At 39.5% G+C, this 61,750-nt stretch overlaps 2 protein-coding genes across 6 annotated transcripts; one reads left to right on the forward strand and one right to left on the reverse strand.

Moving 5' to 3' along the window:
* Positions 1-318: 318 nt before the first annotated feature.
* LOC116545892 (ubiquitin-40S ribosomal protein S27a) lies at positions 319-3,345 on the reverse strand. Its single transcript, XM_032272309.1, has 6 exons — positions 3,127-3,345; positions 2,963-3,033; positions 2,420-2,474; positions 1,669-1,754; positions 962-1,093; positions 319-496 (listed from the first exon to the last, which is right to left on the reverse strand). The coding sequence occupies exons 2-6, from the start codon at positions 3,008-3,010 to the stop codon at positions 347-349; spliced, it is 471 nt and encodes a 156-aa protein (XP_032128200.1). The 5' UTR covers positions 3,011-3,033; positions 3,127-3,345; the 3' UTR covers positions 319-346.
* A 130-nt stretch (positions 3,346-3,475) lies between these two features.
* On the forward strand, positions 3,476-50,865 carry LOC116545891 (clathrin heavy chain linker domain-containing protein 1). 5 transcript variants are annotated; one of them, XM_032272304.1, is made up of 9 exons: positions 3,476-3,606; positions 11,508-11,766; positions 16,074-16,261; positions 20,855-20,988; positions 23,893-24,094; positions 24,214-24,326; positions 24,689-24,794; positions 26,843-26,949; positions 50,479-50,865. In XM_032272304.1, exons 2-9 carry the CDS (start codon positions 11,590-11,592, stop codon positions 50,655-50,657), a joined length of 1,206 nt encoding a protein of 401 aa, XP_032128195.1. In that variant the 5' UTR covers positions 3,476-3,606; positions 11,508-11,589; the 3' UTR covers positions 50,658-50,865. The 5 variants fall into 5 exon arrangements, with proteins under 5 accessions (XP_032128195.1, XP_032128196.1, XP_032128198.1 ...); XM_032272305.1 differs by having other exon boundaries at positions 24,710-24,794; XM_032272306.1 differs by having other exon boundaries at positions 3,513-3,606; positions 11,508-11,665.
* The last annotated feature ends 10,885 nt before the right edge of the window (positions 50,866-61,750 follow it).

A 61,750-nucleotide genomic window follows, 5' to 3' on the forward strand; every position in this document is an offset into this window, starting at 1 on the left:
CGCAACAAAGAATTACCTAGCCCTAAATGTCTGTTGTGCTGAGGTCAAGAAATGGACAGAAATACAAACTGGCTTCTATTTAGACAACTTACATTAAATAAACTTCTGCCAAAGTTTAGGTAGCCTAAGAAGTTATGAATTGAAAATATCCAGACCTTTACAAGTAGTTGGCACCTGGCAGGTATACAGAACCACTGGATCACACAATCCCCAGAAGCAACACTCATACAGTGACAGAACTACTAAAGGAAATGGTGTGACCATCAATTTGGTGCTTAAAAATCATTCTTTAAAGCACTGCAATAATCCAACAATAAATGTTAGTTCATGTCTTTTATTAACTCAGTTATTTGTCTTCTGGTTTGTTGAAGCAGTAAGTCAGACAACATTTGCCACAATAATGTCTGTCAAAATGGCTTGCCATAAACACTCCAGCACCACATTCATCAGAAGGGCACTCTCGACGAAGGCGACTAATTTTGCCATTCTCATCCACCTGAAAAGTACACAAACTTGCTTTAAGATAATTTCACAACACATTCTGAAGTCTAATTTAACTGACTCAAAATATTTAAGTTTTTAGCTATATGATACTGGTAGTTTTAGTGCTTATAAACCAAAGCACCCTAAATTCTCACCAGTTATTACTACAGTGAAAACATTCAGAAGTCTTGGGACTTTTGAACATTAAAGGCCAGCTTTCCAAGTGGTCAACAAAGGTAAGACCTGAACCCAGACCTGACTTTAAACTCAGAGCCCTATTACATAAGCGATTTCAAATATCAAACAAAAACCCCAGAAAGTGTGAATTTCCCATTTCCAGAATACTTCATTTAAACAAAAGTGGGATAATGTTGGATGCTTAAGTCCAAGAAAATATTGACAAGTTACTATAAAGATTAAGTTTTCCAAATAAACCAAGACTTTGCTGACATTCTGTCCATCTCTTTAACTGGCTCACCTTATAGTATTTCAGAACCGCCAGCTTGACCTTCTTTCTCTTGTGCTTATTCTTCTTGGGAGTGGTGTAAGACTTCTTCTTCCTTTTCTTAGCACCACCACGAAGTCTCAACACAAGATGAAGAGTAGACTCCTGTTAATGGGAGAGAGAATGGAGCAAGCTTTCATGATTGCACTAAGAATGGGCACACCAACATCATGCATCGAATCTTGCCACCTCTATCCCAATAAAGTATCTGATTCTTAACTGTTTACAGGGAGATTAAAGAATGAATTGACTTACACCATGGGATGCAACTTGCAAAATACATGTGAGAAACTATGGCAGTGCTTCAAGTATCAGTACTGGAGTCACCTAAAAAATCTATTGCTAATCTAATCCCATTCTCCCCACTTGTGTCAAAATGTCCAGAAAACAATGCAGGCAGTGGCTCACGTCTGTAATCCCAGCACTGGGAGGCCACGGTGTGAAGATCACTTTAGCCCAGGAGTCTGAGACCAGCCTAGGCATGCGTGGAGGCATGTGCCATTAGCCCCAATTATAGGAGGCTGAGGTGGGAGGATCACCTGAGCCTGCAAGGTGAAGGTTGCAGTGACTGCACCACTCACTCCAACCTGGGTGACAGAGCCAGAGCCAGTCTCAAAAACAGTAGAATGAAATATTTCCAAAATAAGATTTTAAGAGGCTGCTCCTTCCCCCAGACAGACCTTCTGAATGTTGTAGTCAGACAAAGTACGTCCATCTTCCAGTTGCTTGCCAGCAAAGATCAGTCTTTGCTGATCAGGAGGAATTCCTAATGAGAAAAAAAACAACAAAAATTAAGTCACAGCACACCAAGCCTGATGTGCTCCAGATTTATAAGGTAACATCCCTTAATCAAATACATGAATAATAACGGCTGATAATAAGCCCTTACTACAGGACATAGTTCTCAATCTTTACACATCACATTTTACTGCATTTAATCTTAATGCCAATACTTGGCTGGGCGCCATGCCTCAGGCCTGTAATCCCAGCACTTTGGGAAGCCGAGGTGAGCAGATCACTTGAGGCCCGGAGTTTGAGAACAGCCTGGTCAACATGGTGAAACCCAGTCTCTACTAAAAACACGAAAAATTAACCGGGCGTGGTGGTGCACGCCTGTAAACCCTGCTACTCGGGAGCCTGAAGTTGCAGCGAGCCGAGACGCGCCACTGCACTCCAGCCTGGACGACAAAGCAGACTCTCCCTCACACCCAAAATAAAAAAGTGTCCGAATTCACACAAGTGAGATACACCTCAAGGATTCCAATCTAGGTACTGTGCTCCCGGATCATGAACATCTGTTTGTTGTGTTATTTCACAAGCATTACGCTTTGTCAATCTGACCCCTTCCCCCCTCACCAAGAGCAGACATGCCTAGCAGGTAGGTTAACGTCTTCATAGGTTAATTTTTCTTAACTACAAAATATTACTTACCTTCCTTATCCTGGATCTTGGCCTTTACATTTTCTATCGTATCCGAGGGTTCAACCTGTAAGTGTTAAAATGAAAGTAAGTTGGTTACACATTAAGCAACTACAGCAGAACTCGTTTAATTCACGTTGGTAATTACCACTGAACCGAACCGACGGCAGGGCTGAAAGCTACTCAAGGGAGCTGATTACCTATCCAGTGGGCAACCTCCCAAGTCTGCCCCGGAGAGCACCCTCAACTCCCCAGCCCAGGGCGGGCGGGGGCTGCAAGGCCACACGTGCTCGCTCCTGGCAGGCGCAGCTCCTCCGCTTTTAGCTAGTTAGCTACTGGCCCCAAACCCCTCGAGGAGCGAGAGGCCCAGCCTCTGGTCACCAAAAATCAGCTCTAGGCCTTTGCTCAGCAAAAGATCCTCATTTCAGGGCTTACATTTTAGAACCCAAATTCGTTCGGAATCATGGTCTAAGGCTTGGAAGGCAGCGCCAGTGCCAAAATCCACCTCAAGACCTTATTTGAACCTTAGCTTCCTCAGGACCACCTGGCCCGTACCTCGAGGGTGATGGTCTTCCCCGTAAGGGTTTTCACGAAAATCTGCATTTTGGTGGCGGCCCCACCTGAGGCTGAGGAAAAGAAAGAGACGGGTTAGGTCAGAGGACACAAATGTACGAGGCAAACGGCGCCGGCCCGAGAGCATGCGAACAGCAGACACTCACCGCAGATGGCGGATCGAAAAGGAAGAACGCCGCGCAGGCCCACGGGGTTTCCCAGCGCCCCAGCCGAAGGACCCACCCTTTAGGCGACCACACCATATGCCCGACTGCCGTCTCAGCGACTGTCCAACCTGGTGCCAGACTGGATCGTAAACCTTGTTTCTCCTCTCCCTAGCCTGGGCTTATTTCTCACTTTAGCCTTCGGAATGCTCCCGAAATGGTAGGTTTAAACAACGTAAAATATGTTTTAAAAAGGCTTTTCCCGCACAGTCAACTTGGCTAAGAGAGTCTTTAAAAGGAGGTGGGTCGAGAGGGGGCCCTCATTGGGGAAGAGGGAGGAAATGGAAGTGTGTTCTGGGAATTGTAGTTTTCCACTGCTTTCTTCTACCTTGGACTACTAGTCCCAAGATGCACTTCCACCTCCCAGATTCCCTAGTTACTATCGCTAAGCACTGGAGTTGGTGTTTGGAGAAAGGGATTCAGGTGAGAACCGGGGGGAGGATGAAGCGGAATAACGATTCCCGAGTGTGGGACCGGGCCGGAAGTGACTAGGAGGAAAGGTTAAGGGGCAGGCAAAGAGTGCGGGGCACGAAAGGTGTCCGTCACCCACTTGTAGAAACGATGAGGGGTACAGAATCAGTGATCTACCAGACGCTCCCTGGGCTTCCAAGGGAAAGGAATCTGCGTGACCTGCTCCAGGCAAACGGAAAAATAGGTGAAATCTTCGGAAGCGGGTGTTCAGCCCTTTCTTGCCTGTAGCCCCTCCCTGCTTTCAACCGCCAAGCCTCTCCCAGCCCCAGCCCAGAGAAGAGTCTGGGTCTGGTGTGTCACTCCTTAGTGTGACACGCTTTAGTATGTTGAAAATCTCAGGAGTTTTCAGATTTTCATATGAAGCCGCACGGAAAAGAAACTTGCAGAGTGATTATTTAGTTGTAGAATTTTCAATTTTGGGCATTGGAAGTGTTGGATCTGAGAGGAAGTTTTTGGAGTATGGATGGGGTGCTTTTCCGGCAAGGAGGCCAGTTAGAAGCAAGTTGCCCCTGTCCTTTCTGCACTCTACGAACCAGAGTCCTTTCTAATGTACCCTCTTAATATCTTCTGTATTTATTTCTTCATCCTTTGCCGCCTGCGACCCCATCCCCAAATTCAGACCTTAATTTTCCCTTGTAGGGGTTCAGTGTCTAACTCCTCTCTCCAGTCTTTCCTCCTTTCTAACCCACCTTGACTATTGGCTCCAAATACTCATTCTAAAAAGTAAAAGTGAGTGTGTTATTATTCTACTTAAAATATCTCACCTTCAGGATACAATACAAATTTCTTAGAATGACCTTCAGCCTCTGCCTTCCTTACAACCTAATCTGCTTAACACATTACATTTCAGTAAATCGAGCTAATTTAGTTTCCTGACTTTTGCTCTTCCCTGTTTTGGCATTTCTGAAGAATCCAATCGTTTCTTCTTGGAACATTTTTCATCCCATAGTCTGCCAACTAGTCTTTAACTTTACAACAAAATTTCCTAGAGCTGTTTGCACGCATTGTCTCCAGTCTTCCCCTTCCATTGTCTGAACACACTCCTGTCAGGCTTCTGTCCCCACCATTCTGATGGGATAGCTCTTGTGATGGTCACTGACGACCTCCATGTTACTAAATTCAATGGTCATTTCATCTTATTTGATCTGACAGCGGCATTTGACACAGTTGCTCATCCATCTCCCTTTGAAACCCTTCTTTTCTTTTTCTTTCTTTCTTTTTTTTTTTTTTTTTTTTGTGACAGAGTTTCGCTCTTGTTACCCAGGCTGGAGTGCAATGGCGCGATCTCGGCTCACCGCAACCTCCACCTCCTGGGTTCAGACAATTCTCCTGCCTCAGCCTCCTGAGTAGCTGGGATTACAGGCACGCGCTACCATGCCCAGCTAATTTTTTGTATTTTTAGTAGAGATGGGGTTTCACCATGTTGATCAGGATAGTCTCGATCTCTTGACCTCGTGATCCACCCGCCTCGGCCTCCCAAAGTGAAACCCTTTCTTTACCTGACTTCATCTCTTTCACTTTTTCCACCACCCTGGAGGTTCTTTTCCAGGCTCTTTTGCTGCCCCCTCTTGATCTGCCAGACCTCTAACCATGGAGTATCCTCAAGGCCCAGTCCTTGGGCCTCTGCTTTGTTAGCATTTTCTTGGTTATCATATTGTTTAATAACTTTTAAAGTATCCTCATATGCAAATGACTCATAAACTTATCTGTCACTCAGACCACTTAGCTCAGCTTCATATTCACATATCCAGCTATCTACTCAGCATCTCTAATGGACAGTCCCCAAACTCTTAATCTCATGAAATTGCTCTTCCCATCTGTACGTGGCAGTTTTCATTTCTCCAGCGACTGAGGCCAAAAACTTCATGGTCATCCTTGACTGCTCTTTTATATCCCCCGTTTTATCTACCTCGGCACATCTTGGCTTTATTTTCAAAATATGTGCAGAACCTTTCCCACTACCTCCATTGTTACACCCTGATTCAAGCCACCATCATCTTTTGCCTTGATTATTGCAATAGCCTCCTAACAGTACTTCCAGCTTTCACCCTTGCATCCTATAATCTGTTTTCCACAGAGCAACAAGAACAATTCTTTAAAATGTGAGTCAGCTGTTATTTTTCTGCACACAGGCCTTGAAGGGATTTGCATCTCACTCAGAGGAAAGCCTAAATTCCTACAAGTGAGACTGTTGCTCCAGCACTGGAACAAGTAGAGGCCACAGTCCAGTGTTGCTCCTCTTGCCAAGTCTGCCCAGAGAAAGGGACCTCTTTTACTAAACCACACGGAAGTCCCCCTTGGGCTGATAGTAGTTTTGCCCTCCAGGCCCTACATCCTACATAATCTGGCAGGTACCTCTCTGATCTCATCTCTTCTCTCCCATTCTCATTCTCTTCTAGCCCCATGGGCCCTCTTGCTGTTCCTCAGATGTGCTGTCCTACCCCAAGGCCTTTGGACTGGCTACTCTTTGCCTTAACTACTCTTCTCCCATGAATCTACATGACCTGCTATTTTCAGATTTCTGAAATGTCACCTTATCAGTGAGGTCTTTCATCTTTCCTGACTTATTGCTTTACGGAAAACAGTACCCTCCCACCTTTCTTAGTCTCTATCCCCCATACCTTGTTTTATTTTTCTTTGTATACCTTAACCCTCATCATATTATATTTCTGTATATTTTTTCTTTTTTTCTTTCTTTCTTTCTTTCTTTTTTTTTTTTTTTTTGAGAGAGTCTTCCTCTGTCTTCCAGGCTGGAGTGCAGCGGTGCAATCTTAGCCAACTGCAACTTCCGCCTCTCTGGTTCAAGTGATTCTCATATCTCAGCCACCTGAGTAGCTGGGATTACAGGTGTGAGCCACTGCGCCCAGCTAAGTTTTGTATTTTTTAATAGAGACTGGGTTTTGCCATGTTGGCCAGGCTGACCTCAAATTCCTAACCTCAAGTGATCCGCCCGCCTCAGCTTTCCAAAGTGCTGGGATTACAGGTGTGAGCTACCATGCCTGGCCTATTTTTTTCCCTTGTGTGTTCTCTGTCTCTACTTGAATGTAACCTCTATAAGACTAGGGACTTTGTTTTATTCAGTTCTGTATCTCCAGTATCTAGAATAATGGCAGACAAACAATTAGTGCCTTCCAAATACTGAGTAAATAAATGCAGCACAACTTAAGCATTGCCCCAGATTTTTTTTACTAGATATTTTCCCTGATGTTTCCTTGCCCCCTTCCACAGGCTAATGAGATGCCCCTCTGGCTTTCTGTGGCCTATTGTGCTCACCTCTGTCACACTGCCTTTTCTGCTCTGTAGAAGTGGCTCATTTACTAGACCTGAAACGCTTGTCTGGGAACCCTTGTGACTTGTCAACATATCCCTAAATATCTAATATGAATGAATGAATGATAATCTTAGTTGGTTTATGTAACTCAGTGGCATTTTGTAGATGCTAAGGAACAATCACCTTAGCTGTGTTCTGGTTTGAGAGTATCAAGTCCAGTGTCTTATGGACAGACTAGATTATTGTTCAGTGATTATTGGTTATTCGGCAAATATGTGTTTGCGTGCTGCTCTGCTAGGAACCGTATTATGCACTTGAATGCATGTGGTGGGGGAGGGTTAATAGGGAATGAGAACATTTTGTTTCCTGATCTTGTCAAGCTTACAGCCTAACAGACAGAATATAAACAGGAAGTCTGCAAGGCAGTGTGGCGGAAAGATAATACCATGATGGAGGAAGTGCATGGTATTATGGAGAACATAGCAATGGCATCTGACCAATTTTAAGGGAATCCAGGACAGCTTTCCTGAAACTGAAGAAAGATTAAAAGCCAAGTGAATCAAAGTGGTAGTATGTATGTGTTTTGGGGATTGGGGGTAATATAGAAGGATGTTCTGCAAGGAGGGGGAGAGAACTATGTAAGATCCTAAGGTAAGAGAGCAAGTTCATGGGAGTGGGGATGGGGATATGGGGCAAAGGATAGGGCCATGAAGAGAGTAAGTTTGGCTGGAGAACAAGAGTCCTTGGTTCCTGAAGGACACTAATAGGTCAGGTAAAGGAACTTGGATTTTATCCTAAGGGTAATACTGTAGGAAGCCACTGGTATCCAAATGTCACTACCCACCTCACTAATGATTACACCGGTTTCTTCCTCCTTTGACTTTCTTCTTTTACTATTTGAAATTATATTATTTATTTATAGTCTGTCTCCCCTATGAGATCATAAGCTGCAAGGAGCCAGGGATCTTATCTGTCTTACTGCTGAATTCCTAGCTGTGAAACACTGCCTGGTGCTTTGCTGACACTGAATAAATACTGGCTGAATAAAGGAATTAAAAATACAAAATTAAAAAAAAATTATTTCTCATTTAGGAAAACTTGATTCATTTATGGGTTATTCCTCCTGCTGGAACTACTTTATATTAATTTATAAATTGACTCCAGTTCATCAACATGAAGATAAATCTGGTCTTTTAAACTTCAGAATTATTTTGGTGTCTCCTCTTCTAGTATATGGCTATGGGCAGTATTTTTAGGCTATATATGTTATTTCAGATAACTAGATATCAGTTATATTGCCAGAACATGATACAATTGATGATTTAGACATTTATTTATCATGGCATTGTTTGTAATAGTGAAAATAGTAGCCGAGTGCAGTGGCTCATGCCAGTAGTTTCGGCACTTTGGGAGGCCAAAGTGGGCTGAGCACTTGAGGCCAGGAGTTTGAGACCAGCCTGGCCAACATGGTGAAACCCCATCTCTACTAAAATTATAAAAAATTAGCCAGATGTGGTGGCACACGCCTCTAGTTCCAGCTCCTTGGGAGGCTAAGGCAGGAGAATTGCTTGAATTCAGGAAGCGAAGGTTGCAGTGAGCCAAGCTCTGTAATCCCAGCACTTTGGGAGGCCAAGGCGGGCAGATCACTTGAGGTCAGGAGTTCAAGACCAGCCTGGCCAACATGGTATGAGCCACTGCACCCGGCCATGGTTTCTCTTTCTATTGTGAACCATTTATATAGTATTTCTTTACATGAATTAATCCATTCTACTCTTGCTGAACATTTGATTCTTTATTTTTTTTAAGTTTTAGATATTATGAATAAACCTTTACATGTCTTTTGGTGGCTATCCATTAATTTTCTTTGGTTATATTCTTGATTTCATTTTGGTTTAAATGTGTTAATATGCCTATAAAGACCACCTTTACAGAGGAAGTATAACACACTCATCATACCAGCAAGTAGTGGTAGAAAGCAGATGGGATGAAACACAGAGATTATGAGTGCCATTGAAAAGCCTTTAGTTATAGAAATATAAAGAAAATGTGCTATAAATAAAAACAAAAGCTCTAGGAAAATGCTACTTATGTAAGCTGGATGTGAGCCATGGCAGTGGATTCTGATATGAATAAAGTCCTATAGAATGCTGAATAAAGAAGACAAATAAATGATTATACTGTAATATTTGTGCTACTTCATTGATCATATTTCTGTTTGCCAGGTGTTATATATGGCTTTAATGTGAATGCAGGCAATGTTATCCAACAGTCAGCTGCTGTCAGTGAGTTTCCTTACAGAGAGACCATTGCAGCCACCTATGGTGCTCCATGGCCTCAACACAACATGACGTCTTCCCCTACATGCACCTGCTGGTGGCCTCTTAGGAGCTGCCCCACAGAAGGAGGTCATCCCTCTCAGTCACATCTGAGTAGCATTCACTCATGCCTCGGCCCTGAGGGGAACGCAGGGGTGACTGGCCAGGTCCCTGGCTGTGTCTGGCCTGGCATCTGCCTTTGGACTACCTTCTTGGCATAGCTCCCTGGGCCTGTGGCTGCTCCAAGCTGGGCTCCATCTCCCCTGAGCTGCAGTGCTGCTCCCAATGGTCTACAAACAAGGCTGGCATGGCAGCTCCCAGCTTAGCAGCATCCCGGTGCAGGCTGGCCTAGGAGCTCTGTGCAGGACGCTGCCCAATGACCCAGCCCTGGCTGCACTCACGTCCAAGAACCCAGCTGGCTGGGGGGCCTCTGGCAGAGCTTTCCTTTTCTTCAAGTCTTGCCGAATTCCTGGAGGAAAAGCACTAATGTTCTCCTGGACACAAGGGAGGCAGACTCTCTTGGAGTAGAATAAACCGCACTCCTTTCCAGTCTTCCTTTCCCAGCTTCTCCTGGACCAAGAACTCCTCCATGTGCCTCAAATAGTCCCTACAGCACCCTGCGGAGGCTCCTCCTGTCCTGGCCCATCTGGTCCCTCTGGCTGTTGATACAGCTCCCCTGTGTGCACATGACCCTGCGGCAGATGATCTGGGACTTCTCAGACTCCAAGATCACTCTGAGTACACTGGCCATGCAGCCTGCTGGAGAAACTGCGGTGTGAGCCTAGAATCCCAGGGATCTCCTTGTCGGAGGTGCAGGGATCCTTCATGACATAGCTTTCCTTCAGGAGGACCATCGACTGGGTGTCTGGGGGCTTCTGCCCCCCTTAGCTGTGCAGAGCTGTCAAGGCAGAGTTCACACTCAGACCCTCCCAGAGGATGCCACTCCGCATGGGACGCCATCCAGTTCCTTCTTTGACTATGGAATTAAGTACAACGTTATCAGCTGGCCCCTGGCTGTGACCTCTTGTCGCCTGAACTGAGGTGGTGTGTAAGGGCATATGCCAAGGGCTTTGCTGCTGGCTGACCCCAGATGCAACTCCAGGAAGCGTGGGTTACCAATGACTAACGGTTAGGATCGGTCAGGTGACTTACGCCTGTAATCCCAGCAGGTGTTTGGGAGGCCGAGGCGGGCAAATTGCCTGAGCTTAGGAGTTCGAGACCAGCCTGGGCAACATGGTGAAATCTTCGTCTCCACTAAAATATAAAAAATTAGCCGGGCGTGGTGGCGTGTGCCTGTAGTGCCAGCTACTTCGGAGGCTGAGGCAGGAGAATCGCTTGAACTGGGGAGACGGAGATTGCGCCACTGCAATACCGCCTGAGTGACAGAGCGATACTCTGTCTCAAACAAAAAAGTGCGTGAACCTGATCCCGCTTTTCTTCTGCCGCCAAGGGGCGGCGCCCTGTCAGCAGGGGCGGTTAAGTGGGTTCGAGGAGCTGGTGGTCCCCGCGAGCCTCGGCGCGCCCTTTCTCGCCCTCGCGCCGCGCGAGGTCAGGCAGGACCGTCCGCAAGGGCGACCACCCGCTCCTCCGTTGCGTCCCCAAAGCCGAGAGCACCGGCGTGGATCTCAGTCCCGGCGAGCGAGCGAGAGGCGCCTTGAGGTGGCGCGGGGCCAGCACAGCGCGCTCGCCCTTCCAGCGGTTCGTGATTCTTTATTGAAAGTAGTGTAACAGCTGCTTGAAAACTGTTCTCTGAAAAATACTGTTATTTTTGACATCATTGAGGGACAAATTTTAGCAGAACTCCTTACCTCTTTTTGCTTGGTACTTTAATATTAAAGATGAGAATTATAATAAAGTTTATTATTTATAGCTATTGTGTGCTGGATGAAACTAGGCCAGATAAGCGCCAGGGTCGTAAAGTATTTGACCTTGTTTGTGTCAAGAGGCTTACAAACTAGTTTTCCCACATGACACAAATAAATATAAAATACCAAACCTTCTATTAGAAAGCGTGAATTAGCGTAAGAGACCATCAGTTATACGATACATATGAGGAGTTCTGCATAGTTCGGAAGAGAAGAGCTCTTAGTTGACTGGTGTTTGGTATTTCTGTTGCGGCAGTGAAATAGCACAGACCTTTTAATACATAGGTTGACATATTTATCACAGAAACAGATGGGCAATTTTTTCTGAAATATACATTTTAGATCTACATTTGACTTAATTAAAAATGATTATATTAATTGCTGCTCTTTTTTTTCTTTCAGACTTATCAAAGATTTGACTTTGTTGCAAGAGCAGATCAATATTTAACTTTTCTCCAGTGAACAAGTGTGCGGATTGTCACCTATGTCAGTCCATCAAATAAGAAAACATGCAGTTCTCCCACCTATCATTTGCAGAAGTGACAAGGAATTTTTGGAAAGTATGCAAAGATACATAATCACAGAAACTGAAAGACTGGGCTGTAATGAGGAAGGACCTGCTGATGAATATTACATCATATACCGAAATGTTTTTGACAAGGTATCATAATGCTCTTAAGACAATTAAGTTTTCATGAAGAGAGCAATGATCAGTCTTGACAACCAACATTCCTGCCGTAGTGTCACCACTGTTTGAGTGATCACATTCCATTTGCCGATTTTGAGAAGTTCATCTAATTTCTCAGAAAGGCATGAATGGGAAAAATACAATTCTAGATTTGTGTTTCCTGACTGTGAATGAGTGTTTCATTATTTTAGCTTGAGACCAGATTGTAAGTTTTCTTTATATATTTTTTAAAGACAGGGTTTCACTCTACCACCCAGGCTGGAGTATAGTGGCACACTCATAGCTCATTGCAATCTCAAACGCCTGGACTCAAGTGATCCTCCTGCCTCAGCCTCCTGTATTAGGACTACAGGCTTGTGTCACCACTCCTGACGAATTTTTTTAACTTTCAGTAGAGAGAAGATCTCTATGTTGCTCAGGCTGGTCTTGCACACCTGGCCTCAAGTGATCCTTCTATCTTGGCCTCCCAAAGTGCTGGGATTACAGGCACGAACTACCGGCGCCTAGCCCAGATTCTCAGTTTTTGATCAACTGCCTGACTGTATGCACCCTCTGATAATAATTTTGACCTTTTCATCTCAGAGTATCTGATTTATTAGGATTTGGGCTGCAAGTAGGAACATGGTACTTCCTTGTTATTTTGAGCTTGTGGTATCGTTAAATTATTGGTTAAGATTTGATCTAACATTAAATTGAGGTTCCTTGTAGATTGGAGCTCTATCTAGAACTATCTAGTTATGGTTTATAAGGAATTAGACTGGACTTAATGTTGGAAATATGGAGATCAGCTTACAAAATGCTGTGACTTTGTGGAACATATTTGATTTTGCTTTTTAAGGTTTTAGAAATACCTATTATCCTTCTAAACAATTGCAGTTTTTCCACCTCTCCTAATTTATTTATGCAACTCTTTTTTCCCACCCCATCCCTAGAAGATACCCTGACATTTAAATAAGTGAAATCAGCATCTTTCCTTTTTGTCAGAGGAATTACTTACCTTAAGACTTCAGTAAACTCTTAGTCTCTGAGAAAAACAGCCACAGGCAAAATAGAAACTTAGTCTTTTGTTTGATTTTTAAACATTACACACTATGACCCTTATTTCTCCTCTAAATAAAAACCTAATGCCTCACGCTAAGGGAAAGTGAGCATAAGGTAATGATATATACCTACCAGTAGAATAAGGAAAGTTAATACATATCCATAGGAGTATAAAATAGAGAAGCAGAGTCTTTCCTTCCTTTTACATCATACAGAAAATCTGTCTTTTAGAATTGGTACATTGGCAGATTAGCTTCATTTTATATGCTGTTATGATCAATGATACTGCTTTTGTTTTAGTTATTAAGGAATGTATTGAATGAATGAATGTTTAAATAAAGGTAATGCATTGAATAGGTTTTATAACTATCAAGAGTCATGCTGTGACTCTACCTGTGTGAAATTAGCAAAGGAAAGTCATAACTGTAACGTGTTTATCTTTGCATGCTCAAGTGCTAACACTTGTCAGTATTTTTCTTACATGAAGAGCTGTCTGCTTTACATTAATGTAGTTATAGTAAAGTCATTTTGGAGGTATTGTTGGTAAATTTAATTCCTAGAGAAAACATACAATGTTAAATAGAAAATAATATTGACATCTATAATCCATGTTTCTTTTCTCCTGGTGAGAGGAAAAAATTTCCATTTGTGCTATTTGCACATTGCATAATTGTAAATTTTACATTGTAAAGAATTCTGTTTTTCAGGACTGAAAGGGGATCTAGAAATGGAAATCATTTGATACTTTGAGAAGCTTTTCTTCTAGCTTCTTAATAACAGATAATTTACCTCTTTCCTTTCCACATTATTTTAGCACATTGTTAATGAACTATTAATGACTATCTTCTTTAATCTTCTTGATCTTAGAAGGAACTAGTTGGGCAGAAGATAAAAGTGTCAGCTTGCATCTCTGGGTACTTGGAATCAGGGAACAAATGCCAAATTGTGTTTAAAATCAAAGAGAGATAGTTTAACCTGGAGAATCATACCTGAATCAAAGTAAGGAGGTCTTGAGATTCATAACAACAGTTGGGGGTGGATTGTAGGATGAGCCAAAAACCTAGTAAGCAAAGAAGACCAAAGCTCCGAAGAATGAGCTTCTTTAGAAATGGATGACTTTTTGGGCTGGCTGCAGTAGCTCATGCCCGTAATCTCAGAATTTTGGGAGGCTTGGTAGGAGAATTGCTTGAGGCCAAGAGTTTGAGACCAGCCTGGGCAACATAGCAAGACTCTGTCTGTACCAAAAAAGAAAAAGGGGGCAGAGATATGGAGGTAGCTGGACTCTGTAAAGCAGCTGATGTTTTGTGTTCCTATAGCATATTGTACAGGTAGTTCAGATCCATATGCAGGAGCTGAGGTGGAATGAAAACCATTCCTCTTCTCCCTGAGACCCCTGTACCTGGTATGTATAGCTATGGTCATTTTCTTGGATTTTATAGCAACCTTAATGCAGTGGTCTCAAACTTAAATGCCTGTAGAAGCCAGCAAGGTAATATAAAAGAGTTAAGTGGGCTGGCTATTAGAGAACAAGGAATGGTGGGGATTGTGGTAAAATGAAAAACCAACTTAATTGAAAGCTCCAGCTATTATTGCCATTAAGGAATAGGGGTTCCATGTTGGAAGATTTTTCAGAGAGTTTTCAAGAGAAGCTGAAAATGTGGTTTTGGGATGAAGTTTCCTAAATTTTAAAATATTTTGTTGGTTAAGCAAAATTGCCAGCTCTATTCAACCTATGGTGTGTCAGTTTGCATCTTCTACTTTAGCGTGTTTTCTGTGCATTCTTAAAGGTTCCCATGAGTGCTCTTCTGAAATCTGTTTCTTCTAGCAAACAGACTTTGGAGCTGATCGTGATACCACTGCATATTTATTATCTACTCATTAATGTATCTGAGTTGTCTTAGATTGTTGGAGTGCACCCTGTTGCTCCTGGCCACAGATTGGAAAAGCCACAGATTGATAACCTCTATTTTGTCAAAGTTTCTTGATTTGGGTGGATAAGTAGTATGGTCATGTCATAAAGACCACCAGGATCACCAACTCAAATATCCTCTCCTGGCACTTGCCAGGAGATCAATAATCTTTTTATATCATTTGTTGATCGACCAGATGCCTTCCTAGATACTTTTTCTAGATATTGCCTAGGTAAAGAAAGCCAGTGGAGGATACCAGAGGCTAGAAATGTAGCAGGAATAGAAAGCATAATTGCAGCTTTCAGAGAAAATTAGGGATTGATCTTGTCTATTCTCCATATTCATCAATCCCTTCTGAAATCTTTATGTGCAGAATTTGGAAACCACACATTATTTATAACTTTTCTGTTTTTATTTTTTGGCTTATTTAAAAATATTTCCTTATTTTTACATGGGTAATGCATATATAAGATTAACAAAAAATAAATGACTAAATAAACCAGTAAAGGAGATTGTATAATGGAAAGTCTGGCCCTTCTCATCTCAGATTCTATTTCTCCTGTCCTTCTCTACAGGCACCCACTGTGTCTGTTTTCTTCTGTTATCTTTCCAGAGATGTTTTTTTGTGCTGAAACACCATTTGACGCCATGAATGTAGAGTGATGAGGGATTTTTTTACAGTTGCACATGAAATCCTGGGAATAGAAATGCAATTAGATATTGAGAATATTGATGAATCAATAGGAGCTGATTCATTTGAAAAATAAGGAGGTGAAGAGAATCCAGGATTTTAAGGTTTAAATGAAGTTAGAGACTAGATTTGGAGGGAGTAAGAGAAGACACAGAATTATATTTAAAAGATTCAGAACTGGGAAAATTAGAACTGATATTATTTTTAACTGAAATCTTATGTATGTGTTCATACGAAGTAGAACAAAAATCTGGTCTTTTTTTCCCTCTAATATTTAAACTCTGCAGTATCTGTTGTAATCATCCACAAAGCGCACATATTTAGTAAATTTTGCCTTTAGTGTCCAGTTATGTTTGAGCTTGCTGTAAAGTTTTTAGATTTCGAATTGCTAATCATGTTTCATTAAAAAAATAATAATCTGTAATGGCTGGGCACGGTGGCTCATGCCTGTACTCCCAGCACTTTGGGAGGCCAAGGCGGGTGGATCACAAGGTCAGGAGTTCGAGACCAGCCTGACCAATATGGTGAAACCCCATCTCTTAAAAAAAAAAAAAATCTGTAATGTTATTTGTAAGACTTTCAATCTATGGTCTTCTAGAAAAAAAATCAATACCATAGGCAAAAAAATAATATTTCAGGTAATTGAGCATGCCACTGCATACAAATCCATTCTTACTTCAATCAAAAAAGAATATGATGCCTTTATTGAGACAATAAAGAAAAGCCAAAGAACTGCAGTCTGTCTTCATGGAAAACTTAAAAGTTTGGCAGCAGAGCCTACAGCGTTGGTATATCACAGGAAAAGAACAATCCAACTTGAAGCAAAGTAAGTATTTTAGTAACTAGTCCAAAAGATTATAGTTGTAGCTTGGTTATAGCAACTAGCCAGTGTAATTCTAGCCAGCGGTTCTTAGTCTTACTGAATTTCCATTTTATTTAAATGCTATATTTTTATGTTACCTCCTCTTAGTAACTTGAAATTACTGTATTGTTTACTTATTTCAATTAAAAAACATTACTTTTGCTTGAGAACTTTTATGGTACCTGTTAGTATAATTTTTTTTTTTTGAGACAAGGTTTCACTCTTGCCCAGGGTGGAGTGCAATGGCGAAATCTTGGCTCACTGCAACCTCTGCCTCCTGGTCTCAAGCAATTGTCCTGCCTCAGCCTCCTGAATAGCTGGGACTACAGGTGCATGCCATCATGACCGGCTAATTTTTTTTTAATATTAAAAATAGAGATGGGGTCTCACTTATGTTGCCCAGGCTGGTCTCAAACTGCTGAGTCCAAGCAATCCTCCTGCCTCGGCCTCCCAAAGTACTAGGATTACAGGTGTGAACCACTCTGCCCAGCCAAAAGGCAAGAGTGGGCAAATGTAGTCTTTTTTTTTTTTTTTTTTGAGACAGAGTCTCACCCTGTCACCCAGGCTGGAGTGCAATGGCACGATCTCTGCTCACTACAACTTTCACCTCCTGGGTTCAAGCAATTCTCCTGCCTCAGCCTGCTGAGTAGCTGGGATTGCAGGTGCATACCGTCACGCCTGGCTAATTTTTTGTATTTTTAGTAGAGACCGGGTTTCACCATGTTGGCCAGGTTGGTCTCAGACTCCTGACCTTGTGATCCGCCTGCCTCGGCCTCCCAAAGTGCTGGGATTACAGGAATGAGCCACTGTGCCCGACCTGTAGTCTTAGTCCTTTTGTCTGTTTGAAGCAGAGTCTTGCTCTGTTGCCCTGGCTGGAGTTCAGTAACCTGATCTTGGCCCACTGCAACCTCTGCCTCCCAGGCACAAGTGATCCTCCTGTCTCAGCCTCCCAAGTAGCTGAGACTACAGGCACAAGCTACCATGCCTGGTTAATTTTTGTATTTTTTGTAGAGATGGAATTTTGCTATGTCAGGCTAATTTTTGTATTTTCTGTAGAGATGGGGTCTTGCCATGTTGCCCAGGCTGGTCTCCAACTTGTGAGGTCAAGTGATCTGCATGCCTCAGCCTCCCAAAGTGCTGGGATTGCAGGCATGAGCCACCACGCCTGGCCCTCTTAGTATAATTGAAGGCACACTGTTGTATCATAAAATGAGGATCTTTGTGGGATGACTCACACCTGTAATCCCAGTACTTTGAGATGCCAAGGGAGGATTTCTTGAGCCCATAAATTTGAGATAAGCTGGGCAACATAGTGAGGCCCTGTCCTTACAAAAAAGGTAAAAACAAATTAGCTGAGTATGGTCCAAGTTGCTTGGGAGGCTGAGGTGGGAGGATTGCTTGAGCCGGAGAGATGGGGACTGTAGTGAGCCATGATTGAACCAATGCACTGCAGCCTGGGTGACAGAGTGAGACCCCGTCTCAAGAAAAAAAAAAAAAGGAATAAAATAAAATAAATAAGGGATACAGGTAATCGCCCTAAGTAATTTCCTCCATGGAAGATTTAATAGTACAATTTCATGAGTACTATCTGAATTAGAGCACTTAATCCTGTTATTCACAAAGGTAAGTAACCGACTGGGAGAGGATAAGATGCTCAATCTTGTTGAGTAGTCTTTTATTTTCAGTGTTACATTTGGGAAATGATGAGTAAAGTATTTTTATAGATAATTTTAAGTCAATACTTTGAAAACTATGCAAAGTTTGTCCTCCATTTCTGTTAATATGGCTGACTAGATGTTGAGATAGACCCTCCTATTGGGGAAAAATACTACATAATATATTTTTTAAAAAATCTTTCTAAAAGCATCAGAAAGTCAAAATCAGGACAAAATCTAACAGAAGACAAGAGATAAGCAGAGCACTAAAACTGCTCTGGCCCTGAGAACATTTTTTAAAAAACGAATGACCATAATTTTCAGTTTTTACTATGGCATACAGAATAAAAAGCAAAGCCCAGGATCACTCCACATGATATAGTCTATTGGGAAACACTCACCATGTGAAGCTAGGAAGGTAAAAGGCTATATATGCCATCATAGGGTGAACCAGGGGTAAACTGCTCCACCCCTGGGACTGCAAGGAAAATTGCCGTTTACTGAGCTGATTGCTGATGAGTACACAGTTTATTTTGGGGGCAATGAAACGTTCTGGAATTAGTGGTTGTAGTTGCACAACTATACTAAAAAATTCCTTGAATTAATACACTTTACGAGAATGATTCTCAAGGTATGTTAATTGTATCTCAATAAAGCTATTATAAAAAGATACAGAGGACACAGTGAGAAGGTCATATTATTATGTCTAATCACAGCTCTACAATGAAGAGACTATGGGACACAGATAATATTTAAAGAAATAATGGCTGTGAGTTTTCTGGAACTGGTGAACAACGCCAATTCATAGATTCAACAAACCCAAAGAATCCCAAGTATGATAAATGCTAGGAAATACTCAACAAGGTTCATTTTAGCGAAGTTGTCAAAAATAGAGATCATAAAGTAGCAACAAATAGAGATCATAAAGAGCAACAATTAGATACCTTCTTATCCATGGGGTAACGTGTATCAGAACTTCTTTCCTTTTTATGGCTGAATAATACTCCATTGTATGTATATACTATATTTCGTTTATCCATTCATCTGTTTTTGGACACTTGGGATTGTTTCCATTTTTGGCTATGTGAATAATGCCACTCTGAAAATTCATGTACGAGTATCTGCTTTCAGTTTCTTTTGAAAGTCTGCTTATTTTTAACATATCTTCCATTTATAAGCACAAATTTATTTGGAATAAAGCCAGTGAATATTTTATGTCCACAGTCCTTTCATAAATCCTGCAAGCTCTTTACTCTGAGCCATCAATAGTTGCCAAGAACGCTATATAATAGTCCGAAGTAGCCAGCAGTTATCTACTGACAAGCTTGTTCTTAATTCGCCAAAAACCCTGTGACATTTATATATTGACAAAAATTCGCTTCCCGATCAAATTTTACTCAGGCTCCCCTGAACCCTTTTCAACTAGGCCTGACTTTCAGACTTACACATTTTCATCTCTGCACCATTCAGTTTTAGCAAGAATCCTGTGAAGTAAGTTTAGTCAGAACACACCATCCTTGATACGTGATCCCCCAACCACCCTCCAGGTGATGTCTAGTTACTGTGGCCTGCCTTCAGCAAGAATCCTGGTAGGTCAATTTATCCAGAATCTCTCCTCTATTCTGATGTTTCCTTTTAGTAACTTGTCATGCTCTGACCCCACCCTGCTCTTTAGCTATAAATTCATACTCGCCCATGTCGCATTCAGGCTGAGTCTAATCATTCTCCATTGTTGTAGTTCCTATACCTATCACCATGGCCCCTCCTGTAAAAAATCTTCCTTACCATACTTTAACACGTGTCATCAATAATTTTTCTGTAAGTGTGTATTTTAATATGTTATTTCCCCCTTGGGCCAACATAACTAGGAAGAAAACTTCAAATAATGCTTAAGAGAAGTTTATACTACCTTTTGGTCTTTAAAATTTCCATTTCTGGATAAACTTTGTTTTATCTCAGTATAATGCTGTCTTTCCTTTAGCTCTAAGATCAGAATCACTGTAGTGGACTGAATAACGATTCTCAAAGACATCAGGTCCTAATCCCTGGAACCCCTAAATGTTAACCTTATTTGGAAAAAGGGTCTTTGTAGATGTGATTAAAGATTTTGAGGCTGGGCATGGTGTCTCATGCCTGTAATCCCAGCACTTTGGGGGGCCAAGGTGGGTGGATCACCTGGTCGTAAATTCAAGACCAGCCTGGCCAACATGGTGAAGCCCCATCTTTTACATAATTAATTAATTAATTTTAAAAAAGATTTTGAGATAGGGAGGTTATAAAAGTAAGCCCTAAATACAATCATAAATGTCCTAATAAGAGGGAAACAGGAGCTTTGCTACTTGAAGAGGAGAAGGCAGTATGACCATAAAGGCAGAGACTGAAGTGATGAAGTCAGAATGCTTGCAGCCCCAAGGCTGGAAAAATCAAGGAACAGATTCTGAAGGAGGCGTGGCTCTGCCAACACTTTGATTTTGGTCCAGTGATACTGGTTTTGAATTTCTACCTTCCAGAATTGTAAAAGAATACACTTCTGTTGTTTGAAGTCACCAAGGTAGTGGTGATTTGTTACAATTGCCACAGCAAAGTAATATAATTACTTATGAAAATAATTTTTAAATTAGAAAAGTAATTTTCTACTAAAGAGAATAGATAGATAGCATTTTGTGGTCATATTATGATTAGCGTGAATTTCCAATACGGTTCAGAATCATAGTATGAGATTTTATCGATGCTCAGAAAGAAAATTGTTCCTCATTTGTGAGGCTAGGTAACTTTTCGAGGGCATTGCACTTAGTCTATAATGCTTCAAAATAATGTAACGATTTAACCTGTTTTACTTTAGATTTTGTGGTTCAAGAATCAAGTTAGTTGAAAGACATAATGAAGGCTTTCTGTTTTCTAGAATGAGGATTATTGAAAATAATTCCTCAAAGATTCAATCTCAAATACATAAAATCAAGCAGCATAGGGCAGAGTATGACACGAAAGAAGCAAAATATTGTCCTTTCTCCAAAGATCCTTCAAAGCCTATTCCAGGTATTGTATTTTCTTTACAATATTTGAGAGAAATCCTATTTCCAAATTTTACCTAAGCCATACGTTAATATAAATATGTATCTGATGTGCGTGCATCTTGAAAGTGTGTTATACACATAATTTTAGTCAGGACTCTAGGTGGATTCAAGGGAATGGAAAAACAAACTCTTAAAGACTGAGTTTAAGTCTGCTGGGTTATATAAAGTGTAATGCAGTGGCTCCTGAAATGTGGTTCCCATATCAAAGTCAACAACATCACCTAAAGGTGTCTTAGAAATGCAAATTCATGGGTCCCATCAGATCAGAGACTTAACTGTGTCAGAAACTCGATGGGTGAAGTTCAGCAGTGTCTTAACTAGTCCTCAAGGTTTTTCTTTTCTTTTCTTTTCTTTTCTTTTCTTTTCTTTTCTTTTCTTTTCTTTCTTTTCTTTTCTTTTCTTTTCTTTTTCTTTTCTTTTCTTTTCTTCTTTTTTGAGACCCAATCTCTCTCGGTCACCCAGGCTGGAGTGTGGAGTGTGGTGGCGCAATCTTTGCTCACAGCAACCTCCATCTCCAAGGTTCGAATGACTCTCATGCCTTGGCCTCCCAAGTAGCTGGGATTACAAGCACGGGCCACCACACCCAGCTAATTTTTGTGTTTTTAGTTGAGATGGGGTTTCGCCATGTTGGCCAGACTTGTCTCAATTTCTTGGGCTCTAGCGATCCACCCACCTCAGCCTCCCAAAGTGCTGGGATTACAGGCGTGAACTACTGTGCCTGGCCGCTTCAGGTTTTTTGGATGCTCTTTAAAGTTTGAGAACCCTTGGTATAATATAAGGAAAACTGTAGTGTATTAAGTTCTGGTGGATATTGTTGATTCATGTTGATGTCAGCATTCTCTGCTTCCACATCTTCAGTATAATACTGTTACCACATTTTAAGAAATTGTAGTATGTCCTGGAATTCATCTAGGATAGTGAGAGGTTTTTACAATGAGTGGATAGAGGAATTACAAATATTCATCTGGGAAAAAGAAAGACTTTGAGAATAGATAATAGTATTCCAAACTCTTAACGATTTTGGCTAGTGTTTATTCTGAGGCAGGATTAATAGGTAGAAATTTTGGGAAACCAGATTTGGTCTCAGTGGAAGAAGCTGTGTTCTGAAGTAATTAGCTTTGCTGTGCTAGAGGATTTCAACTGTGGTTGAATAATTATCTGTGTTTCATAAAAGTAGGGACTAGATTCACTTTCTTTCTCTCTTTTTTTTTTTTTTTTTTTTTTTTTTGAGACGGAGTCTCGCTCTCTTACCCAGGCTAGAGTGCAACGGCATGATCTCAGCTCCCTGCAACCTCTGCCTCCTGGGTTCAAGCAATTCTTCTGCCTCAGCCTCTCAAGTAGCTGAGATTACAGGTGCCCACCACCATACCTGGCTAATTTTTGTATTTTTAGTAGAGGCGGGGTTTCACCATATTGGCCAGGCTGGTCTCAAACTCCTGATCTTGGGATCCTCCCTCCTTGGTCTTCCAAAGTGCTGGGATTACAGGCATGAGCCACTGCGCCTGGCCTAGATTCACTTTCAAATATAAATTGTGACTAGCAAATGACAAATAAGATACATATTAATAAGTACAGTATAACTGACAAATTGACTCAGTGTTGAGAAGATTGAGGGTAAGGGACTGGTTAAAATCAAGTAGCATCAATCCAGGAAAGTTTTTGGAGGAGGAGTATTTTGTGGTATGTCCTAAAGTCAACAATTGGCCCAAATGAGAAAGGAAGATGTTTAGGGCTTGGCACAGTGGCTCACACCTGTAATCCTAGCACTTTGGGATGCTGAGTTGAGAGGATCTCTTGAGCCCAGGAGTTTGAGATCAACCTGGACAGACACTGTAAGAGCCTCTCTCTCTCTCTATGTTTTTTTTTTTTTAAAGGCATTTGAAGAGAGAGAGAAAGTTATGAATAATAAGCAGAGGGGACAGTGAGAGAGGACTGAAGCTTTAGATTGCATTTACATTTTGTGTTGGAAATAATAAACTGATTACTCTGAGGTTAGCTGTAATAGAGTAATGGGAGATTTGTTTAGAGAGAAATCTGTTGACAAATCCTGAATTGTTAGGCAGAAGCTCTTGGTGTTATTGACTTATAGTGATATTTAGGGGTCTTCAGGCTGTATTAATGAATCACTAAAAAAATTGTTTTGAGATGCTAAGGTTTGTGTGTTCTCAGACAGTCTTCACTGAATCTTCATTGACAATCTTTAAAACAGCTAATCTGAGGCCAGGTGTGGTGGCTCACGTCTGTAATCCCAACACTTTGGGAGGCCGAGGTGGGTGAATCACCTGAGGTCAGGAGTTTGAGACCAGCCTGGCCAACATAGTGAAACTCTGTCTCTATTAAAAATACAAAAATTAGCCAGGCATGGTGGCAGGCGCCTGTAGTCCCAGCTACTAGGGAGGCTGAGGCAGGAGAATCGCTTGAACCTGGGAGGTGGAGGTTGAAGTGAGCTGAGATCGCACAACTGCACTCTAGCCTGGGAGACAGAGCAAGATGCCAACTCAAAAAAAATAAAAAGTAAAAAAATAAATAAATAAACTTCTAGCCTGGCCTGGCACAGTGGCTCACACCTATAATCCCAGCACTTTGGTAGGCTGAAGTGGGCAGATTGCTTGAGCCCAGGAGTTTAAGACTAGCCTGAGCAACATAGCAAGACCCTGTCCCTATACAGTCAATCAATCAGTCAACCAACCAACCAACCAACCTGCTAGCCATTTACAAATTTATGCTAATTTTACATATGTTCATTAAGCTACAAGTACATACTATGGTTTCTTAACACAGTGAACTATCTTGCTAAGACTTGCTCTTTGAACACAGGAGTCCCACACATGGCTTAGACTGCTTGATTTCTTCCCTTTTCCCACAGGCATGACTGTCCAGGAATCCGTCAATCTAGATGCTCTCACTGAATACATGAAACATCTTGAAGACAAATATGCAGAAATTAAACAAACTATGTTGATAAAATATGTACCAGCTCAGAGGAAGGCTGATTTAGATGAAGAAATGATTGTGTTAGTAAAACGGCGAGATGTAGCTGAAAATCTGAACAAAAAATTACAGTTTAGGTATGGAAGTTGATTATATGTTTTTAAAGTTTGGAGCTTTTATTTGTGTTTATTCTAATATTCCACCATTTGATTTTAGGTTCAGTATGTTATTGATTTTTTTTTTTTAATCTTTATAGTCATCAAAGACTGCAGATAATTTCACAGGCACTTACTTCATGGATAACATCTGACATGAGCACCCCATTTCAAGATTTTGTGGAGCAAATTCAGAAAACCAAATGTTTACAAGGTAGATTATCTATAGTTTTACATTAGTATGGATAATGGAAGACATTTTTTTTTCCCTAGAAAGTTAGAATGGGGTTTTCTTAGGCTGAATTTAAAGAAAGCAAAAACATACTTCAGCTAGTTCTCTGTTACCCTATGGGTTTCTTCCTTCAACAGCTAACAGGTAGTTAGTAAAGAATAGACTTGGTGAGCCAAAGACAGAATGCCTGAAAATGTACCTCAAGATAAAGAGGGAAGGGACAGGGAGGCCACTAAGTTTTGGAAGAGGTTGATGCTGTTAGGAACCATAGCAACAAGTTGTTGGTATTAAACACATGTATGTTTGTTATTTTCTATTGATAAGTAACCTTAAATATCTTTCAGTGGTACTTCCAATATTTACAGGTGACCAAGGCGTTGTTGAAGAACTACTGAAAGATGATCCACACAGGGCAAAAGAAGCTGAAATGACGCTTCACTACATTGAAAGGCAAATATTTTTAAAGCTTTAATTTTCCATGTTAAAGTGACCATATTTACTGTTTATTTTGTATTTTGGCTCATCAAAATAAGTCATAGTCTCTAGCTTTCTTATCTTTATGAATTAGAAAACAAACTAGAATTATATTTTTTCATAGATTCTTTGTGAAAAAAATACCAGATTGGGAATCTAGGAGATTTTTCAGAGGAGATAAGAGGATATAATGTTGATATGTTTTATTTATACAGGTTAAGCATTCCTAATCCAAAAATTTGAGATCTGAAATGCTCCAAAATCTGAAAAATTTTGAGGGCTGACACGAGATACTGATGCCTCTGTTTTCTGATGGATCAGTATACACAAACTTTATTTCATGCACAAACTTATCAGAAATATTGTATAAAATTACCTTCAGGCTATGTGTATATGGTGTATATGAACCATAAATTTTGTGTTTAGATTTGGGTCCCATCCCCAAGATACCTCATTATGTATATGTGTATATTCCAAAACATGAAAAAATCTGAAATCCAAAACACTTATGGTCCCAAATAAGGGAAACTCAACCTGTATTTTTCTTACATTTCCTGGCTGTCAACCTGATGTTACAAAGTGTTTTTGAGAATGTCTTCCTTGCTGAAACCGTATTTGGAGAGGAAAAAAAAAATGTATTCCTGATTCAGATGATTCTAGCCAATTCAGTCCTTTTTTTCTCATTATTTCTATCCCATGACTTATTAAGAAGGTGTATTTCTCCCTAACAGTTAAGTTATTATGTATGGTATATAATAGAAGATTAAAGAGATCTGAGACTATATTCTTTTTTATACTTTGTTTTACTTTTTATCAAATATTTCAAGTATACATAAAAATACAGAGAGTAACACTAACAAAATGAACACCCATGTGTCAACTGTTTACCAGCTTTGCAGGAAATTAACATATTGCCATATTTACTTCAGCCCTTTTTGTAGAAGTTTGTTGGCGTCCCGCTGTGTACCATCCCTCCTATCTTCAATCCCTTTTCCCTCCTTGTCTCCTCACATAGCTGTTCCCCTGGTGTTTAACATGTCCTTAGATTTTTAAACATTTTTAATATATAGTAAGACTTATTCTTTAAGAGGTTAATTCATAGGCTATGAGGCTTATCTGTGATGAACATATGTAATATTCCTGGTCTTATATGTTGAACAATTTTTAGCTGTTATTTCAGTTGTTGGTATGGTAAAAAGAGGGGGGTAAAGATAATTTTGGAGAGGTCAGAAAAGCTTGTGTTATTTCCTTGTACTGTAATGCTTCTCTAAGTCTAACAGTTTGATATGAGAGAAAAACCCTGGTTGAAATAGACAGTTTTATGTATTTTGTTTCATATTACTTTAGTGGGTTTTCCCCCTGGAGTTCCACATTTGTTTGCAACACTAAGTAACTTCTGTTTGTCATATTTTTATTAATTGTGAGGTAAGGACTGATTTGAAGATCTTTTGCCATAGGAAGAGGAGTAGAGGCTTAAGTTATTGTAACTATTATCTTCCCTTCTTGTGTTAATCTTTGATTGGGAGCCTATTGCCTGGCAGAACAACATAGGCTTCTGAATGCCAAGGACACCTCTTGTTCTCCAATTGAGCAACTTTTATGTCCAATTAATATTTCCTCGAGGCTGTGTTTCTAAGCAGATTGCCCTTCTTTCCCCTGATACCAGGACTTTTTCATGTGGAGATGATATGAAGGGAAAAAATCTGAGTTAATAATAAATTCAAGTTCTATTCTCTATGGCTCACTGTAAGTGCTATAGGAATAAAGTATAGGATCATGTTCAAAGTCAGCTAGCAATTGAGAGTTTTATTCTGAGACTTTAAAAAAAAAACCAACAGAATATTAGAGAAATATTTCAAAGAACATCTTATAGAGTGGATGATTCTAATTATAGTTTATTAGAATTCCTTTTTGTTTTGTGGTTATCGTTATGCCACTATATTTAGTCTGTATTAAACATTTGTAATCTGTCTTTTCTTTTTCTTTGTGTCATTATAATGCATTATAAAATGTGATGGCTATAGATTTAATGAATTAATCTCACTTGGTGAATATGAAAAGGCAGCTAGTTATGCAGCCAACAGTCCTAGAAGAATTCTTCGAAACATTGGTACAGTGAATACATTTAAGGGTAAGCATTTCTCTCTGAACCTTATATATGTATGCACATTTACTACTTTTTCTGTCATAGAATGGAAAAAGCACTAAACTGGGAGACTAAAGATTTAGGCCCCAGCCCAATCTCTACCATTTACTCAGTTTGCTTAACAGTAATACTAAGGGGTTTGATTAAATTTCCTAAATTGTATTATGAACGATTTTAAGTATATAGAAAAGTATGGAGGAACATTAACACCCATGTACTCACTCTTACGATTTAATAAATGTTAGTGTTTTGTCAAATTTGCTCCACATTCCTTTAAAACAGCTTTCTTGTGGTAAAATTGTCATAATACAAAAAATTGTACATATTAAAGTATTTAGTAAGATTTTTTTTTTTTTTTTTTTTTTTGAGACAGAGTTTCACTCTTGTTGCCCAGGTTGGAGTTCAGTGTACAGTCTTGGCTCACTGCAACCACAACCTCCACCTCCCGGGTTGAAGCAATTCTCCCCCAGCCCCGCCTCCCAAGTACCTGGGACTACAGGTGTGTACCACCATGCCCAGCTAATTTTTTTATATTTTTAGTAGAGATGGGGTTTCACCATGTTGGCCAGGCTGGTCTCAAACTCCTGACCTCGGGTAACCCTCCTGCTTTGGCTTCCCATAGCACCTGGCCCAATTTGGTAAGTTTTGACATATGTATACAACCATGAGATTATCACTCAAAAGTTCCCTCATGCCCCTCTGTATCCCTCTCTTCCCACTACTTCCTAGTTCTCTCACCCTTTCCTCTCCGACAGCCTCTCCTTCCCCCAGTCTACAGGCAAACACTAGTGTGCTTTTAGTCACAATAGATTAGTTTGCATTTTCTAGAGTTTTATGCAAATTGAATCATACAGTAAGTATTCTTTTTGACTGACTTCTTGTACTCAGCATAACTATTTTGAAATTTATGTTGTTGGATCTATCCAGTAGTTCATTTCTTTTTATTGATGAGTAGTATCCCATTGTATGAATAGGAGTCCTTTATCAGATATATGCCTCTGACTGGTCCAGTTGTTCCAGGACAATTCATTAAGATTTTTTTTGCTGAATTGCCTTTGTATCTTTGTTGAAAATCAGTTGTCCATATATGTGTGGGTTGTTTCTGTCTCATTGATCTACTCATTTGTCTGGATAGAAATACCACACTGTCTTAAATACACACAGTAGCTCGAATTTGTAATCCCAGCACTTTGGGAGGGATGTATGTGTGTGTGTGTGTGTATAAATATTAGCTTTATATGTCTTGAAATCAGATAGTGTGAATCTTCAAATGCTATTCTTTATCAAATTTGATTTGGCTATTCTAGAGCTTTTGTATTTCTGTACAGTTTTTTTTTTTTGAGACAGAATCTCATTCTGTCACCCAGGCACTATCCCAGCTTACTACAACCTCCACCTCCCGGGTTCAAACTATTCATCTGCCTCAGCCTCCCAAGTAGCTGGGATTACAAGTGCACGCCACCATGCCTAGCTAATTTTGTATTTTTAGTAGAGATGGGGTTTTACCATGTTAACCAGGCTGGTCTCGCAATCTCCGCCTACCTTGGCTTCCCAGAGTGCTGGAACTACAGGCGTGAGCCACCGCACCCAGCCATTTCTGTACACATTTTTATAGTCAGCCTTTCAATTTCTACAAAATAGCCTGCTAGAATTGGGATTGCATTGAATTTATAGATCAATCTGGAGAAAAAAGACACTGAATAGTATTGGATCTTCTGACCCAATCAACGCATGAAAATGATATATCTCTCCATTTATTTATGTCTTTTAAATTTTCTCTCAGAAATATTTTGTAGTCAGGTCTGCACATCTTTTGTAAGATTTATCCTTAAATGGTTCATATTTTCTTTTCTTTCTTTCTTTTTTTTTTTTTTTGAGATGGAGCCTCACTCTGTCACCCAGGCTGCAGTGCAGTGGTGCAATCCCAGATCACTGCAACCTCCACCTCCCAGGTTCATGTGATTCTCCTGCCTTAGCCTCCCCAGCAGCTGGGATTACAGGTGCACACCACCATGCCCAGCTAAATTTGTATTTTTAGGTGGGACGAGGTTTCACCATGTTAACCAGGCTGGTCTCGAACTCCTGACTTCAGGTGATCCGCCCACCTCGGCCTCCCAAAGTTCTGAGATTACAGGTGTGAGCTACTGCGCCTGGCCTTTTTTTTTTTTTTTTTTTTTTTTTCTTGAGATGGAGTCTTGTTCTGTCACCCAGGCTGGAGTGCAGTGGTGTAATCTTGGCTCATTGCAACCTTCTGCCTACTGGATTCAAGTGATTCTCCTGCCTTAGCCTCCCAAGTTGGTTACCAGAGGCTGTGAAGGGTAGTAGGAGACTTGGGTAGGGGGAAATGGGGCTGTTTAATGGGTTAAAAAAATAGTTAAATTGTTATGGCTGTACTTCCCAAAGCAGGGAAAGTATGGGACTGCAGGCATGTGCCACCACACCTGGCTAATTTTACTTAGGATAATGGCTTTCAGTTCTGTTTTATGGCTGAGTAGTATTCTGTGGAGTGAAAGAGAAAGAGAGAGAGAGTGTGCGTGTGTGTGTGTGTGTGTGTGTGTGTGTGTATTTTCTTTATCCAGTCATCCCTTGATGGACACAGGTTGATTGACTTTGCTGTTGTGAATAGTGCTGTGGTAAACATAATGAGTGCAGGTGTCTTTTTCATACAATGGTTTCTTTTCCTTTGGGTAGATACCCAACAGTGGGATTGCTGGATTGAATGGTAGTTCTATTTTTAGGTCGTTGAGAAATTTCCATACTGTATTCCATAAAGATTGTACTAATTTACATTCCCACCAAAAATGTATAAGCATTCCCTTTTCTCCACATCCTTTCTAACATCTGTTGCTTTTTGACTTTTTATTAGTAGCCATTCTGATTGGTGTAAGATGGTATCTCGTTGCGGCTTTGTAGTTCCCTGCTTTGTAGATTTCCCTGATTTGCGAAGTATGGCCATAACAATTTAAATATTTTTTTAACCCATTAAACAGCCCCATTTCCCCCCACCCAAGTCTCCTACTACCCTTCACAGCCTCTGGTAACCAACCTTCTGCTATGTTCATGAGTTCATTTGTTTTTATTTTTAACTCCACAAATAAGTGAGAACATGTGAAGTTTGTCTTTCAGTGCCTGGCTTATTTCACTTAACATCATGACCTCCATTTCCATCCATGTTGCTGCAAATGATAGGATCTCATTCTTTTTTATGACTGAATAGTACTCCATTGCCTATAAGCACCACATTTTCTTTATCCATTTGTCTGTTGATAGACACTTAGGTTGCTTCCAAATCTTGGCTATTGTGAATAGCACTTCATTAATTATAGGACTGTTGATCATATGGTATGATCATAGGATTGCTGGATCATATAGTAGCCCAATTTTTAGTTTTGTGAGGAACCTTCAAATTGTTTTCCATAGTGATTGTACTAATTTACATTCCCACTGACTCTTGTACACTTACAAGGGCTCCCTTTTCTCCACATCCTTGCCAGCATTTCTTATTGCCTGACTCTTGGATAAAAGCTGTTTTAACTGGGCTGACATGATATTTCGTTGTAGTTTTGATTTGCATGTCTCTAATGATCAGTTATGTTGAGTACCTTTTCATATGCCTATTTGCCATTTGTATGTCTTCTTTTGAGAAATGTCTATTCAAATCTTTTGCCCATTTTTAATCAGATTATTAGCTTTTTTTTCCTGTGGAGTTGTTTGAGCTCCTTATGTATTCTGGTTATTAATTCCTTGTTAGATGGGTAATTTGCAAATATCTTCTCCCATTCTGTGAGTTTTCTCTTTGCTTTGTGATTTATCCTTTCTGTGCAGAAGATTTTTACCTTGATGTGATCCCATTTGTCTATTTTTTTCTTCAATTGTCTTGCTTGTGGGGATATTATGCAAGAAATTTTTGCCCAGACCGATGTCTTGGAGAATTTCCCCAGTGTTTTCTTGCAGTTGTTTCACAGTTTGAGATATTAGATTTAAATATTTAATCCATTTTGATTTGATTTTTATATGACAAGAGATAGGGGTCTAGTTTCATTCTTCTGCATATGGATATCCAGTTTTCCCCACACCGTTTACTGAAGAGACTGTCTTTTCCCCAGTGTATGTTCTTGGCACCTTTGTCAAAAGTGATTTCACTATAGGTGCGTGGATTGTTTCTGGGTTCTTTATTCTGTTCCATTGGTCTATGTCTCTGTTTTTAGTCCATTACCATGCTGTTTTGATTACTATAGCTCTAGAGTATAATTTGAAGTTAGATAATGTGATTTCTCCAGTTTTGTTCCTTTTGCTTTGGATGGTTTTGGCTATTCTGGGTCTTTTGTGTTTGCAGCCAGACTGGGCAACATGGTGAAACCCTGCCTCTACTAATAATACAAAAAAATTGTATTTTGCGTTTTTTTTTTTTTTTCTATTTTTGTGAAGAATTTCATGGTATTTTGGTAAGGATTGCATTAAATCTGTAGATTGCTTTGGGTGGTATAGACATTTTAGCAGTATTGATCTTCCAATCCATGAACATGGAATATCTTTCCATTTTTTGTGTGTCCTCTTCAGTTTCTTTCATCAGTGTTTTCTAGTTTTAATTATAGATATTATTCAATGCTTCAGTTAAGTTAATTCTAGGTATTTAATTTGTGGCTTTTACAGCACAATTCCTTTTTTAAGTTTCTTTTTCAGATTGTTGTTGGCATATAGAAGTGCCCTAATTTTTATATGTTGATTTTGTATCTTTCAAGTTTACTGAGCTTATCAGTTCTAAAAGTTTTTGTTTTTGTTTTTGTTTTGAGAAAGAATCCCACTCTAGGCTGGAGTGCAGTGATGCAATCTCAGCTCACTATAACCTTCACCTCCTGGGTTCAAGTGATTCTCCTGCCTCAGCCTCCTGAGTAGCTGGGACTACGGGCACACACCACCATGCCCAGCTAATTTTTTTTTTTTTATTATTAGTAGAGACATGGTTTCGCCATGTTGGCCTTGACCTCCCAACGTGCTGGGATCCCCAGATATTTTTATGGTTTTTATCATGACGGATGTTGAATTTTATTAAATGCTTTTTTCAGCATCAGTTGAAATGATCGTATAGTTTTTGTCCTTTATTCTGTTGATACATGATATATGACATTGATTCATTTGTGTATGTAGAACCATCCTTGCATCCCCAGGATAAATCCCACTTGGTCGTGATGTTCTTTTTAATGTGTTACTGGATTTAGTTTGCTAGTATTTTGTTGATTATTTTTGCATCAATGTTTATCAGAATTATTGATATTTAGTTTTCTTTTTTTGATATGTCTTTGTCTGGTTTTGGTATCAAGGCAATACTGACCTTGTAGGATGAATTTAGAAGTATTCCCTCTGCCTCTATTTTTTGGAATAGCTTGAGTAGGATTGGTATTAGTTCTTCTTTAAATGTTTGGTAGTCAGCAGCAAAGCCATTAGGTCCTGGGCTTTTCTTTTCTAGGAGACTTTATATTATGGCTTCAGTCTCATTACTTATTATTGGTCTGTCCAGGTTTTGGATTTCTTCATGGTTTAATATTGTTAGGTTTTATGTGTCTAAGAATTTATTCATTTCTTCTAGGTTTTCCAATTTATTGGCATATAGTTGCTTATAGTAATTTATGAATTTCTGTGGTATCAGTTGTAATGTCTCCTTTTCATCTTTGATTTTATTTATTTGGTCTTCTCTCTTTTTTTTCTTACTTAGTGTGGCTAAGGATTTGTCAATTTTATTTTACTTTTTAAACTTTATTGATTTTTAAAATTATTTTCTTCATTTCAATTTCATTTATTTGTGCTCTGATCTTTATTGTTTCTTTTCTTCTAGTAATTTTGGGTTTGGTTTGCTCTTGCTTTTCTAGTTGTTTAAGATGCATCATTAGGGTGCTCATTTGAAGTTTTTCTTTTTTTTTTTTTTTTGATGTAAGCATTTATAGCTATAAACTTTTTTTTTTAGTATTGCTTTTATTGTTATTCCATAGGTTTTGGTATGTTGTATTTCCATTATTGTTTGTTTCAAGAAATCTAAATTTCCTTCTTAATCTCTTCATTGAGCCACTGATTATTCAGGAGCATGTTGTTTAATTTCCATATTCATATAGTTCCCAATATTTCTCTTATTGATTTCTAGTTTTATTTCATTGTGATCAGAAAATATGCTTGATATTATTTCAGCTTTTTGATGTTTGAATACTTGCTTTGTGGCCTAACATATGGTCTTTCCTTGAGAATGATCCATGTGCTGAGAAGAATGTGTATTCTGCAACTGTTGGGTGAAATGTTCTGTAAATATGTGTTAGGTACATTTTGTCTGTAGTGCACATTAAGTCTGATTATTCTATGTTGATTTCCTGTCTGGGTGATCTGTCCAATGCTGAAAGTGAGGGTGTTGAAGTCTCCAACTATTATTGTATGGGGTCTATTTCCCTCTTTAGTTCTAATATTCGCTTTATGTAGCTGGTTGCTTCAGTGTTAGTGGCATATATATCTACAATTGTTATATCCTCTTGTTGAATTGAACCCTTTATCATTATATAATGACTTTCTCATTTTTTTCTTTTTTTTTTTTTTTGTTCTCTCTTTTTTTTTTTTAGTTAATGGCAGGACAATATATCATTATATAATGTTTTCTTTGTCTCTTTTTATAGTTTTTGCCTTGAAATCTGTTTTGTCTACTCCTGTTTTTTTTTGGTTTCCATTTGCATGGAATATCTTTTAATATCCCTTTATTTTCCAACTATATGCGTCTTTAAAGATGAAATGTTTCTAGTAGGCAACAGATCATTGAGCCTTATTTTTTAATCCATTCAGCCACTCTTTAAAAAAAAAAAAAAAAAAAAGGAGACAATCTTTTTCTGTCACCCAGGCTTTAGTGCAGTGGTATGAGCACAGTGCACTGCAGTCTTAACCCTTGGGCTCAAGTGATCCTACCATCTCACCCTCTCAAGTGGCTGGGACCACAGGCATGCACCACCACGCTTGGCTAATTTTTATATTTTTTGTGGAGACAGTCTCACCATGTTGCCTGGGCTGGTCTTGAACTCTTGGGTTCAGGTGATCTTCCTGCCTTGGCCTCCCAAGTGCTGACATTACAGTTGTGAGCCACTGTGCCTGGCCCACTCTATGTCTTTTGATTAGAAAGTTTAGTCTGTTAACATTCAGTGATATTCTTAAGTAAGGACTCACTCCTGCCATTTTGTTATTTTGTGGTTGTTTTGTGGTCTTCTCTTCCTTCTTTCCTTCCTTCCTGTCTTTCTTTTAGTAAAGATGATTTTCTCTGGTGGTATGTTTGAATTTCTTGCTTTTTATTTTTTGTGTGTCCATTGTATGTTTTTTGATTTGAGGTTATCATGAGACCTGCAAATGAAACCTTATAACCCATTATTTTCAACTGATGACAACTTAACACTGATTGCATAAACAAACAAAAACCTAACAAAGAAGCAAAGAGAAACCTAATAAAAACTTTACACCTTAACTTTGTCCTCTCGCTTAATTTTTTGTTGTTTCTGTTTATATCTTGTGCTGTAAATGTCTTGAGAAGTTTTTGTAGTAATTCTTTTTGATCAGTTCATCCTTTAGCCTTTCTTCTTAAGGTATGAATATTTACACACCACAATTGCAGTGTTACAATACTGTCTTTTTTGTGTGACCTTACTATTACCAGTGAATTTTGTATATTTAGTACTTTCTTATTGCTCATTGATATCCTTTTCTTTCTGATTGAAGTACTCCCCTCAGCATTTCTTAAGGGAGAAGTATGATGTTGATGAAATCCCTCAGCTTGTTTGTCTGTGAGGGTCTTTATTTCTCTTTCACGTTTGAAAGATATTTTTGCCAGTCATATTATTCTAGGATAAACTTTTTTTTCTTCAACGCATTAAACATGTCCTGCCACTCTCTCCTGGCCTGTGAGGTTTCCACTAAAATATCTGCTGCCAGACATATTGGAACTCCATTGTATGTCATTTGTTTTCTCTTGGTGCTTTTAGAATCTTTTCTTTATCCTTGACCTTTGGGAGTTTGATTATTAAATGCCTTGAGGTACTCTTCTTTGGGCTAAATCTGCTTGGTGTTCTATAACCTTCTTGTACTTGAATATTGATAACTTTCTCTAGGTTTGGAAAGTTCTCTGGCATTATCTCTTGTTTGTTTTGGGTTTTTTGAGACTGAGTTACTCTCTGTCACCCAGGCCTGAGTGCAGTGGTGTGATCTTGGCTCACTGCAACCTCCACTTCCTGGGTTCAAACGATTCTCCTGCCTCAGCCTGTAGAATAGCTGAAACTACAGGTGCACCACCACGCCCAACTAATTTTTCAGTAGAGACATGGTTTTGCCATGTTGGCCAGGCTGGTCTCAAACTCCTGACCTCAGGTGATCTGCCCTCCTTGGCCTTCCAAAGTGCTGGGATTACAGGTGTGAGCCACCACACCCAGCCAGCTATTATCCCTTTGAACAAACTTTCTACCCCATCTCTCTCTTTCTACCTCCTCTTTAAGACCAGTAACTCTTTGATTTGCACTTTTGAGGTTATTTTCTAGATCTTAAAGGTGTGCTTTATTATTTTTTATTCTTTTTTTCTTTTGTCTCCTCTCACTGTGTTATTTTCAGATAGTCTGGCGTCAAAATCACTAATCTTCTGCTTGATTAATTCTGCTGCTAAGAGACTTTGATATATTCTTCAGCATGTCAGTTGCATTTTACAACTCCAGAATTTGTGCTTGACTCTTTTTAATTATTTCAGTCTCTTTGTTAAATTTCTCGGATAGGATTCTGGATTCCTTCTCTGTGTTATCTGAAATTTTGTTGAGTTTCTTCAAAACAGCTATTTTGAATTCTCTGCCTGAAAGGTCACATATCTTTGTCTTTCTGGGATTGGTCCCTGGTACCTTATTTAGTTTGTTTGGTGAGGTCATGTTTTCCTGGATGGTCTTGATGCTTGTGGATGTTTATCTGTGTCTAGGCATTGAAGAGTTGGATATTTATTATAGTCTTCACAGTCTGGGCTTGTTTGTAACTGTCCTTTTTGGGAAGGCTTTGCAGATATTAAGGGAGATTTGGGTGTTGTGATCTAAGTTTTTTGTTACTGCAACCATATCTGCATTAGGGGGCACCCCAAACCCACTAATGTTGTGTTTTTTGCAGACTTATAGAGGTACCACCTTTGTGGTTTTAGATGAGATCCAGAAGCATTCTCTGGATTGCCAGGTAGAGACTCTTGTTCTCTTCCATTACGTTCTCCCCCAACATGGAGTCTCTCCAAGTTGCAGTCTTTGTGAGTTAGACTGCTTCAGATCTGTGCTGAGCTGCCTGAAGCTGGAGAAGGGGTAGAACACAAGCACCACTGTGGTCACCAGCTCTGGGAGTATACTAGGGTCTTGTCCAAGGCCCACTGTAACCACTACCTGGCTACCTCGTACATTTGCTGAAGGCCCTAAGGCTCTACAGTCAGCAGCTGGTGAAGCCATCCAGGCTTGGTTTTTTTCCCTTCATGGTAGTGAGTTCCCTGGGCCTGGGTGGCTTCAGAGATACCATCAGAAGCCAGGGCCTGGAGTTGGAAACATTAGGAATCTACCTGGTGCTGTATTCTATTGTGGCTAAGCTTGTACCCAGACCATAAGACAAAGTCCTTCCCATTTTTTCCTCTCCTTCCCATAGGCAGAGGAGTCTCTCCCTATGGATACCACTACCTAGGGCCATAGGAAGTACTAACACGCTACCACCAATGTTCACTCAAGGCCCAGAGGCTCCTCAGTCAGCTTGTGGTGAATGCTACCAGGCCTGGAACTCACCTCTTAGGGCAGTGGACTCCCTTCTGTTTCAGGGTAGGTCTATAAATACCATCCAAGAGCCAAGTGCTGGAATTGGGGACCCCAAGAGCCTGCTTGTGCTCTACCTCACTATGGCCAAGCTGGTACCTAAGCTGCAAGACAAAGTCTTTTTTACTCTTCTCCTTTTCTCAAGAAGAAGGAGTCTCTCCTCATAGCCATCACAGCTGGGAATGTGCTGGGTCACACCTGAAGCCAGCCTTACCCAAGGCCCACAGCATGTACTACTACTGCTGATTATTTGGGACCCAAGGGCTGTTTAGTCAGCAGGTGATGAATCCTGCCAGGATTGGGCCCTTCCTTTCAAGACAGTGGCTTCCCTTCTGACCAGTGTGTGTCTAGAAATGTTGTCCAGGAGCCTGGGCCTGGAACAGGCGTCTCGTGACTCTGCCTGGTTCCCTGTCCTATTGTGGCTGAGCTGGTATCCAAATTGCAAGACAAAGTCCTCTTTACTCTTTCATATCCTCTTCTCAAGTGGAAAGAAGGACTCTCTTTCAGAGCTGTGAGCTGCACTCCCTGGGTTGGGAGAGCGGTGGCACAAACTCCCTTGGCCACATCGTCTGATTTATTACTAGGTAATATGCCCTCCATGTCCACTGGCTGTGCATCCAGCACAGCACTAGTACTTGCCTAGGAGTTGTAGTCCTAGTGGTATAGACTGCCTTTCAAGTTTATTTAGGACCCCAAAGCACTTGAGCCTGTGGCGATGAGGCTTGCCAGAACTCAAATTCCAGCCTGCTGGGATAGATGATTCTCTTCTGGCTAGGGCTGGTCTAACTGCTTCCTGCATGAGAATTTGTTGAGTTCTGCCTGATGTTGCTTTCCACTGTGGAAGGGCAGCACTGAGCTCCAATGCAAAGTCTAACAATCACTGCACTCTCCCTCCCCGAAATACACGTTCTCCATGGCACATGGCCACTGTCAAAGGATGGGGGAGTGGTGAGTTGGCAATTCAAGACTCTTTCCTACCCTCTTCAGTGCCTCTCTCAGTGATATGAAGCTAAAATCACATGCTGTGATTACACAACTGACCTTTTGTTCTTATGAAGGTGCTTTTTTGTGTAGATAGTTTTTTTGGTTTTGTTTTTTGTTTGTTTGTTTTTGAGACAGAGTCTCACTCTGTCACCAAGGCTGGAGTGCAGTTGTGTGATCTGTTCACTGCAACCTCTGCCTCCCAGGTTCAAGTGATTCTCCTGCCTCAGCCTCCCCAATATCTGGGATTACAGGTGCCCACCACCATGCCTGGCTAATTTTTGGATTTTTAGTAGAGATGGAGTTTCACCATGTTGGCCAGGCTGGTCTCAAACGCCTGACCTCAAGTGATCTGCCTGCCTACACCTCTCAAAGCACTGGAATTACAGGCATGAGCCGCCATGCTAGGCCATGTAGATAGTGAAATTTGTTGTTCCTGTGGGAAGGAAAATCAGTGGAGGCTTCTATTCAGCCATCATGCTCTGCCTTCCTGGATATTTTAACAATATTTATTCTTCCAGTTCATAGCATGGCATATCTCTCCATTTATTTGCATCTTCTTTAATTTCTTTCATCAGATACAACAACATAGATGAACCTGGAGCATATTATACTAAACGAAATAAGCCAGGCACAGAAACACAAATAGTACATTATTTCATTTATATGTGGAATCCAAAAAAGTTGAATTCATAGAAGCAGAGAATGGAATGGTGGTTACTAAGGACAGGGTAGGTGGGGGAAATAGGGAAATTGTGGTCAGAGGATACAAAGTTTGAGTTATGTAGGATAAATGTACAGCATATTGACTACAGTTAATACTATATTGCATAATCAAAATTGCATAGCTGGGCATGGTGGCACATAACTGTAGTACCAGCTTAGTTGAGAGGCTGAGGCAGGAGAATTGCTTGAGCCCAGGAGTTTGAGTCTGCAATGAGGTATGATCACACCACTGTACTCCAGACTGGTGACAGAACAATACCCCATCTCAAAAAATAAAGTTGCTAAGAGAGTGGAGTGTAAGTGTTCTCAACACACATGCACGTGCGCACACCCACCCACCCACACACACACACACACACACACACACACGTACACACACAGAGGTAATGAATATGTTAATTAGCTTGACATAGTAATAATTTCTCTATGTACATCAAACATCATCTTGTAAACTTTAAATATATACAGATATATAGTTTTTATTTTTTTAAAAAGCAATTTAAAAACATTTGACTTTTGTATATTGGTCTTGTATCCTGTGACTTGGCTAAATCTTTGTTAGTTCTAGTATTTTTGTGGCTTTCTTAGAATGTTCTGTATAAGTGAACATGGCATCAGCTAATAAAGACAGTTTTACTTCTTTTCTAATCTGAATGACATTTTTCTCTTGCTTTATCACACTGGCTATTTCCTCCAATATAGTTTGAGTAGAAGTGATGAAAGTGGATATTCCTGCCTTGTTCCTGATCTTAGGGATAAAGAACTTAGTTTTTCATTGTGAATCATTAGCTGTAGGTTTTTCATAGATGCCCTTTATGAGGTTGAAGAAATTCCCTGTACTCATGGTTGATGAGAATTTTGATCAGGAATGGATATTAGATTGGTCAAATACTTTTTTACATTTATTGAGATGATTATGTTAGTTTTGTTCTTTTCTATTAGTGTAATGAATATGTTGCCTTTGTGGGAAAATCTCCACAAAATTCAATGATTTTACTGTAATACAGAGTTGAGAAACAATCACCATAACCTAATTTTAGAACATTTTCATCATTCCAAAAACAAACTTTGTACCCTCTAACTCCTCATTCTGTGCTCTCTTCCTCCTCTCCAAACTGTAAGCAACTACTCTTCTACTTGCTGTCAGTATAGATTTACCTGTTTTGGTCCTTTTGTGTAAATAGGATCATATACTATGTGGTCTTTTTGTTACAGGCTTCTTTCACTTAGCATAATGTTTTTGAGGTTTGCTCTTGCTGTAGCATGTATCATGTCTTTATGTGGCCAAATAGTACTCCATTGTATGAATGTACTGCATTTTGTCTGTACATTCATCAGTTGATGGTCATTAGGCTTTTCCCACTTTTTGGCTATTATGAATAATGCTGCTATGAATATTTGTATACAAATTTTTATGTGGTTATATGTTTTTATTTCTCTTGGGTAGAGACTTAGGAGTGAAATTGTGGAGCTAAATTATATGGTAACTCTGTATTACCACTTTGAAGAATTGCTAATCTGTTTGGTTGCACTATTTTTCATTCCTGCTAGCAATGTATAAGGGTTCCTTATGAACAGGATGTGTTTTTATCTATCTTTTGATTATAGACTTTCTAATAAGTGTGAAGTTGTATCTCATTTTTATTTACATGTCCATAATAACCAATAATGTTGGGCATCTTTTCACTTGTCTCTTGGCCATTTGGATATCTTCTTTGGAGAAATGTCTATTCTTTGCTCATTTGTAAATTGTGTTTTTATTATTAAGTTTTAAGGCTTCTTTATCTATTCTGAATTAAAACCCTGTTTGATATTTGATTTACAATTTTTTTCCCCACCTGTAGGTTGCCTTTTTACTGTTTTTGATTTTAAAAAAGTATTTCACTGGTTTATTTTGAAATTAAAAGTTTTTAATTTTGATAAGTTCCACTTAGGAATTTTCTCTTTTATGGCTTTGCCTTTTAGGTTGTAGCTATGAAATCTTTGCCTAACTTAGGATCACAGAGATCTACTCCTGTTTTCTTATAAGAGTTTTACACATTCAGATATATGATCTCCTTTTGGTTAATGTTTGTGTATGGTGTGAGGTGGGTGTCCAGTTTCATTCTTTTGCTTATGGATAATCTGGTTTTCCAGCACCATGTTGGAAAAATACTTTGTATCCACTGAATTTTGGCCTCTTTGTCAAAAATCATTGACTATAAATATTCAAAGTTTATTTCCTGACTTTTAATTTTATCCCATTGCTTTAGATGTCCACCCCATGCCAGTAGTATACTGTCTTGTTTACTGTAGTTTAGTAGTAAGTTTTGAAATGAGAAGAGTGATTCTTTCTTTCTTTAGTTAGTATTAGCATGGTATATCTTTTTCAGTCCTCTAACTTTTAATCTATGAGTGTCTTTGTATATCAGTTTCTTCTAAGCAAGATATACTTGGATCCTACTTTTTAAAAATATAATTTGAGGCTGGACACGGTGGCTCACGCCTATAATCCCAGCACATTGGGAGTCTGAGGTGGGCAGATCGCTTGAGGTCAGGAATTCAAGACCAGCCTAACCAACATGGTAAAACCTTGTCTCTACTAAAAATACAAAAATTAGCTGGCCATGGTGGCATGTGCTTGTAATCCCAGTTATTCGTGAGGCTGAGACAGGAGAATTGCCTGAACCAGGGAGGCAGAGGTTGCAGTGAGCCAAGATCACACTACTGCACCCCAGCCTGGGTGACAGAGTGAGCCTCCATCTCAAAAACAACAACAATTTGACGGTCTTTGCCTTTTAGTTGGAGTGCTTAGGTTATTTACATTTAATGTTGTTGTTGACATGGTTATGTTTTGTTTTTATTTATTTATTTTTAGAGTCAGGATCTTACTATGTTGCCAAAGCTGGAGTGCATTGGCCATTCACAGGCACAATCATAGTGCATTACAATCCAAACTTCTGTACTCAAGGGATCTTCCTGCCTTAGCCTCTAGAGTAACTGGAAGTGCAGGTGTGCACCACCGTACCACCACACCTTACTGGTGTGTTTTATGTTGTTTCCATTTTTCTTATCTCTTCTTTTTTTTTTTTAACGTTTTTCTGCTTTTTCTGGCTTCTTTTGGATTAATTGAATATTTTTTATGATTCAGTGTTTCTCTTTTGTTTACTTAGGAGCTATATAATTCATTATTGGCTTATTTTGGTTGTGCTGTAGGTTTTATAAATTATATCTTTAACTTATCCCATTCTATCCTCAAGTGATATTATACCACTTGATGTATAGTATGAAAACACTACACATCTAAATACTTATATTCATAGTATATACCATTTCTGGTCTTCATTTCTTTGTATAAATCTATTTTTCCAGCTAGGGATGGTGGCTCATGTCTGTAATCCCAGCACTTTGAGAGGCCGAGGTGGGTGGATTACAAGGTCAGGAGCTTGAGACCAGCTTGGCCAGCATGGTGAAACCCCGTCTCTACCCAAAATACAAAAATTAGCTGTGTGTAGTGGCACACACCTGTAATCCCAGCTACTTGAGAAACTGAGGCAGGAGAATCACTGGAATCCAGGAGGTGGAGGTGCAGTGAGCCAAGATCGTGCTTCTGCCCTCCAACCTGACAGAGCAAGACTCCATCTCAAAGAAAAAAATAATATTTTTCCATCTGGTATCATTTTACTTCTGTTTGAAAAACTGTTAATCTTTTAGCACAGATCTGCTGGTGACAAATTCATTCAGCTTTTAAATTCTTCATTTTACCTGTCTTTTGAAAGGTATTTTTACTGAGTATAGAATTCTAGATAGAATTTATTTATTTATTTTTCCTTTCTGCACATAAAGGATTTTGTTTCACTGTCTTCTGGTTTGCATTATTTCTGCTGAGAAATATTCTGTCATCTTTATCTTTATATTTGTATCTTTTCTCTATAACTACTTTAAAGATTTTCTCATTATTACTTTTTTTTGGAAATTTGATTATGAGCATTAGTATACTTTTGTTTTCATGCTTCTTATGCTTGGAGTCCATTGAGATTCTTGGATCTGTGGGTTTTGGTTTTCCTCAAATACAAAAATATATAGCCATTATTTTTCAAATATGTTTCTGCCCCAGCCTCCCTTCTCCCCACTCACCATTCAGGGACATCAATTATATGCTTGAAGTTGTCCTACAACTCATTTATTCTTTGTCCAAGTTTTAGTCTTTTACTGTTTTATTTTGGATATTTTCTATTGCTGTCTTTAAATTACTAATCTTCAGTATCTAATTAGCAGTAATCCCATCCAGTGTATTTTTCATTTCAGAAATTGTAGTTTTCATCTCTATAACTTTGATTTGAGTTTTTCATATATAGCTCATGTTTCTACTTAACATATTTCATCTTTCCTCTCCCTTGTAAATATGAAATAATATAGTTCTAATAACTTTTAATACCCTTTTCCATAAATTCTATCATGTCAAATTTGATTTATTAATTTTTTTCTCATGGGTAATATTTTCTTGCTTCTTTGCAAGTTTAACTTTTGATTGGATGAAAGACATTAAGAATTTTACCTTGATGTGTGTTGGATTTTGTATTTGTAAATTCTTCTTGACCTTTGTTCCAGGATATAGTAAGTTACTTGGAAACAATATGATCCTTCTGGTGCTTGTTTCCAAATTGTGTAAGGCAGGACTGGAGCAGTGTTTGGTTTGAGGCATAACCCTTCTGAATGTTCTACCTGATACTTGAGAATTATGAAGTTTTCCATTCTGGTGTAAGAGTTATTCTCAGCTATTTCTGAGGCCTAGGGATTAGTCCCTCTAATCCTTCTGGGTAGTTCTTTCCCTGGCCTTAAGTAGCTTCCTCACCAGTAGGTGCTAATCAGTACTCAGCTGATGACCTGTGGGAGACCCTGTACAGATATTTGAAGCTCTTACTCTAGGTAGCTCTCTTTTTTCTGGTGTCTGACCTGTGATCTTTATATGCATTGACCTTTCCAAACTTCCAGCTCCATGTCCTCAATTCAGGAACCCAGACTGTAACTGGCTTCCCCATCTTTGTACTCTGGCTTGGAAACTCTCTCCAGGCAATAAACTGAGGCTATTGTTGGGATCATGTGGTAGTTCAGTCAGGGTGGTGGAAAAAATGTTAAGGGAAAAATATTAGGCATAGTTATAGGAAACAGTCACAAAACACCCTTGGAAGGCCAGGCGGTTTACATACCTTCAGATGAAAGAATGGGCTGAAGGTGGTTAGTTCTTTTATCTTGAGGCTTGAAGCATAAGGCAGTTAATAGGGGAATGCAAAGGACTTCATCTAATGGCTTTTTGTCCTAAGACCATCCTTTGCCCATCCGTGCTTGACTGCCTCCTACTAGGGGTGTCAGTAGAGTTAATTACCCTCTAATGGTATTTGCTTTAGGCCTCAGAACCTGGCCTTTAATCTTTACCCTATAGTGGTGTTGACTCAAAGCCTTTGACATTTAATGTGTGTTGAATAAAGGCCAGGAAGGCCAGAGAGTTGGGGGCAGCAGCCGTTAACTCCTTTGGGTAAGAGGCCACGGACACCCCTAGCTTGCCTTTTCAGTGTATTCCATGTCTGAGTGAATTTATTCATCCGTCGTGGGATCGGGGTCTACCCTGACAAGTTCACCTTGATTTTTTTTTCCCCCACTTTTCAAGGATCACTGTCCTTCTCTACCTTATGTCCAATGACTTAAAGGCTGTTATTTTATATATTTTATCTAGTTTCATGGTTGTTTCATGCCAGAAGCAGGAGTCCTAACCTCTGTATTTTAATTGGAATGTTTAGTTCATTTGCTATAACTAAACATAATTAACATAATAACTATTTAACAAAATTATTGATATATTTGGTTTTAAGCCTATCATTTTGCTATATTTTTCCCAATTATTTTCATCAGTTCTTTGTTCCTTAGTTTCTTCTTTTCAACCTTATATTGTATAAATTGAGTAGTTTTTAAGAATTCCCTCTTTTCTTCTATCTTGGCTTTTTGGCTATACCTCTTTGTATTATTGTTTTAGTTGTTGTTCTAAGGATTATATATTCACTCCTTGCCAGAGTCTACCTTGAATTAATAATTTACTACTCTACATATGATGCATGAACCTTACCATCACCTTTCTTCTTTTGTGCTATTATCATATACATTGTTACTATTTTTGCCTTAAGTATTCACTTATGTTTTAAGGAAATGATGAAAATAAAAATATGTCTTTTATATTTACTGAGATAGGCAGCTTCTAAAATGGTCTCTGTTAATCCCTGCCTCCTGGATCATATCCTTGCAATCCACTCCACTTAAATGTTAGTTGAATTATACTGTATATGTTCTTAAATATCACATGTGCTCCTGAACTATACCATTGCTTATAATTATATTGTTTTATGTCTTTTTTCACTACATTAGTTGTGAAATTTAGCCTTGTTTCTACATGTAGCTGTGGTTTATTTTAAACCTTCTAGAATGAAATATACTACAATGTATTTATCTACTCTGGTAGATGGACATTTAGATGGTTTCTAGTTTAGGGCTATTATAAAAAATTTTGCTATGAAAATATATCTTGGTGCACATATGTAAAATTCTCTGGGATATGTGTCTAAGATTGAACTCTCTGGGTCCTAAGGTATACATATCTTCAGCTTTTGAATGCCAAACATTTTCCCAAAGTGTTGTATTAATTTATATTTCCAATGGTAAAGTATGTGATTTTCTATGCTCCATATCTTTGACAATAGTTGGGAGTGTTAGACCTTTAAATGTTTATCATTCTTGTGGTTATGTAAATTTATTATGGTTTTAATATGAACTTCCCTCATTACCAGTGAAACTGAGTATCTTTTCATATGTGTGTGTGTGTGTGTGTGTGTGTGTGTGTCTGTGTGTGTTTGTGTGTGTGTGTCTGTGTGTGTTTGTGTGTGTGTGTGTCTGTGTGTGTGTAGGCATATATATATATATATATATATATACCTTTTTTTTTTTTAAGACAGGGTCTTGCTTTGTCACCTAGCCTGAAATGCAGTGATACAAACATGGCTCACTGCAGCCTCGCCCTTCTGGGGTCAAGTGATCCTCCCACCTCAGCCTCTCAAACTACAGCTGTGAGCCACCATGCCTGGCTAACTTTTAAAGTTTTTTTTGTAGAGATGGGGACTTGCTATGTTGCCCAGGCTGGTCTCAAATTCCTGGCCTTAAGCAATCCTCCCACCCTGGCCACTCAAAGTGCTGGGATTATAAGTGTGAGCCTGTGTACCCAGCTCATATATATATATCTTTGTATTTGGATTTCCTGTTTTGTGAAGTACTTAAGATCTTTTGCCCATTTTGCTATTGGATTGTCTATATTTTTCTCAATGATTTTTAGGAGTTACTTATGTATTATGAATATTAGTCTTTTGTTAATTAAAATGAGTTACAAATATTTTTTTTTCATTATGATATCTTAAGATGAACAGAAGTTTTAAATTTTAATGTAGTGGAATGTATCAGTCTTTTCCTCTGAGGTTATTTTTATGTGTTATGTAAAAGTCCTTCCCTATCCCAAATCATTCTTCTTTTTTCTGCTCTGAAAATATCATAGTTTTGCTATTCACATTTAGGTTTATAAGCTACCTGAAACTTGGTTTTGTGTTCAGTATAATTTGGGAGTTCAGTTTTTTTTTTTTTTTTTTTTTTTTTATTTTGGCAGGAGCAGAGTCTTGCTCTGTTACCTGGAGTGCAGTGGTGTGATCTCAGCTCACTGCAAACTCCTCCTCCTGGGCTCAAATGATTCTTATGTCTCAACCATTTAGTAGTTGAGACTACAGGCATGCACCACCACACCCAGTTAACTTTTATATTTTTGGTAGAGACAGGGTTTTGCCATGTTGGCCAGGAGGGTCTGGAACTCCTGAGCGCAAGTGATCTGCCCGACTTGGCCTCCCAAAGTTCTGGAATTATAGGCGTGAGCCACTGTGCCCACCCAAACATAGATATTTTATAGTCTCTTTTATAGTCAGTTGTTTCTAGTTCTGAAGTATATAAATTCTCCAGATTATTGGATATCCTCACTCTTGCTCATGTGATTTGTGTGACTGATAATTTTTATGTATAATATTGTACACTTTAAAAAATTATAATATTGTGATCTTAATTTCTCCCCTACTGTGGGATTAGTGTGTATTCTCTGGAAAGGCTTTATATTTGTCTCTGCCTGGTCTCTAATGTTTCAACAGCCTTAAGCTGCTCTTTGTTAATTTCTTGGCTTTGGCTTCCTGAATCACATACATAACTGAAATTCAGACTCAATTCCCATGTGGATATAGGCTGTTTTACTTTATCTAAGGAGAGGGAAAAATATAGCCAGGATCAGTAGTCCACGTAAGCCACACTGTCATGTTTTCAGAGTCTTAGATCTTTAAAGGCCTCTCTCAAGTTTGATAGCTTAGACTAGATTAAAATTACTTAAATCTTAAAATACTTATATTTGAGACAGTTGCTTTCTGTTTTTAAAAGTTTGTATAAAACCTAGTTTTTAAGACATATTAAAGCTCAAAGATGGTATCATTGGTAGAAACAGAGCTTCTGATAATGTTCACAGCAGTACATTCCTATAACATTTTCAGAAAATTTCTATAAATAGACTGTTTTTAACTGTAGATTAAACTATTATGACCTTGGTACTAAGATACAAGATGAGTAAGACCCAATCCTTTCAATGAGATAAAGGTCTAATCGAAAAGAGAGATGAAGAGGCAGACAAGTGTGGAACTAGCTTATTCGTTTGTTTATTCATTTATTCTTTCATTCATTCAACAAAGTTAGTTCTCTGATATGTGCTTGGCATTGTTCTAGGTGCTGGGATACAGCAGAAAATAAAACCTTCACAAATGATTTACAACACGGAGCTTACATGTAGTGTGATTTTAGTGATACGAAGAACATTCTCTGGAAATTCAAAGAAGGAATATTAACAGTTTTGTATTCCTACCCTCAACTGTGCCTGTTGTCTTCATGTAGACACCTTTTGTTTTATCTTTTTCAGAAAATAAGCCTCAGTTTTTTCTAGGTACTGGAAGGGGGTATCATCTGACTGGGTGAGGGATAGCTTTTTAAACAGTCTTTCAGCCAAGATTTCTAGTTTTAGTTCATTTCATTACAGAGGTTCCTGGTGCTGACAATTCCTGAGACTTTATGTGTCGTTTGGTGTGTATTGAATTGCTTCTTCTTGGTTTTCCTTATTGACAGTTTAGGAATCAAACTTTTAAGAATCTGCTACGCTAGTTGCCACCCTCTATTTTCTGGCTTTCAGAATTGTGTTGGTTATTTCCTTTTAAATTTGCTCTGTGAAATTTCTTTACTGTTACTTTAATGACTTTATGAACTAAGATTGAATATGTGTGTTCAGTCTACCATCTTTACTTCAAAGTCTAATTGAATTGTGCTTAATCTTGTTAATCTATAGTAGGTATAAGAAATATTTTATTTTCTTCTATCATATATGTGTGTAAATATATACATATTTAATTAATCACAAAACATGAAGAGAATAGAACATTATAAAATGTTGCGTAGGAGGCACAATACTTTTGTTTCAATTTTGTCTTTAGTATACACTTGCATTGTGATCTTTGGGCAAGCTACCTTATCTCCTTGAAATTCAGTTTTATTACTTGAAAAATAGGAATTTTGGCTAGGTGCAGTGGCTCATGCCTGTAATAGCAACACTTTGGGAGGCTTAGGTGGGCAGATTGCTTGGCTCAGGAGTTCAAGACCAACCTGGGCAACATGACGAAACCTGGTCACTGCAAAAAATACAAAAAATTAGCCGGCCGTGGTGGCACATGACTGTAGTCCCAGCTACCCAGGAAGCTAAAGTGCGAGGATCACCTGAGCCTGGGAAGTCAAGGCTGCAGTGAGCCGTGATTGTGCCACTGCACTCCAGCCTGGGCGACAGAGTGATACCATGTCTCAAACAAACAAACAAAAAGAAAGCTAGGAATGTTGATGATACCCACCTTATTAGGGTCATTGGTTAAGATCAGTTGATAATTTCAAAGCACTATATAAGCTTTAGGGGTTTTAGTACCATGCCACTTATTCAGAATTAATTTTATTAATAATACAGTGTATCTGAGAATTGAGAAGTAAGTTTAAAAGTCTGTGAACAATAAAAATAGGTATTATATATTCTGTATGTGAAAATCCATACATTTTGTTGGTAGATCCTCAATCAGACCCAGAATCAATTTTTTATTTCATACCTGGTTTTACCAAGTTTGATATCTATGAAACTGAATCATAGATCAGTTAGATATGATAGAGTCTAAAGTTCAAGCTAGACTTGATAGAGTACAACTTTATTCTTCCTCTCCATTGCCCTTTAAAAGGGCTGTGTTGACTTTCCTATTTCTTTTATTGGACAATATACTGGTCATATCACATAGCTTCTTTTCATTCACTTTCAGATACTAATAGTTTTATTTTTAGATACCCAAAAGTCTAGCCTAAACTAAATAGAAACTATAATCGCTTGTTGAATTAAAAATTTCCCCCTTACCCTGGTTTTGCTCTGATTTGGCTCTAGAACCTATTGAGGCTCAGGAGACATATTTGCTTCTTCTTTACTCTGCTACTCCCTCCTCTTCTAATCACGAGGCAGCTTTGCAGTGGGGTTATGTAAGGGACAGGAAAGATCTTCTCAACAGGTGCAGTGGTCATTTGGCTTTGATGTTTCTTGGGTGCGGCAGATGCCCCATGTTGGCTCCTAGTTGACTGCTTTAATCTTTGCTTTTTAGCTGGGGACTTTCCATTGTGCCTTTTATTGATTCGGGGGGTATTACTTTAGCTGGCTGCTTATGATTCCCCTTTAGCTAATTCTGGTAGGGTGTGCCCCCAAAGACTCTCTTTAGTGGAGTTATCTGGTCCCACATGCAGACCTCTCTGAGAGGGCCTTTTCAAGACAACCAGCCTAGCTGCCTTCCATGGAATCTCCTTCACCCTTGAGGAACATGCAATCTTGTCGAAGTAGAATTTGCTTGTACTTTAATTCCCTTTACTCAATCTAGCCTTTCACCTTTAAACTTTCCAGGCAAATATCAGGCTCTGGTCTTTTTGTTCTCAAAATTGTAAGACACCCATGTCCAGTTGTTCTCTCTAAAATGTCTCACTTGACTTTGAGGAGGAGAGTTCAATAAAAATCTAGGAAATAAGTTATGGTGGTAAAATTATTTTCTGCTCACAAAAGGAAAATAGTCTGATGAATTAATTAAGAATTCAAATGGACAGTCTTCCTCCCCTGCAAGTTCAAGCATTGAGTGTACATACAGCTTAATAAAGAAGTGAATTGTAGTCATGCTGATTTGAAATTGACATACTTTATTTGGTCAGTGGCTGAGTCTACATGTAAATTTCAGGATCCTAACTTGTCATTCTCCTTGAATTATTTTCAAAGTTAGAGTATATTAGACTAAATATATACCTCTAAATGTCCAGTTTTATATATGCCTCATTTGACTGGTCATTAGAGCAGGATAGTTTGTATTAGGAATTTTACCCTCTGTGTATCTGCAGCAGCACCTTTTGTTTTCTTTGGTCATAGCAAATTGGCATCATTAACAGGAGAATCCTATGACTTAAAAGAAAAATATACTCTCTCACAGCTCTGGAGGCCAGAAGTCTGAAATCATGATGTCAAGGGGTCACTCCTTCTGGAGGCTTTAAGGGAGGTTCCTTTCCATGCCTCTCTCCTGGCTTCTGAGGATTGTCAGGATTGTTAGCCTCCCCCGACTGGTAGCAGATCATTCCAGTCTCTGCCTCCATCTTCACTTGGCACGTGACATTTAGTTATTATCCAAAGTATAAACTTTATAAGCATGTGTTAAAAATTATAAATGTATAATTTTAGATGGCTAAAGTTTTCAAAAACCAAAGGCACGAAAATAGTAATATGAAATAAGAAAAAGCAAACTATTTCTTAAAGTATTTGACTCAGAAAATTTTCTTCTTTCTGTAGCTGTTGGAAAAATTAGAGGAAAGCCTCTTCCATTACTCTTATTTTTTGAGGCCCTCTTTATCACAAGTCATGCTTTTCGATGTCCTGTTGATGCAGCTCTAACCCTGGAAGGAATCAAATGTGGATTATCAGAAAAACGGTTAGATTTAGTTATCAATTGGGTTACACAGGAAAGGTAAGCAACGTTAAGCTTTTAACTCAATTTTGACATTTGGTTATAAAGTTGTTTGCTCTAAAAATATTAATAATTTTCTTATCAATACATTATTTGTACATTTGCTTCAGGTCCCTATTGCAATTAATCAGAAAGTGTTTAGTGGTTGGGTATGGTGGCTTATACCTGTAATCCTCGCACTTTGGGAGGCCGAGGTGGGAGGATCACTTGAGGTCAGGAGTTCAAGATCAACTTGGCCAACATGGTAAAACCCTGTCTCTACTAAAAATACAAAAATTAGCTGGGATGGTGTCGCACAGCTATAATCCCAGCTATTCAGGAGGCTGAGGCAGGAGAATCGCTTGAGCCTGGGAGGCAGAGGTTGCAGTGAGCTGAAATCGCACCACTGCACTCCAGCTTGGGTGACAAAGCGAGACTCTGTCTCAAAAAAAAAAAAAAAAAGTGTTTTCTAAGAATTCATGGAGTAATGAGGCCCAGTCACAATGAGCCCAGATCGAGAGTTGATTCTTGACAGTTCTCAAGATGATTCATTATGACTTAATGGTGGATGTAAGTTGAGCAATGAAGATAGAGAATTGGTGGGTATCACTCTGCTGGGAGGGAAAAGGCAGGAACCTAGTTCTAGGCAGGATGTGAGCAGATATAAAGGTAAACCCAGAGATAACATATAAGCCAGAAGGACATGGACTGAGGTCGCATTTAGAACATACAAGCCAACACAGATGGGCAGGAGGTGGCTTCTTGGAGCTGGGTCTCAGTACTGATTGGCAAGTTTGTTCAGAGTTCTCTTAGGTTACGTTCCCTAGAGCCAAAGCCTGAGACAGGAATTTGGATGCCTGTGATTGATAGATGGAGGGCTTCTCAGGCAATACCTAAAAGGGAGTGAGTGAAGCAGAACAGAGAAGGGGAAAGAGCCAACCAAGGATGTGGCCTCAGGAAAAAGTCTACTTTTGGCTTATGATGACTCTGGAGCATAAACCATGATACAGAGCTGTTCTGTGAGGCTAGGGCCTGCCTCTTGTTTCTTTCTGTCAATCGGTCAAGGGCTCTGAGCTGCCTGGAGAGGGTGGGAGCACTAGCCAACAACAATTGCTGTAGAGGAGAGGCACCTATGAGCCATTGACAGTCAATACCCAGAGCTGCAGGGGAAGGGTACACTGCCTAGTAAGGAGGATTTCAGTAAGGAGGACGCCCTAAAGCAACATCTATCCCAGTCAGCCATTTGCACAACACAGATCTATTTGTCTCTTTCCTTCTCACATTAAGTTCACTGTATCTCGACACAGCTTCTCCAAGATTCCGTGGTCATAATTCCTGAGAAAACTCACTGCTGGAGGAAAAAGGCAGAAACCTGCTTTTATACAGACTGTGAATACATGTAAAGGATAAGTAAGCCCTTTACACAGGAGGGCTAGTGGGATGCACAGTAGCTCCCTACGATAGCTACAGCTGGTCCTAAATCTAATTTTTTTTTACAACTTTATTGAGTTATAGTTTACATAGAATAAACTACATATATTTAAAGTGTACAATTTGATGAGGTATTTTTTTTCTTTCTTTTTTTTTTTTCCTTTCTTTAGACAGAGTCTCGCTCTGTCCCCCAGGCTGGAGTACAGTGGCTCGATTTCAGCTCACTGCAACTTCTGCCTCCTGGGTTCAAGGCATTCTCCTGCCTCAGCCTCCTGAGTATCTGGGACTACAAGTGTGCACCACCACGCCCAGATAGTTTTTCTATTTTTAATGGAGACAGGGTTTTGCCATGCTGGCCAGGCTGGTCTCGAACTCCTGACCTCAGCTGATCTGCCCTCCTCGGCCTCCAAAAGTGCTGGGATTGCAGGCATGAGCCACTGCACCTGGCCTTGATGAGTTTTTCAAAAACCAGCCTTACTGGGATATAATTGACATACAATAAACCACACATATTTAAAGTGTAGGATTTGACAAGTTTTGACATGTACATATACTCATAACATCATCACCATAATTAAGATAATAAACATATGTTTCCTGATGTCCTTTGTAATGCTTCCTCCTCCATCCTGTCTTCTCAGTCCACTCTACTCTATCTCCAGGTAATAACTTATCTGCTTTCTGTCACTATAGATTAGTTTGTATCTTCTAGAATTTTAAATAGATGAAATCCTATAGTATATATTCTTTTTTTTTTTTTCTTGGACTGGCTTCTTTCATTCATCTTAATTATTTTGAGTTTTTTTTTTTTTTTTTTTTTTTTTTTTTAAAGGTGGAGTTTCACCATGATGGCTAGGCTGGTCTTGAACTCCTGACCTCAGGTGATCCACCCACCTCAGCCTCCCAAAGTGCTAGGATTATAGGAGTGAGCTGCGCCTGGCTATTTTGAGATCTTTTTTTGAGATGGAGTTTCACTCTTGTTGCCCAGGCTGGAGTGCAATGGCGTGATCTCAGCTCATTGCAACTTCCACCTCCTAGGTTCAAGCGATTCTCCTGCCTCAGCCTCCCAAGTAGTTGAGATTACAGGTGCCCACCACCACACCTGGCTAATTTTTGGTAAAGTTGGTGGTTTGCCTTTTTGGCCAGGCTGATCTTGAACTCCTGACCTCAGGTGATCTGTCCACCTTGGCGTTCCCAAAGTGTTGGGATTACAGGCATGAGCCACTGCGCCCAGCCTGAGATTTATCCATACTAATTAGTATTCATTGTTTTTCTCCTCTATCACCCATTTTAGATTTTTCTCACTCTTGGACTTCCGTTGATCTTGATAGCTTGCCTGGCAGGACGAGCCTGGTTACCATGACTTTATCAAACTGCAGTTGTTGATTTACCCTCTAGCAGTTTTTAGTTGGCATGGAAGTACCCTGAGACATCCCAGTAGATAATTTGCCACCTATAACTGAGAACTGTATGCCATTCAAAAAACAGCTACTAGGCCATGCTAAAGCTGGAGCATTTATCCATGGGACATCAGACTGTGCAATGAGGACTGCCCATCATGAATGGCATTCTGACAGACTCACCAACTCATGAGGTCAGGTAGGCTCTGAGGAATCCATCCAAAATCAGATACAACCAAGATTGGGCTGGAGCAGGCCCAGAGCACATATATAAGCTTCATGGACAGGTGGCCCAGACTCTATGTCAGCTACCATTGACTGGGAGACATTACTGCAACTCATACCTAGGACCTCATGAGGGATGGATTTACCTAAAACCAGCAGACTGAGAAAGAAAAAAACCCCAAAACCAAACTTGGTCCATGGATGATTCAGGTGGAATCCAGGTAATGTTAGCTTGTCACTTCATTCTTTGAAGTGATATTCTTTAGGATAAAGTATTACTGTTTTTGGATTGGGTCTCACTCTGTCACCCAGGCTGGAGTACAGTGGCATGATTTCGGCTCATTGCAACCTCCACCTCCCTCCTGGTGAAACCAGTCCTTCCAACTCAGCCACCTGAGTAGCTGGGACCACAGGTGTGTGCCACCACACACAACTATTATTATTATTATTATTTTGTATTTTTGGCAGAGATGGGATTTCACCATGTTGCTCAAGCTGGTCTCAAACTCCTGAGCTCAAGAATATTTCTTTTTTCTTTTCAAATAGACCACTTTGTATTTAAAAGTTTATTTCTTAAACCAGTGACAATTGTAAATACCTGGATCTCGAAAATAAGACTGACCCTGCTCAACTTTCATGCCCAGTAGTCTACTTGAGGAATATATCAGTCAGTGTTCTCCAGAGAAACAGAGCTAATAGGAGATATATACCTATATCTATATCTAATATACATATATATGTATATCAATGTATGTATGTATCTATCTATACACACACACAAATAAGAAATTGGCCCATGCAATTGTGGAGGCTAAGAAATCCCAAGATCTTCAGTCAGAAAGCTCTGGGGACACAGGAGCGCCAATGATGTCGTTCCAGTCAGAAAGCTAGCAGGCTAGAGACCCAAGAAGAGCTGATATTTCAGTTTGAGTCTGAAGGCAGGAAAAGACTGATGTGCTAGCTCAAGCAGCAGGTAGGAGGATTCCCCTTACTCAAGAGAGGGTCAGCCTTTTTGTACTGTTCAGGTCTTCAACTGATTGGATGGGGCGCACCCACTTTGGAGAGGGCAATCTGCTTTACAGTCTACTGACTTGAAAGTTTGTCTTTTAAAGAGAATCATTTCACAGATTTTCAGTGATTGAATAAAGCATTCCCCTTTCCATTTGAAAGGAAAATGGAAAATAAAAATATGCATCTAGGCGGGACGCAGCGGCTCACGCCTGTAATCCCAGCACTTTGGGAGTCTGAGGTGGGCAGATGACTTGAGGTCAGGAGTTCAGTAACAGTCTGGCCAAGATGGTGAAACCCCATCTCTGCTAAACATACAAAAATCAGCCAGGAGTGGTGGCTCATGGCTGTGGTCCCACCTACTCTGGAAGCAGAGGCAGGAGACTTGATTGAACCAGGGAGGTGGAGGCTTCAGTGAGCCAAGATCATACCACTGCACTCCAGCCTGGGTAATACAGCCAGACTCCATCTAAAAAAAAAAAAAAAAAAAAAAAAAAAAAAAAAAAAATATTTAATTTCCTATAGAAATCTAATTTTCTTAGCAAATACACAACTACATTCCAAATAACTTTATTTTTATATTGACTGACTGTTATCGGGGTGACAGAAATTGACAAGAGTTATCAATAGACATAGGCAAAGGGAGGAGATGCTTTAAAGTAGCATCTACAGGAAGATGGCTCCCAGCTAGAGCAGAGAACAGAGCAGCAACATTTCAACCAAATGTTTGACTTTCCTAGTCTATGAAATTTTCTTACCAGTCACACAGCTGCAAAGGGTGAAAATCCTATCAGGTCATCTAAGAAAATAATCTTGGGTTTTCCTATAAGATTTCTCTCCTTGTGGATACTTCTGACTATAAGTAGAACAATCGAACAGTTGCTGTGCCTGCTGGCTTTTCATAATTGCTTTATGGCAAACCATAAAGCAATTGTAGGAATGATTGTAAGGAAGTGTATACTCACCCTGGGGATATACATATTTGTATACATATCTATCACAATTGTAAGCTTGGGAACAAGTAAGGACCTTTCACAGCACATTCCTGTGTGAATACCTTGGGGTAGGGCAGAATCAGTCTTCGGTTTTCCCAATAAGAAGAACCACATCTTAGGGCCTGATAACCTGTCCCCATGTACCTAAAATTATCATGTTTCACAAAATTATACAGTTTATTCAGACACTGACTTTTTATTTACAATTTTTTTTTGGCTGAAAAAAATGTTTTTTGTTTTTTTTTTTCAATTTATTTATTTTACTTTAGGTGCATACTATATCTGGCATTTCTCCCCATGTTATCCCTCCCCACCCTTTCTTCCCTCCCCACCTCCCGCTGTCTCTCCCCTACACCCCCCAACTGTCCCGAGTGTGTGATGCTCCTCTCCCTGAGTCCACGTGTTCTCATTGTTCAACACACACCTATGAGTGAGAACATACGGTGTTTGGCTTTCTGTTCTTGTGTCAGTTTGTTGAGAATGATGGTTTCCAGATTCATCCAAGTCCCTACAAAGGACATGAACTCATCATTTTTTATGGCTGCATCATATTCCATGATGTATATGTACCACATTTTCTTTGTCCATCTATCATTGATGGGCATTTGGGTTGGTTCCAGGTCTTTGCTATTGTACACAGGGCTGCAGTGAACATATGTGTGCATGTGTCTTTATAGTAGAACAATTTATAGTTCTTTGGGTATATGCCAAGTAGTGGTATTGCTGGGTCAAATGGAATTTCTATTTCTAGATCCTTGAGAAATCACCACACTGTCTTCCACAATGGTTGAACTAATTTACACTCCCACCAACTGTGTAAGAGTGTTCCTATTTCTCCACATCCTCTCCAGCATCTGTTGTCTCCAGATTTTTTAATGATTGCCATTCTAACTGGCGTGAGATGTTATCTCTGAGTGGTTTTGATTTGCATTTCTCTAATGACCAGTGATGATGAGCATTTTTTCATATGTGTGTTGTATATGTCCTCTTTTGAAAAGTGTCTGTTTATATCCTTCACCCACTTTTGAATGGGGTTCTTTGTTTTTTTCTTGTATATCTGTTTTAGTTCTTTGTAGATTCTGGATATTAGCCCTTTGTCAGATGGGTAGATTGCAAAAATTTTTTCCCATTCTGTTGGTTGCCAGTTCACTCTAATGACGGTTTCTTTTGCTGTACAGAAGCTCTGGAGTTTAATTAGATCCCATTTGTCTATCTTGGCTTTTATTGCCATTGCTTTTGGTGTTTTAGTCATGAAGTCCTTGCCTATGCCTATGTCCTAGATGGTTTTGTGTATGTTTTCTTTCTAGTGTTTTTTTGGTGTTAGGTTTTATGTTTAAATCTTTGATCCATCTGGAGTTAATTTTAGTGTAAAGTGACAGTTAGGGGTCCAGTTTCTGCTTTCTGCACATTGCTAGCCAGTTTTCCTAACACCATTTATTAAACATGGAGTCCTTTCCCCATTGCTTGTTTTTCCCAGGTTTGTCAAAGATCAGATGGTTGTAGATGTGTGGTGTTTCTTCTGGGGTCTCTGTTCTGTTCCGTTGGTCTATGTCTCTGTTTTGGTACCAGTGCCATGCTGTTTTGATTACTGTAGCATTGTAGTATAGTTTGAAGTCCAGCAGTGTGATGCCTCTGGCTTTGTTCTTTTTGCTTAGGATTGTCTTGGCTATGTGGGGTCTTCTGTGATTCTATATGAAGTTTAAAGTGGTTTTATCCAGTTCTGTGAAGAAGGTCATTGGTAACTTGATGGGGATAGTGATGAATCTGTAGATTACTTTGGGCAGTATGGCCATTTTCACAATATTGATTCTTCCTAACCATGAGCATGGAATGTTTCTCCATCTGCTTTTGTCCTCTCTTATTTTGTTGAGCAGTGGTTTGTAGTTATCCTTGAAAAGGTCCTTTACATACTTTATAAGTTGTATTCCTAGGTATTTTATTCTCTTTGTAGCAATTGTGAATGGGAGTTCGTTCTTGATTTGGCTGTTTGTCTGTTATTGGTATATAGGAATGCTTGTGATTTGCACATTGATTTTGTATCCTGAGACTTTGCTGAAGTTGCTTATCAGTTTGAGAAGATTTTGGGCTGAGACGATGGGGTCTCCTAGATATACAATCATGTCATCTGCAAATAGAGACAGTTTGGCTTCCTCCTTTCCTACTTGAATACCCTTTATTTCTTTTTCTTGCCTCATTGCTCTGGCTAGAACTTCCAATACTATGTTGAATAGGAGTGGTGAGAAAGGGCATCCTTGTCTACTGCCTGATTTCAAAGGGAATTCTTCCAGCTTTTACCTGTTCAGTATGATATTGGCTGTAGGTTTGTCATATATAGCTTTTATAATTTTATGATACGTTCCATCAATACCTAGTTTATTGAGAGTTTTTAGCATGAAGGGCTGTTGAGTTTTATCAAAGGCCTTCTCTGCATCTATTGAGATAATCATGTGGTTCTTGTCTTTGGTTCTGTTTATATAATGGATTATATTTATCGATTTGCGTATGTTGAACCAGCCTTGCATATCTGGGATGAAGTCTACTTGGTTGTGATGGATAAGCTTCTTGATGTGCTGCTGCAATCTGTTTGCCAGTATTTTATTGAAGATTTTTGCATCCATGTTCATCATGGACATTTGCCTGAAGTTTCCGTTTTTAGTTGAGTCTTTGCCGGGTTTTGGTATCAGGATAATGTTGGTCTCATAAAATGAGTTAGGGAGGATTCCCTCCTTTTGTATTGTTTGATACAGTTTCAGAAGGAATGGAACCAGCTCCTCTTTGTACGTCTAGTAGAATTCAGCTGTGAACCCACCTGGACCTGGACTTTTTTTGGTTGGTAGGCTATTGATTGCTGCCTCTACTTCAGCCCTTGTTATTGGTCTATTCAGGGTTTCAACTTCCTCCTGGTTTAGTCTTGGTAGAGTACAAGAGTCTAGGAATTTATCCATTTCTTCCTGGTTTACTGGTTTATGTGAGTAGAGCTGTTTGTAGTAATCGCTGATGGTAGTTTGTATTTCTGTGGGATCAGTGGTGAAATCCCCTTTATCATTTTTTATTGCTTCTATTTGATTCTTCTCCCTTTTCTTTTTTATTAATCTGGCTAGCGGTCTGTCTATTTTGTTGATCTTTTCAAAAAACCAGCTCCTGGATTTATTGATGTTTTTGAAGGGTTTTTTGTGTCTCTATCTCCTTCATTTCTGCTCTGATCTTAGTTATTTCTTGTCTTCTGCTAGGTTTTGAGTTTTTTTTTTATCTTGCTCCTCTAGCTCTTTCAATTTTGACAATAGGGTGTCAATTTTGGATCTTTCCTCTCTTCTCTGGTCAAGAGGCTATAAATTTCCCTCTTGACACTGCTTTAAAGGTGTCCCAGAGACTCTGGTAAGTTGTGTCTTCATTCTGGTTGGTTTCAAAGAACATCTTTATTTCTGCCTTCATTTGATTGTTTATCCAGTCGACACTCAGAAGCAAGTTGTTCAGTTTCCAAGTGGTTGTGCGGGTTTGAGTGTGTTTCTTGATCCTGAGTTCTAGTCTGATTGCGCTGTGGTCTGATAGACTGTTTGTTATGATTTCTGTTCTTTTGCATTTGCTGAGGAATGACTTGCTTCCAATGATGTGGTCAATTTTAGAGTAAGTGCAATGTGGTGCTGAGAAAAATGTATATTCTGTGGATTTCAGGTGGAGCATTCTGTATGTCTATTAGGTCCAATTGGTCCAGCTCTGCATTCAAGTCCTGGATATCCTTGTTAATTTTCTGTCTTCTTGATCTGTCTAATATTGACAGTGGAGTGTTGAAGTGTCCCACTATTATTGTGTGGGAGTCCAAGTCTCGTTTTAGGTCATTAAGAACTTGCTTTATGTATCTGGGTGCTCCTGTGGTGGGGGCATATATATTTAGGATAGTTAGCGCTTCCTGTTGGATTGATCCTTTTACCATTATGTAGTGTCCCTCTTTGTCTCTTTTGATCTTTGTTGGTTTGAAGTTCATTTTATCAGAGACTAGGATTCCAACCCCTGCTTTTTTTTTGTTGTTGTTCTCCATTTGCTTGGTAAATCTTCTTCCATCCTTTTATTTTGAGTCTATGTGTGTCTTTGTATGTGAGATTGGTTTCCTCAATACAGCACACCCATGGGTTCTGACATTTTACCCAGTTTGCCAGTCTGTGTCTTTTGATTGGGGTGTTTAGGTCATTTACATTCAATGTTAATATTGTTATATGTGAATTTGATCCTGCCATTTTGTTACTGGCTGGTTTTCTTTCCCATTAGTTGACTCATTTTCTTCATTGCATTTTTGGTCTTTGCCAACTGGTTTGCTTTTGCAGTGACTGGTACTTGTTCCTTTCCGTGCTTAGTGTTTCTTTCAGGAACTCTTGTAGGGCAGGTCTGGTGGTGACAAAATCTCTCAATAATTGCTTGTCCATAAAGGATTTTATTTCTCCTTCACTTACGAAGCTTAGTTTGGCTGGATATGAGATTCTGAGTTGAAAGTTCTTTTCTTTAAGGATGTTGAATATTGGCCCCCACTCTCTTCTGGCTTGTAGGGTTTCTGCCAAGAGATCTGCTGTGAGTCTGATTGGCTTCCCTCTGTGGATGACCTGACCTTTCTCTCTAGCTGCCTTCAGCATTTTTTCCTTTATTTCGACCCTGGTGAATCTGACGATTATGTGCCTTGGGGTTGCTCTTGTTGAGGAATATCTTTGTGGAGTTCTCTGTATTTCTTGAATTTGAAATTTGGACTGGCTTGCTAGGCTTGGGAAGTTCTCCTGGATATATTAGCTGGAGCATGTTTTCCAGCTTGGCTTCATTCTCCCCATCATATTCAGGTACAACAATCAAGCATAGGTTAGGTCTTTTCACATAATCCCGTATTTCTTGGAGGCTTTGTTCATTTCTTTTCACTCTTTTTTCTCTTGTCTTGCCTTCTCTTTTTATTTCATTGAGTTGATCTTCAATCTCTGATATCCTTTCCTTTGCTTGATTGATTCGGCTATTAAAACTTGTGTTTGCTTCACATAGTTCTTGTGCTGTGTTTTTCAACTCCATCAAGTCGTTTATGTTCTTCTCTAAGCTGGTTATTCTAGTTAGCATTTCATCTAACCTTTTTTCAAGGTTTTTGTTTCTTTGCTTTGAGTTAGAACGTGTTCCTTTAGCTCAGAAAAGTTTGTTAATTATCCACCTTCAAGCCTGTTTCTGTCAATCTGTCACACTCCTTGGTCAAGTTGTGATCCTGTGTTGTTGAGAAGTTGTGATCCCTTGAAGGAGAAGAGGTGTTCTGGTCTTTGATGGTTTCATCTTTTTTGCGCTGGTTTTTTCCCATCTTTGTGGATTTACCTGGCTGTCGTGTCAGCTATTTACAATTTTTTTTTTTTTGAGATGATGTTTTGCTCTTATTGCCCAAGCTGGAGTGCAATGGTGTGATCTCAGCTCATCACAACCTTCGCCTCCTGGGTTCAAGCAATTCTCCTGCCTCTGCTTCCCCAGTAGCTAGAACTACAGCCATGAGCCAACACACCTGGCTAATTTTTGTATCTTTAGTAGAGACAGGGTTTCTCCATGTTGGTCAGGCTGGTCTTGAACTCCCAACCTCAGGTGATCCGCCCGCCTTGGCCTCCCAAAGTGCTGGGATTGCAGGTGTGAGCCCCAGCACCCTGCCAGAAATGTTTTGAATTTTGTTAAACTTTGAACAAAACAAGAAAATCAGTTTTGTTAGCTTATAAAGAAAATTTGAAGGCTGGTCATGGTGGCTCATGCCTGTGATCCCGACACTTTGGGAGGCCAGGGCAGGAGGATTGCTTGAGCTCAGGGGTTCAAGACCAACCTGGACAACATAGGAGACCTTGCCTCTATGAAAAGAAATAGAACAAAATAATCCAGACATGGTGGTGCAGACCTGTAGGCTCAGCTACTTAGGAGACTGAGGTAGGAGGATTACTTGAGCCTGGGAGAGCAAGGCTTCAGTGAGCTTGAGCATGCCACTGTCCTCCAGCCTGGGCAACAGAATTAAATGTTGTCTCAAAAAAAAAAAAAAAAAAAAAAAAAACCAACAGCAACAAAAATATATA

This window comes from Sapajus apella, unplaced genomic scaffold (assembly GCF_009761245.1).
Source record: "Sapajus apella isolate SASKATOON/1434 unplaced genomic scaffold, GSC_monkey_1.0 scaffold424, whole genome shotgun sequence".
NCBI classification, from domain to species: domain Eukaryota; kingdom Metazoa; phylum Chordata; class Mammalia; order Primates; family Cebidae; genus Sapajus; species Sapajus apella.

Coding starts and splice junctions, on each gene's coding strand:
- LOC116545891 (XM_032272304.1), top strand. CDS start 11,590: ATGTCAGTCCATCAAATAAGAAAACATGCAGTTCTCCCACCTATCATT. Junction 24,095..24,213: donor AACAAAAAATTACAGTTTAG/GTATGGAAGTTG, acceptor TAATCTTTATAG/TCATCAAAGACTGCAGATAA. Junction 26,950..50,478: donor TACAGTGAATACATTTAAGG/GTAAGCATTTCT, acceptor TTCTTTCTGTAG/CTGTTGGAAAAATTAGAGGA.
- LOC116545892 (XM_032272309.1), bottom strand. CDS start 3,010: ATGCAGATTTTCGTGAAAACCCTTACGGGGAAGACCATCACCCTCGAG. Junction 2,475..2,962: donor GGAAGACCATCACCCTCGAG/GTACGGGCCAGG, acceptor TAACACTTACAG/GTTGAACCCTCGGATACGAT. Junction 1,755..2,419: donor CAAGATCCAGGATAAGGAAG/GTAAGTAATATT, acceptor TTTTCTCATTAG/GAATTCCTCCTGATCAGCAA.